At 46.3% G+C, this 65,614-nt stretch overlaps 1 protein-coding gene across 2 annotated transcripts; it reads left to right on the top strand.

Moving 5' to 3' along the window:
* Window positions 1-38,048: 38,048 nt before the first annotated feature.
* Window positions 38,049-47,067, top strand: LOC149428447 (uncharacterized). Of its 2 annotated transcripts, none has more exons than XM_089667395.1 (2): window positions 38,049-38,476; window positions 45,385-47,067. In XM_089667395.1, exons 1-2 carry the CDS (start codon window positions 38,135-38,137, stop codon window positions 45,802-45,804), a joined length of 762 nt encoding a protein of 253 aa, XP_089523521.1. In that variant the 5' UTR covers window positions 38,049-38,134; the 3' UTR covers window positions 45,805-47,067. The 2 variants fall into 2 exon arrangements, with proteins under 2 accessions (XP_089523521.1, XP_089523520.1); XM_089667394.1 differs by having other exon boundaries at window positions 38,049-38,530.
* Window positions 47,068-65,614: the final 18,547 nt, after the last annotated feature.

Below are 65,614 nucleotides of genomic sequence, written 5' to 3'. Positions count from 1 at the left end.
TCTGATCATATTCCATTCCTGTATCAAACCATTTCACATACATTTTGTCCCGAGTGCTTTGTCCGGCGCCCTGCCTGCATTTTTACTGTTCTTTCTGCCTGGAAACTGAGAAACGTCCATGGCGTCCAAAAAGCATCCCTTTAGGTCAGACGCGGTTTTAGACCGGCTAGAGAACAGCGATTGTAAATCAGAACCACTTGCAGAATTGAGTGATAATAATTGGTGGGGGAAATTCCTCATCAGACACTGAAAACAATTCTGCGACTGAGCTCAGTGATGAGCGAACTTGGCGCTCTATTTCACATTTCAGTGTTTTCGGTTTGATTACATTATTGAATTACATTTATTATTATATTATAATTATTTATGATTATTTATAAAATTATAATTTATGATTTTGTGTTTCAAATTTTATCCTCCCCGGGATGTTTACTAGACTCTTGTCCGGACAGATTTCAGTGAGTTATTCCTAAGAATTACAGGCCTAAAATAAAAAAATGACATATTTCCATGCAAAAAAAATGTACCGCTTTGAGCACAGAAATACTGACATAATCATACCGCTAGGGAGGTTAACGATTGGCACCTTTGGTGAGCGGGTACCCAAAATTGACAGGTACCCGCTCCCAATTCCGCTGCCATCGCCTAGGCCAGTGGTGGGCAACCTTTTTTTTCAACTGAGCCAAATCTCGCCAAAACCACGATTGAAATTTATTTTGAGAGCCACATTTTTAAAACTGAAAATTCATCCCCCATATAGTAATTCATCCCCCATATAGTAATTCATCCCCCCTATAGTAATTCATCCCCCATAGTAATTCATCCCCCATATAGTAATTCATCCCCCATAGTAATTCATCCCCCCTATAGTAATTCAACCCCCATATAGTAATTCATCCCCCATATAGTAATTCATCCCCCATAGTAATTCATCCCCCATATAGTAATTCATCCCCCATAGTAATTCATCCCCCATAGTAATTCATCCCCCATATAGTAATTCATCCCCCCATATAGTAATTCATCCCCCATAGTAATTCATCCCCCATATAGTAATTCATCCCCCATAGTAATTCATCCCCCATATAGTAATTCATCCCCCCTATAGTAATGCATCCCCCCTATAGTAATTCATTCCCCATATTGTGTCAATTCACTTACCTTTGCTCCGCGCGTTCCTCTCGCCGTGTTCCCGCGCCGTTCCGGTCTTCAGGGCGGACTGTGAGAGGAGAGGAGTTCGTCACGCTGCCCCGCCTACATCCTGACAGCCAATGTTTGCCACGCTCCGCGGGTCGGATTAAAAGGTCTGCCGGGCCGTAGTTTGCCCATTGCTGGGCTAGCTGCAGAGTCCTGACTTTTGGGGCGGCCGCCGGAGAGGAGGGAGGGGAGCGGGCGCCCGGCACACAGAAGAGCCGCATTACAGTGTGTAAAGAGCCGCATGTGGCTCTCGAGCCGCGGCTTGCCGACCACTGGCCTAGGCGATTGGAAGCGAAAGTTGTCCTCCTACCCTCCTTCCCCATAGTCTTCTGGGACACGTGACAGGTCCCAGAAGACGACGAGGCCATTCAGGAAGTTTGAAGTTAGTTTGAAAGCTTCATTGAGTTTGAAGGTAGGTTCATGTCTGGGCATTGTGCCAAAGGATTGGTTACTTTCGATTTTGACATTCAAGTCTGGGCATTGTGCCAAGGGAGTATTACTTTCAATTTTATTCAGGAAGCAGAGGGTGTGTCTCAAAGAAGGAAAAAGTTTAAGTGTGTATATATTGTATAGAAATACGTAGTATTAGACAATATGTTTAAGAAAAAGACTTGCAAGCAGGGGCGGACTGACCATTTGGAAACTCAGGCACTGCCCGAGAGCCTGGGGTCAGTAGGGGGCCCCATGAGATGCCCCTGGTACCTTTTTCATAGGCTTTTTTGAGTTTGGGCAAGGACACAGGGGCCCCATGATCCCCTATTGCCTGGGGGCCCCATGAATTGTCAGTCCACCCCTGCTTGTAAGTGTACTTTCTGTGTGCCAACTCCTAACATACCAGGGTGGTTTGGTACGCCATATTGGGAACTGGCTAGCCATTGGGGGCATACAGCAGGATATACTAGTTTAATGGACATTTCACTAGATTTAAAATAACCTTCCATACTTTTAGAAGCCATGAAAGTTGTCCCGTCATCTAGTAAGTATCCTGGTAGAGTAATGGGAGAAAAAGGGTGGCTGTTGCTCACGGCTTATCTGCAACAGCGTGCCGTCTGTTGTCAGCTAGAGGAGCAAGTGATAAAGTTTCAAAATGCAGCCGAGAAATGTGCCGTGCTTGCAGCATGATCTCAGAGACCCCAAAAGTCCTATAAGATAGATCCCAAAAGAATTAGAGCTTTCTCAGCCGAACTACCTAAAAACTGGGAACCTTCATTAACATGGCCTGATGAGACCATTATTGATGACATATCTGACCAGTCTGAAGACTGGACTGCACTCTCTGTTCAGTGCCGTAAAGCTGTTTGTAATCAGGATTTTGTCCCCATTAGACATGAAAATGTGACTGAGGAAGACAGTCACCAAGAATTGCAACACATGATTGAAAGTTTTAAACAAAGACCAGGGGAGCCCCTGGATGCCTGGGCTGTCCATTTATATGAGGGAGGGGCAGCCGGTGTCCTGTTAGAAAGAGTAGACTCCCCTAAATATACTTTAATAACTACAGAACCAGTTGTGCAGGGGGGCAATTACAGAGGGTCCGGAACAGGCAGATCAGGCAGAAAGCCTTTTGAACATAGTACAGAGGGGTCTTCGGCACTGTTTCCCTACACAAATTGACTGGCCTGTAATGATGAGCCCTGGCACCGCTTATCTGATGCCATTAGGAGGATGAAATATGAGACTGCTAGACTAGCTATAGAGTTTGGCCAGTTTCCAGATTTAATGTTAGGCCCATTAACTCCTCAAGTACGGAAGTCAATGAATAAAAATGCCGCTGCTCCTTATAAACAGGTTGTGCCGATCCTGCTGATAAATATGACAGGTCAGCCATTAAGGGCGGTTGCTGAATCCTGGCTACAGTTAAGAGAGTTGGGGGATTGGTCTGAAAAAGGGGAACTGCGTGCTCCACGGCACCCTCAATTTTCCAGACCAGAGGCTAATCAGCCCCTGAGGCGTAGTGAAGGAAACCCCTGCCACGCTGTGGTGAGCTGTTCTCTGCACTGATAAAGAATGGGGTACCTAGAGAGCAGATAGATGGCATGGACACAGATAAACTTTATGCTCTGTATAAAAAGAAGGGATTGCATAAGAAAAAGGTGAATAATATGAGACAGAAACCAGACCTTGTGTTCCCATCAACCCCACCCATGGATTTGCCCCCATTTAAACCAACACCTTTTGGGGACACAGGGGTTGCAGATCTCCTTTATCTCACTTTGCCTTCAGCCCCACCACCTTCTCCTGCTCTGGATTTGTCACTCCCTAAAGCCACAGCGGGTAGTGTACTCCCTCAACCCCCCCCCCAGCACCCATTGCAGTTATAACTCCCCGGCAGTTAGAAGGGTTAGAACAGGGGTGGGCAAACTTTTTGACTTGAGGGCCGCAATGGGTTCATATATTGGAGCCGGGGGCCGGACCAAGAGTAGATGAATGATGTGTATGTGTCATCCATAGTAAGTATAGTAATATTCCCCCATAGTAAGCATAGTAATTCATCCCCCATAGTAATTCATCCCCCATATAGTAATTCATCCCCCATAGTAATTCATCCCCCATATAGTAATTCATCCCCCATATAGTAATTCATCCCCCATAGTAATTCATCCCCCATATAAATTCATCCCCCATAGTAATTCATCCCCCATATAGTAATTCATCCTCCATATAGTAATTAATCCCCCATAGTAATTCATCCCCCATATAGTAATTCATCCCCCATAGTAATTCATCCCCCATATAGTAATTCATCCCCCATATAGTAATTCATCTCCCATAGTAATTCATCCCCCATAGTAATTCATCCCCCATATAGTAATTCATCCCCCATAGTAATTCATCCCCCATATAGTAATTCATCCCCCATATAGTAATTCATCCCCCCTATAGTAATTCATCCCCCATAGTAATTCATCCCCCATAGTAATTCATCCCCCCTATAGTAATTCATCCCCCATAGTAATTCATCCCCCATATAGTAATTCATCCCCCATAGTAATTCATCCCCCATATAGTAATTCATCCCCCATATAGTAATTCATCCCCCATATAGTAATTCATCCCCCATAGTAATTCATCCCCCATAGTAATTCATCCCCCATATAGTAATTCATCCCCCATAGTAATTCATCCCCCATAGTACTATTCCCCCCCAAGTAGTAAGCCAAGTCCCCCCTGTGTCAATTCACTTACCTTTGCTCCGCGCGTTCCTCTCGCCGTGTTCCCGCGCCGTTCCGGTCTTCAGGGCAGACTGTGAGAGGAGCCTAGCTCCCCTCACGTTCGTCACGCTGCCCCGCCTACACACATCCTGACAGCCAATGTATCACGCTCCGCGGGCTGGATTAAAAGGTCCGCCGGGCCGTAGTTTGCCCATTGCTGGGTTAGAGCATAAACTTGAAACCTTGGGGAAAAGATGGGATGCTGCCTTAGACACTCTGGCCCGCTCAGGCTCTGATGCTAACAAGGAGGAGATCTTGCAACACCATAACAAAAAATAATTGAGGAGACCATTATAGAGAATGCCATTAATTTTAATTTACAGTACTTGACAAGTTGGTGGAAGAAGCTGAGGCTAGGGGGCAGCTAGACACTCTTCCCAAATAGGATAATGCCAAGCCTCGCATGTCACAAGTATTCAGCAAGTAAATTCAGTGGATCCCCCAATTCATTTTGTTTTTAATGCTGAAACCCGCCCCCATGTGGAATTAACTATCTGCTGGTGGAAGAGCAATATTCAGACAGTCACACACTATTATTATACATTTATATAGCTCTGACATATACCGCAGTATCACTGAGCCAGTCCCATCAGTCCCTGTACCAGAGGAGCTTACACTCTAATGTCTCCATCCCCACAGTCCCATCAGTCTCTGTACCAGAGGAGCTTACATTCTAATGTCCCCTCCCCCACAGTCACATTAGTCTCTGTACCAGAGGAGCTTACACTCTAATGTCCCCATCCCCACAGTCCCATCAGTCTCTGTACCAGAGGAGCTTACACTCTAATGTCCCCATCCCCACAGTCCCATCAGTCTCTGTACCAGAGGAGCTTACACTCTAATGTCCCCTCCCCCACAGTCCCATCAGTCTCTGTACCAGAGGAGCTTACACTCTAATGTCCCCTCCCCCGCAGTCCCATCAGTCTCTGTACCAGAGGAGCTTACACTCTAATGTCCCCTCCCCCGCAGTCACATCAATCTCTGTACCAGAGGAGCTTACATTCTAATGTCCCCTCCCCCGCAGTCCCATCAGTCTCTGTACCAGAGGAGCTTACACTCTAATGCCCCCTCCCCCACAGTCCCATCAGTCTCTGTACCAGAGGAGCTTACACTCTAATGCCCCCTCCCCCACAGTCACACACTATTATTATTATACATTTATATAGCTCTGACATATACCGCAGCGCTGTACAGAGATCATTGAGCCAGTCCTATTAGTTGCTATGTTATCTAATGTTGGAGCTGAAATGTTAATCAGTGGCTTTGTTCATTATCAACGTCATCCCTAATGCTAACCTTCACACCAACCCTAACTCCAGTGCTAACCCTGACCTGAGTGCAAACTTAAAGTGTATGTTCTAATTATGTCTTTTTGTGTGTGTGTTCACCTATGTGTATGTAATAAATGACAGTCTATGTCATTATCATGTCCTTCTTCAATCTGATGTTCCTGGATGTTCATGCCAGTCACCTTTCTTCCTTGTTCTAAACTGACCACACAAAGTACAGAAACTAATCTGTGTCAGGTGGTCAGTTTTCATCCTTTTGCTGCTCATTCAGAGGCAAAGGACACTGTGCAGACACACAGTATACCTAGATTGGTTGGTTTATTCAGCTACCACATTGCCTCCCAATCACAGCCTACCTCAGCCACACACCCCCTCTCAATCACCGCTTGCCTTGGCCACACCCCCCCTCCCAATCATAGCCTGCCTCTGGCACACATCCCCAACCAATCACAGCTTGCCTGTTGAACACACCCCTTTCCAATCACAGCCTGCCTGTTAAACACACCCCTTTCCAATCACAGCCTGCCTTTGGCACACACCCCCTCCCAATCACAGCCGGCCCTTGCCACACACCCCCTCCCAATCACAGCCTGTCTCTGGTACACACCCCCTGCCAATCACAACCTTCCTCTGGCACACACCCCCTCCCAATCACAGCCTGTCTCTGATACACACCCCCTGTTAATCACAGCCTGTCTCTGGTACACAGCCCCTACCAATCACAGCCTGCCTCTGACATACACACCCTCCCAATCAGAGCCTGTCTCTACCACAATCCTTCTCCCAATGACAGCCTGTCTCTGGCACACACCCCCTATCAAGCACAGCCTGCCTCTGGCACACCTCCTCCCAATCACAGCCTGCATCTTGCACACCTCCTCTCAATCACAGCCTGCCTCTGAAACACACCCCCTACCAATCACAGCCTGCCTCTGGCACACAACACCTCTGTAATGCCTATGAAATATGTTGGCCTTAGACGCTTTGTTTCTTGGGGAAGTTTTACAATAAAGCATCATTGCCCAGATGCCAGAAGCACGAGAAATGACATTGATGTCATTTCTCTAGGCTAAAGGAACAGAGTCACAAGATATTAGACTGCTGAAAGCAGATAAGAAGTGTTTGTGGGATTGAAGGTGTTTGTAACATCCAGAGATGTTACGTTAGATTGCTTAAATTAGATAAGAACTTGTTTGTGCATTAAAAGATGTCTACTTGTTTGAGCAGTTAGAAATCTTTAAGTTTAGGGTAGATAATAAGCTGATTTGAAGCAAAAGTGTGATATTGTGAGATAACGTTTGTTTGGTAATGTGGCTGGGTGGGACTCTGTTATCCTCATGGGACTTTTCTGCTACCTCTTCCTGGAGTGGACGTGGTGCCTGCCCAATTCAGGAAAGTTACCAGAAACAGGGATTATAATGGGAAGTCTGAACGCGGTCAGGGGGGAGCCTTCCTATGCGAAAGGGGAGGCTTTGATGCTGAGACTCTTGCCAAGGCTATATGGGCTCATCGATTGGTCACATTTAAGGCTTCCCGTGACCCCCTGTGCATTATGGTTCCGATGGGGTCTGTTCCTTCCCGTCTCTCCAGAGCTTTGGTAATGTATTAATTCTATGCTGTGACGCTGTCCAGTGATGTGTCTATTTCATGCTGTAATGCTCACATTATTATTGGTGTGTTATTATGCAGATTATGATGACTATAAGATATATCCTCCTGTGTGTTGTGTGATAATAAAAGTGGAGGTTTTGACAGTGCAAGAATATTGCAGTTGCATTCTGTTATTCTTGGAGTGCCGAGTGAATGCTATGATGTGCCAGGGCAGGTGTTCATTTGGTAGAGGGTCTCTCACAAATGCATAGAATAATGGTGTAAGTGCTGGTTAAACGTACCTGTGTATTGTGTGTGTATATGACTTGCTTTTGGTTATTGTGTCCAGCATTGCATTACACCCTCCCAATCAGAGCCTGCCTCTGCCACACACCCCCTCCCAAACACAACCTGTCTCTGGTACATACCCCTTGCTCTAGCACAGCCTGCACCTGGCTTCAGGCTGAACAGACTATGAAATACAGGCATGCTGTGTGTCTGCACAGTGTCCTGTAAGCCCGCCTCCCATTATCAGAAAGAAGAGCTACATGCTCACAAGGCAGAACTTTTTAACCTTGTTAAAAAGGTAAGAAAGATCATTTCTAAAACTAAACAAAAGCAGTTACAGTGCCGGCATAGTTATAGCTGTGTTAGAGAGTGTCTATAAAATTTAAGGTTCACAACTAATTTAATCGCAGTGTTAACCCTAATTTTAACCCTTCCCCCAGCACTGACACTATCCATCATAGAAATCCAAAGATAACCGAATACTAACCCTTACCTTTTTATGGATTTTGGTAAACTACATGCTTTGAATGTTATCTGCAAGGGTTGGAAGCCAGTAGCCAGAACCTTCAGATGGAGCTGATAACAATAGCAGAGGAGCAGAGTTCAGACCAAGCAGCTAGAGTCCCTGTAAAAAACCAAATTCAGCATCCAGGGAGCAAAAATGATAGTCCATGTAAAAGGTCAGAATCCAGGATCCAAGAACAACATACTCAGAGAGGTGCAGGGAACTTGCATGTGTAGTCAGATGAAGGAAAAAGTCAAACAAGCTCAATCGCTCTGGCTAAGCAGCCCCCACACAGCAAGGCTTTCCTGGATGGGCACCCAACAGTAACGCAAACCATAGAATCATAGAAAGTGCCGGATTAAAGCCAGATGGAAGAGTCCAAGATTATTAGGTGTTCTTGCAGGAACACTGATTGTTATCTCACAAATATATTCTTATTCTTATTATAGCCAAATTTGCCACGCTAACTCCTCCACAGTTTTTACACTACAAAGACAAGTAATATATCAAAATGTGCGGATTGTTATTACTTTGTGGAATGTTTCGCCAAATGGTTCACAAAATATCGCGGTTTTTGTGGTGACATTTTCCCATAGGAATGAATGGAGCAACTAGAGTGGGAGCTGACAAAATCTAGAGTGTGGAAGGAAAAATCAGGACATGATTTCTAAACTGCCATCACTCCCTCATTTTCCAGACCACCTACACATATCATATATCAAAACTATCCCTGCTGCCACTAAAAATGCTCACGGCTAAGCCATAGTCCTGATAGTTTTCACAATATGACCATTTGTTTGCAACTCACGCCACACACCCCCTCCCAATCACAGCCTGTCTCTGACATTCATTGAATCTCCATTACCAGCCACCTCAAATTTTAAGGGACATTTTTAAACTGCAACTGTGCCTTCATTGTTAATATTTCAGAGACATACTATACATCAAAATGTATATCAAAATATCAAGCTCTTCACTGTAGCATTTATACTTTTAAAACTACAACCGTTTGAAGATGGCAACCGCCAGTGAAGTGAGCAAGTTGGAGCAGTTTGTTTATAAAAGATCTCAGCTTCCTGTGACTGAGTGAGTGAGTTGCCATAGCAACCGAAGATGAGTCAGCAGGAAGCAGAGTGACCAAGGCTAGACTGTGAGCTGCAAAATAAAAGTTCAAATGCATTTCTCTCTATCAGGCTTGCCATGTGCACTGCTTACATTTCATCAATGTTTAGGGTTAGCTGCAAGAACACTTCACACAATTTCCCCAGAAATTCTACCTTTTCTAGTTTTAATTGTTGTTACAAAAGTCATTAAAAAAAACATCCAACATGTTTCAACGGGCAGCACCACTCTTTATCAAGGCTTAACAGTCTATCGTGAATGCTGCTACCAGAATCATCCACTTTACCAACCGCTCAGTGTCCTCCACCCCTCTCTTCTAATCCCTCCACTATCCTCCATTGAGTGTTCTCCACCCCTCTCTGCCAATCCTTCCACTGGCCTCCATTCACTGTCCTCCACCCCTCTCTGCCAATCCCTCCACTGGCCTCCATTCAGTGTCCTCCACCCCTCTCTGCCAATCCTTCCACTGGCCTCCATTCAGTGTCCTCCACCCCTCTCTGCCAATCCCTCCACTGTCCTCCATTCAGTGTCCTCCACCCCTCTCTGCCCATCCCTCCACTATCCTCCATTGAGTGTTCTCCACCCCTCTATGCCAATCCTTCCACTGGCTTCCACTCAGTGTCCTCCCCCCTCTCTGCCAATAATTCCACTGGCCTCCACTCAGTGTCCTCCCCCCCTCTGCCTATCCTTCCACTGTCCTCCATTCAGTGTCCTCCACCCCTCTCTGCCAATCCCTCCACTGTACTCCATTCAGTGTCCTCCACCCCTCTCTTCCAATCCCTCCACTGTCCTCCATTCAGTGTTCTCCACCCCTCTCTGCCAATCCTTCCACTGGCCTCCATTCAGTGTCCTCCACCCCTCTCTGCCAATCCTTCCACTTGCCTCCATTCAGTGTCCTCCACCCCTCTCTGCCAATCCTTCCACTGGCCTCCATTCAGTGACTGCTACCCCTCTCTGACAATACCTCCACTGGCCTCCACTCAATGTCGTCCACCTCTCTCTGGCAATCTCTCCACTGGTTTCCACTCAGTGTCCTCCCCCCTCTCTGCCAATCCATCCACTGGCCTCCACTCACCATTCTCCACCCCTCTCTGCCAATCCCTCCACTGGCCTCCATTCACCATTCTCCACCCCTCTCTTCCAATCCTGCCTCAGGCTTCCGATCACCCAGCAAATTAAATTCTAACAACAACATACAAAGCCATTCTCAACTCTGCCCCAAACTACATCACCAATCTCGTCTCCAAATATTACCAAAACCGTCCTCTCAGTTCCTTGCAAGAGCTCCTGCTCTCAAGCTGCCTTGTCTCCTCCTCCCATTCTTGTCTCCAGGACTTCGCCAGACCCTCTCCCATCCTCTGGAACTCTCTACCTCAATCTGTCCAATTATCCCTTACTCTGGTTGCCTTTAGGCGATCTCTGAAAACTCATCTCTTCAGGGAAGCCTATCACGCCTCCAGTTAGACATTTATCACTTCCATCAGTTATAACCCTTTGTACCATTTGCCCCACCCTATTAGATTGTAAGCTCTTATGAGCCCTATGTATTCTCTTGTTTTTTTTATTGTATTGTAACTGCACTGTCTTCCTTTGTATTGTAAAGCGCTGAGCAAACTGTTCCATATAAATCCTGTATAATAATATTGCTGCAAATGTAATTTTGGCTGAATCCCTCTTTGCATCCCGTAATTTCTGTGTAGAAGGTTGAAGTGTTCACGGCTGTTCAAAACTTTTCTCTCTCTGCAGATTATCGGCCTTCTATTGATTCTGGTGATAGTCTGTGTGGTCCTATGCTTCGGAACAACGATCTACTACTGTCTCTCATCATGTGGGATCAAAATGGAATCAGCTGAATGGAAAAAACTTGACTCAGCTCCCAATGAACATATATATAAATATGCCATCCCTCTAAAAGTTCTCTCTGAGCACAAAAACCAAAGTAATAGACATAATACTGTGTAAAAACAAGTATAACCCACAATATGCAGCACTTACATGAATATAAAGTGAAAAATACATAAAGTGCAAAACAACAAATATCTACATGTGATTCCTACTTATATAAACTTGTGACTTCTTGAGTTTATAAAAAGCAGTGGTGGTGGCACACGGAGGTGGAGTGGAGCGCAAGGAGCAGAAAATGGAAATGGTGGAATTGCATGAAACACTTTGTTTCACTGGATAATACATAAAGTGCAATAATATATAACTTTTCCTCAGTGAAACAAAGTGTTTCATGCAATTCCACCATTTCCATTTTCTGCTCCTTGCGCTCCACTCCACCTCCGTGTGCCACCACCACTGCTAACAACTCACCAGACAGCCATGACCTTCTCAATTAGGAGTCGGTCTATATACGCTTGCTTGTATATATGGGTTCCCCCCACTCCAGTATGTCCCTCCACCGTGCTCCTCACTTGTAACCTCACCAGAAGTATCATGTATTAAAAGGGAGAAGGAGACTCCAATAGTGTGAAATACCCTTTATTAAAACTTCACATCACAAATATAAAACCATTGGGTAACCTGCTCATATGTAAAGTGTTACTAAACCAAGAATCTGCATTCACTATATCCGCTCTCCCCGGACCCCGCATTCACTATATCCGCTCTCCCCGGACCCCGCATTCACTATATCCGCTCTCCCCGGACCCCGCATTCACTATATCCGCTCTCCCCGGACCCCGCATTCACTATATCCGCTCTCCTCGGACCCCGCATTCACTATATCCGCTCTCCCCGGACCCCGCATTCACTATATCCGCTCTCCCCGGACCCCGCATTCACTATATCCGCTCTCCCCGGACCCCGCATTCACTATATCCGCTCTCCCCGGACCCAGCATTCACTATATCCGCTCTCCCCGGACCCCGCATTCACTATATCCGCTCTCCCCGGACCCCGCATTCACTATATCCGCTCTCCCCGGACCCCGCATTCACTATATCCGCTCTCCCCGGACCCCGCATTCAGTATATCCGCTCTCCCCGGACCCCGCATTCACTATATCCGCTCTCCCCGGACCCCGCATTCACTATATCCGCTCTCCCCAGACCCCGCATTCACTATATCCGCTCTCCCCGGACCCCGCATTCACTATATCCGCTCTCCCCAGACCCCGCATTCAGTATATCCGCTCTCCCCAGACCCCGCATTCAGTATATCCGCTCTCCCCGGACCCCGCATTCACTATATCCGCTCTCCCCGGACCCCGCATTCGCTACATCCGCTTTCCCCGGACCCCGCATTCGCTATATCCGCTCTCCCCGGACCCCGCATTCAGTATATCCGCTCTCCCCGGACCCCGCATTCACTATATCCGCTCTCCCCGGACCCCGCATTCACTATATCCGCTCTCCCCGGACCCCGCATTCACTATATCCGCTCTCCCCGGACCCCGCATTCACTATATCCGCTCTCCCCGGACCCCGCATTCACTATATCCGCTCTCCCCGGACCCCGCATTCACTATATCCGCTCTTCCCGGATCCCGCATTCACTATATCCGCTCTTCCCGGACCCCGCATTAACTATATCCGCTCTCCCCGGACCCCGCATTCTCTATATCCCCCCCCGGACCCCGCATTCACTATATCCTCTCTCCCCGGACCCCGCATTCACTATATCCGCTCTCCCCGGACCCCGCATTCACTATATCCGCTCTCCCCGGACCCCGCATTCACTATAGCCGCTCTCCCCGGACCCCGCATTCACTATATCCCCTCTCCCTGGACCCCGCATTCACTATATCCGCTCTCCCCGGACCCCGCATTCACTATATCCGCTCTCCCCGGACCCCGCATTCACTATATCCACTCTCCCCGGACTTTGCATTCACTATATCCGCTCTCCCCGGACCCCGCATTCACTCTATCCGCTCTCCCCGGACCCCGCATTCACTATATCCGCTCTCCCCGGACCCCGCATTCACTATATCCGCTCTCCCCGGACCCCGTATTCGCTATATCTGGTCACCCCGGTCCCCGCATTCACTATATCCGCTCTCCCCAGACCCTGCATTCTCTAGCAATACACACCAAACTGAGCATGTGCATGCCTATGGTTCAGTCTGGAGATAAGAGGTGGTCACTTGAAAAAGGGGAGGATCATAGAAGACAGGATCAAACAGCCTTTTTACACAATGCGGAAGATTAACCCCTTAGGTTCCACAGTGAGTATAACCAGCATGCTTTGCTGCATCTACAGACTGATTGTACTGTTGTGGGTTCAGTAACACTTTAATAGTACATTCTGCCCTACACTTGGGTGTAAACACTCAATCTCATACACAGCCCACCCTGCCTCAGAACGCTGAGACCGCTCCACACTGCAAGCGTGTCTCACCACCTCCGGGTCACCAGATCGTCACTTCTTCTTGTACGAGGAAGACACTTATGTGGTCCCACCAAACATCCCCATAAAAAACGCTCTGGCACATCTTAAAAAAATAGTGAACAAGGGCAACAAAAAAAGGGATATTGAGGAAGAAGGAGGCGAGGTATTTAATTCTGGAAAATCCAAAATTGCCTGTCATGTACTTCACTCGGAAAATTCATTAAAAGGATTATTAAACCAGCAGGGAGACCAATAGTAAGTGGTAGAGATTCGGCATTTAGCAGGATGGGGGAATATACAGATTTTTTTTTCCAAGAAAAAGTAATACAACAGCCCGCCTATGTGAAGGATAGTGGGGACTTCATGACAATATTGAGGGATGTGACCTGGGAGGACAATTCTATTACGGCAACAATAGATGGTAATGGTTTGTCTCCCGGTATAAAGCAGCAAGATGGAACTGAAGGAGTCCAATGGGCGATGGAGGGTGACGAAACAATGAGGAAAGGCCGAAAGAGGTTTAATTTACACAGCGCTTTACATATATATTGTACATTCACATCAGGCCCCGCCCCCAAGGGGTGTACAATCTAAGGTCCCTAACCCTCAAGGGGCATACAATCTAAGGTCCCTAACCCTCAAGGGGGGTACAATCTAAGGTCCCTGACCCTCAAGGGGGGTACAATCTAAGGTCCCTGACCCTCAAGGGGCGTACAATCTAAGGTCCCTGACCCTCAAGGGGCGTACAATCTAAGGTCCCTGACCCTCAAGGGGCGTACAATCTAAGGTCCCTAACCCCCAAGGGGAGTACAATCTAAGGTCCCTAACCCTCAAGGGGCGTACAATCTAAGGTCCCTAACCCTCAAGGGGGGTACAATCTAAGGTCCCTAACCCTCAAGGGGCGTACAATCTAAGGTCCCTAACCCTCAAGGGGGGTACAATCTAAGGTCCCTAACCCTCAAGGGGGGTACAATCTAAGGTCCCTAACCCTCAAGGGGAGTACAATCTAAGGTCCCTAACCCTCAAGAGGGGTACAATCTAAGGTCCCTAACCCTCAAGGGGCGTACAATCTAAGGTCCCTAACCCTCAAGGGGCGTACAATCTAAGGTCCCTAACCCTCAAGGGGCGTACAATCTAAGGTCCCTAACCCTCCAGGGCCGTACAATCTAAGGTCCCTAACCCTCAAGGGGGGTACAATCTAAGGTCCCTAACCCTCAAGGGGAGTACAATCTAAGGTCCCTAACCCTCAAGGGGGGTACAATCTAAGGTCCCTAACCCTCAAGGGGGGTACAATCTAAGGTCCCTAACCCTCAAGGGGTGTACAATCTAAGGTCCCTAACCCTCAAGGGGCGTACAATCTAAGGTCCCTAACCCTCAAGGGGTGTACAATCTAAGGTCCCTAACCCTCAAGTGGGGTACAATCTAAGGTCCCTAACCCTCAAGGGGGGTACAATCTAAGGTCCCTAACCCTCAAGGGGCGTACAATCTAAGGTCCCCAACCCTCAAGGAGCGTACAATCTAAGGTCCCTAACTCACATTCATACATACACATACTAGGGACAACTTAGACAGGAGCCAATTCACCTACCAGCATGTCTTTGGAGTGTGGGAGGAAACACACGCAGGCACAGGGAGAACATGCAAATTCCAGTCAGGTGGTGCCGTGGTTGGGATTCGAACCAACGACGCTAGTATTGCCAGGCGGAAGTGCTAACCATTTAGCCACTGCGCTGCCCATTTTTCAAATCTATTTTTCTTCCATGTGGGAACCTTGTCCTTCAGCACTGTATTCATTAATTCAGCTTTTGACCAAGACAGTCAAGTCCTTGGAAAACCTGCAGAACATCTGCTCTGTGTTGCAGCACAGGTAGAAAAAAAAAATAATATCCAAATGTGAGAAATTGGGGGGGGAAGGGTGGGGAAAATAATTTTTTACGGGTGAAGGGTTTCTATAAATTCCGTACATTTTGGAAAGTATGGTGTATCTCTACTTGCGCTTGAATTTTGGAACGGATGACCAGCCCAGGCTGACTGTGATCATCAGTATAGACTCTCATCTGTTTACAATGTTATATAATGTAACGAGGGCACAGAAGAGACTGTCATTACTTCTAATTTTGTATCTTTCTCGCTGGATATTTTGTATTCAGATAACTTTGCATATTCACTGTAATTGGGAACATTTATATACTTTTTTTTAACAGTTCAATAAACAGAGTTTAAAAAATATGATTGCATCAGAAGCAACGTCTACATTATTTATTTATTGATTTATTTCAGGTACTTATATAGCGCCATCAATTTACGCAGCGCTTTACATATATATATTGTACGTCCACGTCAGTCCCCGCCCCCGAGGAGCATACAATCTAAGGTCCCTTAGTCACATTCATACATACACATACTAGGGCCAATTTAGACAGGAGCTAATTCACCTCCCAGCATGTCTTTGGAGTGTAGGAGAAAACCGGAGTACCCAGAGGAAACCCACACAGGCACAGGGAGCCCATGCAAACTCCAGGCAGGTGCTGCCGTGGCTGGGATTTGAACCAACAATCCAAGTACTGCCAGGCGGAAATATTATTTAAAGAGGAAAGCAATACAAGTATATTGGTAGGAAGTTTACATACAATTTAAGCTCTACACCAGGGGCGGACTGACAACTCATGGGGCCCCCGGGCAATAGGGGATCATGGGGCCCCTGTGTCAGTGCCCAAACTCAAAAAAGCCTATGAAAAAGGTACCAGGGGCATCTCATGGGGCCCCCTACTGACCCCGGGCCTTTGGGCAGTGCCCGAGCTTCCAAACGGTCAGTCCACACCTGCTCTATACAGAGAGTGATCATGAGAAAGACTAAGAGCTGTTGGGGTCTTCAGGGTGGAAAATGAGAGGAGAAGGGCCAGCAAATATGTCATTTGACACCCCCTTCTTTTTCTAAATGAACACAGTGAGTGATCAGCACTGATCACTTACTGTGCTTCAGTTTAAGAATGAACAGGAGCCTCTGTCTGCAGTGCAGCTGAGGCTGCAGAAAGGAAAAGAGGAATGTGTTTTATCAGTTCCTTTCTCTGTCTCAAAAGTGAGACTTCAGGGCTCTGTTTAGACCCCGGATATCTCACCAAACACTTCCCCAACAGAGTTGTGAAAAAAAATACAAAAATAAAATTATTTAAAAAATTTGTAGGAAAAAAAAAGAAAAAATTGTAAAGAATCAGACTAAAATTTCTAATCAGACTAAAAAGTCACACTCAATATGAAGCATAGTGTAGCCACACCCACTAATTGCCGCAGCGTGCTTTTCATGCTGCTGGTCACCATCTCCCTGGTAGAGGTCCAGTGCATTACTTTAGCCAGGGGCCCATGATGTTATTAAGATGGCCCAGCATGTCTACCAACCTGCCTCTGGCCTTCTGCCTCCTCACTGTGACCTCGGCCTGCCTTCTGGACTCCGGCCTGCCTTGGACTTTGTTTGCCCGACTGTTACTGACTTTGGCTTGTTTCCTGCAACTGTTTCTTGGTACCAAGCCACTTGGTTGTTCCTGACCTCTGTTTGTGCCCTGACCCAGCCTCTTTCTCCTGGTCCTAAAAAATTGAAAAGATGGCAGCTCCACGCTGTACAGCTCACAAAAGATTTTGTTCTGCAATTGTCAAGGTCCTACCTTTTCCCTGAGGTTATGTTACTCCATGTGCTGGCGTCCATCTTGGATTTCTGCAGAGCATGGTGGGAATCCTTTTATGCCTTCAGGTCTCTGAGGTCCATCCCCCAGAGGGGTGTGGCTGATGACATATAAGCCTGTGGCCCGCACATGCTCTTTGCACTTGTGTCTTTGTGTCTTGGTGTTGCTATTACTCTGTTCTGACTCTCGTGACTCTCCTGGTATCTGATTCGGCTTGTGACTTGACTATTCTTTGTATTCTCCTTTGATCTGACCTTCCGTTGCTGAACCCGGCTTGTGACCTGTGATTCTCGTCTGCTGTCCTGTACTGTTTTGTCCCGTTGTTGTTGACCCGGCCTGTCCGACTACTCTTTTGTCTCTTCCACCAGCTACACGCCATTGGCGGCGGCCATTACCGCAGCTGAGGTGTCTCGGGGGCCGCGACCTGGTTCCTGGCTGCGTCAAGTCCATCCCCACCATCAGCGGCCCTGGTGAAGGGCAGCCTGGGACTTAGACTCCGCGCCCTGAGGGACTTCGGTCTGTGGGTGGTGGTTGTCGTCAGCCAGTGCGTTACATTGTTAGGCCTGCCTGTCCGTTCCTCGGCTCCTGCCCTGACAGCAATAAAGTTGAATGCATTTTGGGGAGTCAACACACCTCCATTGTTAGGGCTTGTAGAACAATAAACAGAAGATGAGAGAGATCACCCTGGACTGTAGGCTTGAACCCAAGTAGACAGATCATGCAGGTACATGGAAGAAGGTTGGTAGGTAGTAAGGTAGCCTGATCTATTACCCTGCTGTCCGACCTTGTCGGCCCTCAGCAAGGGCCCCAACCTAGTTCTTGTAACTCGCTCCGGTACCATGGTGTTATTACACTTGCTTGGTTCCTGCTTTCGTGATCCTCGGTTCTCTGCTCCACACTTCTGGCAGCATGACAGTCCCAGTACAGCAAGGAACTCTAGCATTTGTGTCACTCCATGCCGTCTTACTGTTTGCCTGCTTCTCATGGCCAGGAGGGCACATTTTTGCCCTGATCACCACTGATCCCAAACTGATCAGGTTTACACCATGTACCTTCTATTCAGCATCCTGTATACCACCACCCATGGCGTGTTTTTTTGAATTGCACCACCCCAGCTTAGCAGCGTACTGGCCTGCCTTATACTCTCAGGTGTCAGGCATCCTCCTGTCCAGAAGCACAGTCTTTGTCTTTTATTAAAGTGGTTCTAAAGCCAAGACATTTTTTTCCCTAATTCCCTGTATGGAGGAAAACATTTCCCAGAAGCAGCATCACCCCCTCACCTCCCTAAATACTTGAGTCCTCAATCAGTCCAGTGCTGTGCTCATCTTTGGTGGCTTTTTCCTATCCTTGCATTCAGAGGACACAGAGGCAACAGTGGGAGCCATCGGCTTCTGCTGCTGGCAATCAAATCCCATGAGCAGAGAGGTGGTGGCGGGACTGAGCTGAGCTGTGTGTGTCAATGGGCGCACACAGCTTGGTTCTGAAACAAGCCCTCATGTCTGCCCCCATAACAAGTGGTTTGTTATGGTGGCAGACACAGGAGAGAGGGAGCCGTGAGCGCCGGTGGGGAACTCCAGAAGAGGAGGATAAGGGCCACTCCGTGCATTGATTGAGGCCTGAGGGCAAAAATGTGTTGGCTTTTAATGTTTTTTTTGTCACTATTATCAATGAAGGATTGCATGTTTTAGCTGGTTTACACTGGTGCCCGTCTTTATTTATGTTGATTGAAGATTGGAGGTTTTCAGAGACCTTTGAGGCTGAGAGCTGTGTTACAGAAGCTAAGAATGTCTCACAGGAGGTGGTATCTCTACACTGTGTGCAATACCATTCCACAGAGCAGGTAAGTACATGTGTATTATCTTAGAAATAAAAACAAATACTTTTATAACCACTTTAAAGGCATCATAACAAGAACCATTGCAGCAGTCTATGCCCAATTTCAATGACATGACAGAATTCCCTTGCCCCATGGTCAGTGGTGTACTTCAGCCATAAGCCCAACTCCATGGGTGACTCCAGGGAAGGCTAACAAAGAGGAAGAACAGGAACACGCCATCCAGTCCTTCACTTCCACCATGTTGCTTCTCTATTCTCCATCTCCACCCAGCAAAGCTCTGTCTATTTCTTATATGGGTTCCTGCCAGCAAAAGTTGAGATGTCACTTTCTGGGGAAGTTCCAGGAGGAACCTAAATGAAGGGGAACCTATAAACCCCTGCCTACAAACCAGATGTATTGAAAGTTTTGGTAGAAAAGTGGAGGCCTGAAATATTTTCACGATACTAATTGGTACAGAATAAGAAATTCTTTAAACTTTACTTTAATCTTTACTTTACAATCAGCTACTGAAATGCTTTTTTCATAGGGAAAACGGGGGATGTATTTCCAAACCTTCTACTCCAAGTCTGTCATTCCTTCTCACACAGATTTCCGGGCTCTAATGGAGTGGAATTATTTTCATTCAAAATACATTGGAGGTTTTATCCGTTTTTTTATCTCTGCCATGATGTTACATAGTTAGTCTGGCTGAAAAAAGACAAAAGACCATTCAGTTCAACCATAAAAAAAAAAATCCTACACCCACAGAATGATGTGCTAAACTTTAATGCACTTCACAACCATTGGTGGTGTGCACATCCCTTTCTGAACCTCCCAGGATACCAAGCGATGACCAGGAACCCTCAAGAAACATTTCCTTTACCAAACGGCAATTACTGTTGATTTCTGTATTGCAGGATCTCTGCCAGGTAAGCATTTTCAATTTTGATGTTGGCAGTGGTATTGATGCTTTCTACCCTTGGAAATTCTCAGTCTGATAGTTTCTTCTTCATCTAGTTGTCAAGATAGATACTTAACCACTTCCAGTCCGGACACTTTCCCCCCCTTCCAGTCCAGACACTTTCCCCCCCTTCCAGCCCGGACACTTTCCCCCCCCCTTCCAGTCTGAACACTTTCCCCCCCTTCCAGTCCAGACACTTTCCCCCCCTTCCAGTCCGGACACTTTCACCCCCTTCCAGTCCGGACACTTTCCCCCCCTTCCAGTCTGGACACTTTCACCCCCTTCCAGTCCGGACACTTTCCCTCCCTTCCAGTCTGGACACTTTCACCCCCTTCCAGTCCGGACACTTTCCACCCCTTCCAGTCCGGACACTTTCCACTCCTTCCAGTCCGGACACTTTCACGCCCTTCCAGTCCGGACACTTTCCTCCCCTTCCAGTCCGGACACTTTTACCCCCTTCCAGTCCGGACACTTTCCCCCCCTTCCAGTCCCGACACTTCCCCCCCCCCTTCCAGTCCGGACACTTTCCTCCCCTTCCAGTCCAGACACTTTTACCCCCTTCCAGTCCAGACACTTTCCCCCCCTTCCAGTCCCGACACTTTCCCCCCCCTTCCAGTCCAGACACTTTCACCCCCTTCCAGTCCGGACACTTTCCCCCCCTTCCAGTCCCGACACTTTCCCCCCCCCCTTCCAGTCCGGACACTTTCCCCCCTTCCAGTCCAGACACTTTCCCCCCCTTCCAGTCCCGACACTTCCCCCCCCCCTTCCAGTCCGGACACTTTCCCCCCCTTCCAGTCCGGACACTTTCCCCCCCTTCCAGTCCGGACGCTTTCACCCCCCTTCCAGTCCCGACACTTTCCCCCCCTTCCAGTCCCGACACTTCCCTCCCCCCCTTCCAGTCCGGACACTTTCCACCCCTTCCAGTCCGGACACTTTCCACCCCCCTTCCAGTCCGGACACTTTTACCCCCTTCTAGTCCGGACGCTTTCACCCCCTTCCAGTCCGGACACTTTCACCCCCTTCCAGTCCGGACACTTTCACCCCCTTCCAGTCCGGACACTTTCCCCCCTTCCAGTCCGGACACTTTCCCCCCCTTCCAGTCCGGACACTTTCCCCCCTTCCAGTCCAGACACTTTCCCCCATTCCAGTCCGGACACTTTCACCCCCTTCCAGTCCGGACACTTTCCCCCCCTTCCAGTCAGGACACTTTCCCCCCCTTCCAGTCCGGACACTTTCTCCCTTCCAGTCCAGGCACTTCCCCCCCCTTCCAGTCCGGACACTTTCCCCCCCTTCCAGTCTGGACACTTTCACCCCCTTCCAGTCCGGACACTTTCCCCCACTTCCAGTCCGGACACTTTCACCCCTTTCAGTCCGGACACTTTCCCCCCCTTCCAGTCCGGACATTTTCCCCCCCTTCCAGTCCGGACACTTTCCCCCCCTTCCAGTCTGGACACTTTCCCCCCCTTCCAGTCTGGACACTTTCACCCCCTTCCAGTCCGGACACTTTCACCCCCTTCCAGTCCGGACACTTTCACTTACATTTTTTAAAAAATTTTTTATATTATTATTTATGTTTTTTTTTACATACTGTCACCCTAGCAGTGTGGGGTCACCATGGTGACACTGTACTACTTGTGGGGGGTGATGAAGATTTTTTTTTTTTGTTTACACTGATTGCTTTTACACCCATAAAGGCTGTACAATCATTTCTCCTTCTCTCTGGCTGCATTCTTGCAGCCATTCAGAAATACTTTGTGAGCTGTGATTGGTCACAGCTTGTCACATGGTACAAGGCTGTTGTGAATAGCCCTGTACCATGTGACCTCTGTGATCATTTCACACATTTCACATCAGTGTTCACATGATCGGGACCTCGCACAGAGGTCCCGTACAGCGATCGGTATTCCGCTGTGTCCTCCGGGGAGCGCTCACAGCCTGAAAATGCGGGCGCCGTTTATGAACAGCCACCCGCTCCTGCACCACTCCCATTCAGCCGTTTATGTACATGGGCCGGATGGGAAGTGGTTAAAGGCAGGGGCGGACTGACCATTTGGAAACTCGGCACTGCCTGAGGGCCTGGGGTCAGTAGGGGACCCCATGAAATGCCCCTGGTACCTTTTTCATAGACCTTTTTGAGTTTGGGCAAGGACACAGGGGCCCCATGATCCCCTATTGCCCGGGGGGCCCCATGAGTTGTCAGTCGGCCCCTGGTTAAAGGATAACTGATGGAAAAAATACAGAAAATATAGTATAGCATATACACTACTTAATGTTGTTAACAATGACCTTTTCTTTTCAATCTGCAGCTGCTGTAATTTTTTTTTTTTTTAATTCGGTACAATATGGCAACCTGGAGGTGTTCTGTACATTGTGGGTGCACAGAACACCCCCAGGAATGTCCTTTCTGGGGGGGCACATGCTGGGGTGGCATAGGCTGGTTTTCTTTCGATAAAGCGGGTTTCTTTGATTAAGCGGGCACTTCTGCTTTACCTCATCTGAACATCTCTTCTCTTTCCCTTCACAGGCAGACGACGCATCTATGCTGCTGCTTTTAACATCCACCTAAAACTGAAACTGACTGATTACTATCAATGTGTCTATGGTCAGCTTATTACGGCTGTACTTCTGGAGAGGACCTGTACCGTTGATACCAGACAGAGGACCTCTACCGTTGATACCAGACAGAGGATTTGTACTGTTTTTGTTGATGGCAGATAGATCTTCTATGCTTGGGGTTTTCTCTGATGATGCAAGTACCCCTTGGACCCTTGGACATGCTTCCAGTTATGGATATGTAACTCTGTCCAACTGGCAGTGTAAGGAAATACAGTTGCAAGAAAAAGTATGTGAACCCCTTGGGATTACATGGAGTTTTGCATGAATTGGGCATAAAATGTGCTCTGAACAATAATTGAAATATCTCTCATAGAGAACCTTTGCTGAGCTGGACAGACGTACGAAGTAATTACCTGATACATATGTCCCAGGTAAGTACATTTTTCATCTATAAGAACATCAAGCCAGTCCCATTAGTCTCTGTACCAGAGGAGCTTACACTCTAATGTCCCCTCCCCCACAGTCACATCAGTCTCTGCACCAGAGGAGCTTACACTCTAATGCCCCCTCCCCCACAGTCCCATCAGTCTCTGTACCAGAGGAGCTTACACTCTAATGCCCCCTCCCCCACAGTCCCATCAGTCTCTGCACCAGAGGAGCTTACACTCTAATGCCCCCTCCCCCACAGTCCCATCAGTCTCTGTACCAGAGGAGCTTACACTCTAATGTCCCCTCCCCCACAGTCACATCAGTCTCTGTAATACAGTTGCAAGAAAAAGTATGTGAACCCCTTGGGATTACGTGGAGTTTTGCATGAATTGGGCATAAAATGTGCTCTGAACGTCATCTAAGTCACAACAATAGAAGAACACAGTCTGCTGAACATAATACTACACAAACATTAGATGTTGCCATGGTTTAATTGCACATAACATGTAAACATTCACAGTGCAGGGAGAAAAATTCTTCTTTACCTCATGCAGCATTCTGCGCTGTGCTCTTGCAGTCATTTTTACAGGACGACCGCGCCTAGGGAGAGTAGCAACAGTGCTAAACTTTCTCCATTTGTAGACAGTCTGTCTTACCGTGGACACAGGAACATCAAGGCTTTTGGAGATACTTTTGTAACCCTTTCCAGCTTCATGCAAGTCAACCATTCTTGATCGTAGGTCTTCTGAGGGCTCTTTTCTGCGAGGCATGGTTCACATCAGACAGTGCTTCTTGAAACCAGTAAACCCAAAACAGGTGTCAGCAACACATCCAATATCATCACACTGATTGGAGTCAAGGTTGACTCACTCCTGGCTCCAATTAGCTCTGGGAGAAGTCATTAAGCTAGGGCCTCACATACTTTTTCCTCCCTGCACTGTGAATGTTTACATGTTATGTGCAATTAAACCATGGCAACAACTAATGTTTGTGTAGTATTATGTTCAGCAGACTGTGTTCTTCTATTGTTGTGACTTAGTTGACGTTCAGAGCACATTTTATGCCCAATTCATGCAAAACTACACATAATCCCAAGGGGTTCACATACTTTTTCTTGCACCTGTATGTCTTATTAACTGGTATCCATGTTGTATAATGCCTCCATTTCTAGACGAGTGAACAGTTAGTTTCGGTTTTGTAACTTCTCTCTCGTTTTCTTAGACGAGTTTCATTTCTGTAAACGGAACAACCTTATATGGAATCCCTCAACTATTTGTAGTTTCTGTTCTTCACGTAACTATATTCATAAGAATGGAATGTTTCATTGGTTATCCTGAGATTAAGCCACGCCCACTGAGGTCTGTATAACCGTTCTTGTCATGCATTAAACTTTCAGAGATGTAGCTTTCACACTTCGGTGTCCGGAGCTTTATTTCTCCCAGGCCTGAGGGTGAAAATAACGAGGACGGGCTACAGACATACAGTAGGTTGAATCCTTGAATTCGGACATCTACATTTCTGATTGAGGGACCTTCTTTCCTCCTCCTCTTTGGATCCAATGTTCATACTTCCCACTGACCTCCCATAAAGTCACTGATGTCATTAACCACTTCCAGTCCGGACACTTTCCCCCCCTTCCAGACCGGACACTTTCCCCCCTTCCAGTCCGGACACTTTCCCCCCCTTCCAGACCGGACACTTTCCCCCCCTTCCAGTCCGGACACTTTCCCCCCCTTCCAGTCCGGACACTTTCCCCCCCTTCCAGACCGGACACTTTCCCCCCCTTCCTGTCCAGGGCAATTTTCAGCTTTCAGCACTATCACACTTTGAATGACAATTGCGCAGTCATGCAACACTGTACCCAAATTAAATTTTTACCATTTTTTTGAGACAGATAAAGCTTTATTTTGGTGGTATTTATTCACCACTGGGATTTTTATTTTTTTTGCTATGTAAATGAAAAAGTCCAAAAATTTTGAACAAAAGTGTTTTTTTATAGCATTTTGCAAATAAATTATATTTCATCATAAATCTTTGCCAAAATTTATTCCGCTATCATTTTAGTAAAAAAAAACAAAAACAAATTAGTTTATAACCAAAAATTATAATTTTTAAACATTTTTTTTACATTTTTATTTTATTTTTTTATATTATTATTTTTTATTAATTTATTTTTTTTTTACATACTGTCACCCTAGCAGTACAGTGTCACCATGGTGACACTGTACTACTTGTGGGGGGTGATGAAGATTTTTTTTTTTTTTTACACTGATTGCTTTTACACCCATATAGGATGTAAAAGCAATCATTTCTCTTTCTCATTGAGAAGTACTGAGTGAGCTGTGATTGGTCACAGCTTGTCACATGGTACAAGGCTGTTGTGAATAGCTCTGTACCATGTGATCTCTGTGATCATTCACAGATTTCACACGTAGTAAGCAATGATGTCACAAGTGACATCTTGCTTACTATTTTGCATGTGATCACTGATTGGCCAATCAGTGATCACATGATCGGGACCTCGTACAGAGGTCCCGTCCGACGATTGGTGTTTCACTGTGCCCGGAGGACACAGCGGGCACCGGATCGCGGTGCTGCGCGCTCCCAGGGAGCGAGCACAAGCAGGGTGCGGGGAGGCCGTTCATGAACGCCCACCCGACCCTGCAGTGCCACCGTCCGGCCGTTTATATACAACGGCCGGACGGGAGGTGGTTAATGGAATTATATACTTTGTCTTCCTGAAGAAGCAGGCTGCGCCCCGCGAAATGCATTGGAGAGACAAGCAAAGTATCCACTTGGAAGTACTACGTTATTCATGACATGTATACTATTTAGGGCCATATTCTGTAATGTTACACATTTGACTCTGTTTGTTACAAGCATTATATGCTTCTAAAGATGAGCGTTTTGTTTGCGCAATTCTTATTACCTCAATTGTGGTTTGAATTTTACCAATAAAACTGTATTTGTTACATTTCTTGAGTATTTAATTTTGATGTGGTGCCTTTACAGCCCCACTAGTTTTCTTAGTTAGGGAAATATATTTTTCATTGCATGGTGAACTATAATCAAAGAATAAATGGTGAGCGCAAGAAAAGAAAAAAAGGAAAAAATAAAGCAGCTAGCACAGCAATGGGCAAACTACGGCCCGGCGGACCTTTTAATCCGGCCCGCGGAGCTAGGCTCCCGCTAGGCTCCTCTCACAGTCCGCCCTGAAGACCGGTGTAGCATGAAAATCTGTCTCCTATGAGGATCTGTCCCCCTCGACGTATCTGCGCATGTGCAGGAGATCGCCGATCGGCTGCTGATGCCTGAAACTGGCACATGCGCAGATACGTCGAGGGGGACAGATCCTCATAGGAGACAGATTTTCATGCTACACCGGAACGGCGCGGGAACACAGCGAGAGCAAACGTAAGTGAATTGACACAGGGGGGACTTGGGGACTTAATATGGGGAATGAATTAATATGGGGGATGAATTACTATATGGGGGATGTATTACTATGGGGGATGAATTACTATATGGGGGATGAATTACTATATGGGGGATGAATTACTATATGGGAGATGAATTACTATGGGGGATGAATTACTATATGGGGGATGAATTACTATGGGGGAAGAATTACTATGGGGGATGAATTACTATATGGGGGATGAATTACTATGGGGGATGAATTACTATATGGGGGATGAATTACTATATGGGGAATGAATTACTATATGGGGAATGAATTACTATAGGGGGGATGAATTACTATATGGGGGATGAATTACTATATGGGGGATGAATTACTATGGGGGATGAATTACTATATGGGGATGAATTACTATGGGGGATGAATTACTATATGAGGGATGAATTACTGTGGGGGATGAATTACTATATGGGGGATGAATTACTATATGAGGGATGAATTACTATGGGGGATGAATTACTATATGAGGGATGAATTACTATGGGGAATGAATTACTATGGGGGATGAATTACTATATGGGGGATGAATTACTATGGGGGATGAATTACTATATGGGGGATGAATTGCTATGGGGGATGAATTACTATGGGGGATGAATTACTATATGGGGGATGAATTACTATATGGGTAATGAATTACTATATGGGGGATGAATTACTATATGGGGGCTGAATTACTATATGGGGGATGAATTACTATGGGGGATGAATTACTATATGGGGGATGAATTACTATATGGGGATGAATTACTATATGGGGGATGAATTACTATGGGGGATGAATTACTATATGGGGGATTAATTACTATATGGGGGATGAATTACTATGGGGGATGAATTACTATATGAGGGATGAATTACTATATGGGGGATGAATTACTATGGGGGATGAATTACTATATGGGGGATGAATTACTATGGGGGATGAATTACTATGGGGGATGAATTACTATGGGGGATGAATTACTATATGGGGGATGAATTACTATATGGGGGATGAATTACTCTATAGGGGATGAATTACTATATGGGGGATGAATTACTATGGGGGATGAATTACTATATGAGGGATAAATTACTATATGGGGGATGAATTACTATGGGGGATGAATTACTATATGGGGGATGAATTACTATGGGGGATGAATTACTATGGGGGATAAATTACTATATGGGGGATTAATTACTATGGGGGATGAATTACTATATGGGGATGAATTACTATGGGGGATTAATTACTATATGGGGGATGAATTACTATGTGGGGGATGAATTACTATATGGGGGATGAATTACTATATGGGGAGGAATTACTATGGGGGATGAATTACTATATGGGGGATGAATTACTATATGGGGGATGAATTACTATAGGGGGGATGAATTACTATATGGGGGATTAATTACTATGGGGGATGAATTATTATATGGGGATGAATTACTATGGGGGATGAATTACTATATGGGGGATGAATTACTATGTGGGGGATGAATTACTATATGGGGGATGAATTACTATATGGGGAGGAATTACTATGGGGGATGAATTACTATATGGGGGATGAATTACTATGGGGGATGAATTACTATATGAGGGATGAATTACTATGGGGGATGAATTACTATGGGGGATGAATTACTATATGGGGGATGAATTACTATATGGGGGATGAATTACTATATGAGGGATGAATTACTATATGGGGGATGAATTACTATATGGGGGATGAATTACTATGGGGGATGAATTACTATATGGGGGATGAATTACTATGGGGGATGAATTACTATATGGGGGATGAATTACTATATGGGGGATGAATTACTTTATGGGGGATGAATTACTATATGGTGGATGAATTACTATATGGGGGATGAATTACTATATGGGGGATGAATTACTATATGAGGGATGAATTACTATATGGGGGATGAATTACTATATGGGGGAAGAATTACTATGGGGGATGAATTACTATATGGGGGATGAATTACTATGGGGGATGAATTACTATATGGGGGATGAATTACTATGGGGGATGAATTACTATATGGGGGATGAATTACTATGGGGGATGAATTACTATATGGGGGATTAATTACTATGGGGGATGAATTACTATGGGGGATGAATTACTATATGGGGGATGAATTACTATGGGGGATGAATTACTATGGGGGATGAATTACTATATGGGGGATGAATTACTATGGGGGATGAATTACTATGGGGGATGAATTACTATATGGGGGATGAATTGCTATAGGGGATGAATTACTATGGGGGATGAATTACTATATGGGGGGTGAATTACTATATGGGGGATGAATTACTATATGGGGAATGAATTACTATATGGGGGATGAATTACTATATGGGGGCTGAATTACTATATGGGGGATGAATTACTATGGGGGATGAATTACTATGGGGGATGAATTACTATATGGGGGATGAATTACTATGGGGGATGAATTACTATATGGGGGATGAATTACTATATGGGGGATGAATTACTATGGGGGATGAATTACTATATGGGGGATGAATTACTATATGGGGGATGAATTACTATGGGGGATGAATTACTATATGAGGGATGAATTACTATATGGGGGATGAATTACTATGGGGGATGAATTACTATATGAGGGATGAATTACTATATGGGGGATGAATTACGATGGGGGATGAATTAATATATGGGGGATGAATTACTATATGGGGGATGAATTACTCTATAGGGGATGAATTACTATATGGGGGATGAATTACTATATGAGGGATGAATTACTATATGGGGGATGAATTACTATGGGGGATGAATTACTATATGGGGGATGAATTACTATGGGGGATGAATTACTATATGGGGGATGAATTACTATATGGGGGATTAATTACTATGGGGGATGAATTTCTATATGGGGATGAATTACTATGGGGAATTAATTACTATATGGGGGATGAATTACTATGTGGGGGATGAATTACTATGGGGGATGAATTACTATATGGGGGATGAATTACTATATGGGGAGGAATTACTATGGGGGATGAATTACTATATGGGGGATGAATTACTATAGGGGGGATGAATTACTATAGGGGATGAATTACTATATGGGGGATGAATTACTATATGGGGGATGAATTACTATATGGGGGATTAATTACTATGGGGGATGAATTACTATGGGGGATGAACTACTATGGGGGATGAATTACTATGGGGGATGAATTACTATATGGGGGATGAATTACTATGGGGGATGAATTACTATATGGGGGATGAATTACTATATGGGGGATGAATTACTATGGGGGATGAATTACTATATGGGGGATTAATTACTATGGGGGATGAATTACTATATGGGGATGAATTACTATGGGGGATGAATTACTATATGGGGATGAATTACTATGGGGGATGAATTACTATATGGGGGATGAATTACTCTATAGGGGATGAATTACTATATGGGGGATGAATTACTATATGGGGGATTAATTACTATGGGGGATGAATTACTATATGGGGATGAATTACTATGGGGGATGAATTACTATATGGGGGATGAATTACTATGTGGGGGATGAAATACTATGGGGGATGAATTACTATATGGGGGATGAATTACTATATGGGGAGGAATTACTATGGGGGATGAATTACTATATGGGGGATGAATTACTATAGGGGGGATGAATTACTATATGGGGGATGAATTACTATATGGGGGATGAATTACTATATGGGGGATTAATTACTATGGGGGATGAATTACTATATGGGGGATGAATTACTATGGGGGATGAATTACTATATGGGGGATGAATTACTATGGGGGATGAATTACTATATGGGGGATTAATTACTATGCTTACTATGGGGGAATATTACTATACTTACTATGGATGACACATACACATCATTCATCTACTCTTGGTCCGGCCCCCGAGTCCAATATATGAACCCATTGCGGCCCTCAAGTCAAAAAGTTTGCCCACCCCTGAGCTAGCACAACGTGGCAAACCCTCTGTCTCCACCAAAACGAAACATTATAATATCAATGTGCAGCACTAATAAAAATGTGTGTCATAATCAATGATGACCAGTGTGATCGTAAAAGAGAAAGGAAACATCATAAAAAAGAAATAGAGAATAGTGAATACTCCAATGAAGAAACAAAATAGACGGTATTACAAATAACAAATGAAAATAAAAAAGTCTTCTAAATATCATATAGTGAAGGAAATGTGTATTTGCTCCCCGACTGATGCTGAATGTTCGCCCCTCACACAGAAATGATCGGTCTAACAATGGAATGTTCGCCCCTCACACAGAAACGATCGGTCTAACAATGGAATGTTCGCCCCTCACACAGAAATGATCTGTCTAACAATGGAATGTTCGGTGTAACACTGAGAGACAGAATACAACAACAAATTCAGCAGAAATGCGTCTAACAAATGATGACGGATCTGCATGTTCATGAGGGAAAGAAGGATTTGATCCCCTATCATTCAGCAGGATTTCTGGCTCCCAGGTGTCTCTCATACAGGTAACAAGCTGAGATTAGAAGCAGTCTCTTAAAGGGAGTGCTGCTAATCTCATTGTGTTACCTGTATAAAAGACACCTGTCCACAGGAGCCATCAAACCATCAGATTCCAAACTCTCCACCATGGCAAAGACCAAAGAGCTGTCCAAGGATGTCAGGGACAAGATGGTAGACCTACACAAGGCTGGACTGGGCTACCAAACTATGGCCAAGCAGCTTGGTGAGAAGGTGACAACAGTTGGTGCAATCATTCACAAATGGAAGAAACACAAAACAAGTGTCAGTCTCCCTAGGTCTGGTGCACCATGCAAGATCTCCCCTCGTGGAGTGTCAATGATCATGAGAACAGTGAGGAATCATCCCAGAACTACACGTGAGGATCTTGTCAATGATCTCCAGGCAGCTGGGACCACAGTCACCAAGAAAACAATTGGTAACACACTACGCCGACAAGGACTGAAATCCTGCAGTGCCCGCAAGGTCCCTCTGCTCAAGAAAGCCCATGTCCAGGCCTGTCTGAAGTCTGCCACTGAACATCTGAATGATGCAGAGGAGGACTGGTGGGAAGTGTTGTGGTCAGAGGAGAGAAAAATCCAGCTCTTTGCCATCAACTCAACTCACCGTGTTTGGAGGAGGAGGAATGCTGCCTATGACCCCAAGAACACCATCCCAACTGTGAAACATGGTGGTGGAAACATTCTGCTTTGGTGGTGTTTTCCTGCTAAGGGGACAGGACAACTGCACCCCATCAAAGGGACGATGGACGGGGCAATGTACCATCAAATCTTGGGTGAGAACCTTCTTCCCTCAGCCAGGGCATTGAAAATGGGTCATGGATGGGTGTTCCAGCATGACAAGGACCCAAAACACACGGCCAAGGCAACAAAGGAGCGGCTCAAGAAGAAGCACATTAAGGTCCTGCAGTGGCCTAGCCAGTCTCCAGACCTAAATCCGATTGAAAATCTGTGGAGGGAGCTGAAAGTTTGAGTTGCCAAACATCAGCCACCAAACCTTAATGACTTGGAGACGATCTGCCAAGAGGAGTGGGCCAAAATCCCTCCTGAGATGTGTGCGAACCTGGGGGCCAACTCCAGGAAACGTCTGACCTCTGTGATTGCCAACAAGGGATTGGCCACCAAGTACTAAGTCATGTTTTGTGCAGGGGATCAAATCCTTCTTTCCCTCATGAACATGCAGATCCGTCATCATTTGTTAGACGCATTTCTGCTGAATTTGTTGTTGTATTCTGTCTCTCAGTGTTACACCGAACATTCCATTGTTAGACCGATCGTTTCTGTGTGAGGGGCGAACATTCCATTGTTAGACCGATCATTTCTGTGTGAGGGGCGAACATTTCATTGTTAGGCTGATCATTTCTGTGTGAGGGGTGAACATTCACCATCAGCCGGGGAACAAATACACATTTCCTTCACTGTAATAGTCCCAAAAATAGTGATGTGATCAAATCAACAAAATGTAGTGACTTCTGTGACTCCTGCGCTGCACCTTCACCATAATGCATTCACCAGAAGGAAGCAGCAAGCAAGCCCAGAGCGGAATGACACTAAGGGGTGTTCCTGCTTGTTCCTCCTGCCGGTGACCCGGTTGAAGGTGGGATCTCTCCAGAAGCCAGTGATGCACCAAATGAACAATCAAAAGTAGAGTAGCCAAGTCTCCATCTCCAGCCCATGGTGAACCAAGGAAAAGTGATTCCTCCTAGAGAGCAAGCTCTTAGACCGAGCCCGGAGACATTATCATATAGTGTAGTATGTTTTATTAAAAAGATAGCAACCATGTGGAGCATAAAATCATCAATGGATAAAAAGCACTTACAAAGATGGCCGACGGACCATCACGTGGACACGGCAGCGTGACATCAGCACAGAGGCTCCTTCCCTGACACGTTTCGTGCGCATGCACGTTCTCAAAGGCATCCACCTAAATTATACATTTATGTTGCTGCTTTCACCATCTGTAGTCTTCTCCACATTATTGTGATGTTTATTGTTTTTATATGTTTTCTTTATTGCCTTACCTAAATTTCGGGCCCTCTTGCTATGTGTCATATGTGTCTTTCATTAACTCCTGATTGATTAATTGGCAAGTACTACCCCCACCTATCACAGCAGAAGGCTAGACCAATCTTTATGGGGGGAGCACATGCTGGTGAGCACATGCTGGTTCTCTTTGGATAAAGTGGGTTCTCTGATTATGTGGTGCACTTCTGCCCAGCACTTCAGCAAATCAACAAAGAGAAAATCTACAGCCAACCACTTTGTAAAACATCAAATAGACTGCAGACGACCCCGTTTCCCCATTCAGCTCCTCATCTCTTACCCGGTCTTCTTCTTAACTCTTCCACCTCTTCTCCACCCACAGTATACATATACAGTATATACTGCTTATATATTCTGTATATCTCACCCTCATTTCTGCCCCCTACTTATTGTAGCTTAGTATCAGCAGAGCTCCTGTTAGAAATCCTGGGACCCCATACAGTAGACCTGAAAGGACCCCCCCAAAAAAAACACAGTTTTACGGTGCTTCATTTTGAACACAGTGAGTGATCGGTACTGATCACTCATTGTGACCATTCAGGAAAGGCTAGTAAATGTGACATATTTACCGGACCCTTCCGCCTCTCTCCATCCTGAAGGATCCTATTGTATGCTGGCAGCTGCCAGTGGGAAGGAGAGGAGGGAAGCCGCCAGCACTGCGAGGGTCGAGGGGGAATGGGCAGCAGGGGGAAATGTATGGTGCAACGGGAGGGAGAGCAGAAGAAGCCAGATTACAGCTGCTGCAGAGAGAGCCATACAGGGCATTGATTCCATAAATTGCCACCCACCATGCTGGTCACCCTCCCTGCCCACATCTAATTCACCCGGCTGCCTGGGCCCCCCTGCTGGCCTGGGCCCCATACAGGAGAACTAGTGGTACCCCGTTATCCACAGCCCTGAAAATCGGCACATACTGGTATCATGCAACGCTACTTGCAATGGTTCTCAGAAAGCAAGAAGATCGCTTTTATTGGCTTCAATTCAAATGTTCGGATAAATACAAATAATGCCCCCTCCCTAGACAATGGCTTTGGAAGCAGCAACCCCTTCAAGAAGAACGGCTTACTTCTAAATATGGAGTGCCACAAAAATGTTGATTTCACATGACCATGGACCCGCCGGGTCGTGGGCATGACCAGGGGACTAAAGATGGCTTGTAAGTCCCACTCAAACAATACCTACCCCCCATCCTTAACCTAAGTAACCACACTGACAACAAATGGAGTTAATGGCCCAAAACCATCAATAAAAAACATTTTTTAAATAACAGAAAACACAGTATAACATACGTTCCTGCAAGGTCCTAATAGGCATCAAGAAAAATGAATACCTGCGTCCTGCTTAACTCGGCCTCCAGCCGCACCGACTTGGAGACACCACCGCAGATACCCTCACCAGAACAACTGGAAGCCGTACCTCAGATGGGTTCCTACAAAGTGCCTTTTCTTGTGCCCAGCTTAACCAACGAGGACCTTGCACCCCGCCGGACGTCCCCCAGCACCAATATGGCACAACCACCACCCAGACAGACCATAAAACAACGGGCGGGTGGGAGGGAAGTTTGCCCTGTGAAAACTCCCTCCAGACTGAAAAAACCCTGCCACACCCTGTAAGACCACCCCTCTTGGCTCCCCCAACTCCTTCCTAAACTATCTTGACTCCCCCTTATGCTAATAGGACTCTGTCCATCCCAACCCCCTTTAACCCCCGTCATGCCGACCCTTCATTCAGGTCTTCTTTTTTCTTACTTCGGGCCTTCCTTTAGTGGGCGTGTTCACAAAAGTGCCCCCACGTGTAGTTGGCCTCGCCCACAAACATCTTCCCAATTACAAGCTGACGATGCCTGCCACTACACAGAGAGTTTGTCTGGAGGACCCCATTAAAATGTTGCTATAGGGCCCCACGATTCGTAGGTACACCCCCGAATGTGTGTGGAACTGATAGAATTCCATCCTGGGCAGAGATTAATGGGAACATTTCTCTTTAAAATGCTTCAGACTGTGTTGATGTTGCTGACCTATACCTGAGCAGAGTACAGCTTCCTGCCAGCAGGAGTCCTTGTCTCGTGTGATCGAAGAACACATCGGAATGTTGCGGAGGGACTTTTCAGGTGCTTTTGTGTAACAACAACACAGGAATTTTTTCGGGACTTTTCAGGTGCTACAGTGAGGGCAGCAAAATATTTCATAAAACCTTTTCTTTTATGAGTGCAAAACCTTTTTGAGTGATCAGCCAATCACAACCGACTATCAGAATGTTATGCACCTTAGGGCTACGTTCACACCCACAATTACACCGCGCCTAAGTGTGGCCTCCATCCAGGACTGGTGCTAGACAATTTTGTGCCCTAAGCAAGACCAGCTACGTGAAAATTCCCCCCCAAGAATTTTTTTTTAAAACAGCAGAAAATATTTAATCTACAAAGAAGCATGAAACTGCAAAACGTCTTTTCATCTGCAAAAATAAGCGCCATAAGATGCCACCAGAACCAATATTAAAGACAAGATCAGTGTCCTGGATGGACTGTATCTGTGGCTGGCAGTGGCCGGGTGACAGTGGCAGTGAGTGGAGGATGATGGATCCACACTCTGACAGATCCCAGGCTGGAATGATGACCCTCTGTTACCCGGCGCACCTCCATACTTGCGTCACTTGTAGTTTTCCCAGGATTATTAGGTCCTCATGTGGGACTCGGAATTCAGAGGCTTAGAGGGGTTTGGGGAGGGAAAAAGCCTCCAACCCTGATTATGGGCACAGCGGACCTGAAAGGGTTAACCCATTGGCAAGAGAGGACTGAAAAGGGCAAGGAGTAGCCAGCAGGAGACCATGAGGTGTTGGGTGAAGTAGGACAATGGAAAATAACGCATTATGGCCACTAGATGGTGTTGAGGAGCGCAGGAAATACACACATCTTTGCAGCAAGAGATACAACATAACGATTCTAGAGAATGCTGGAGGGAATCAGGAGACAAATGTAACCAATGGTTACTTGCTAAATCACTCTAGCATTTTCTAGAATTGTTATGAATAATAAACTTTATTGAGCGTGTAAAATGTGCATATAAAATGGTTTACGCGTTTCAGCTATGACTAAGGCTTATTACCGAAACGCGTAAGCCAGTTTATATGCGCATGTTACGCACTCAATAAAGTTTTTTATTTAGGAAGATAAGTGCCGGCCATACCAATCCTCATCATTCAGTTGCATCTGTGCTGAGAAAACACACAGAGCCAGAGCACCGACATTCCACCTACTTGTTCCGGACCCTGTGCCAGGAAACCACAAAAGGCCACCCTAATTGAAGGGGCCCTTTCCATTGGTCCCGGGGCCCTTTCCTCCAAGCCTGGGACCCTTTACACCCATAAAGTTGCATGACAAGTCGAAACACCTTCATTTCAATGGGTGCTGCATTGAGTCGCAGCAACCATGAGGTGTTGGGTGAAGCAGGACAATGGAAAATATTGCATTATGGCCACTAGGTGGAGCTGAGCAGCGGAGGAAATACTTCTTTGCAACAAGAGATACAATGTAACACTTCTAGAGAATGCTAGAGGGAATTAGCAGATACATGTGACCTATGCCTGGGGTCCTTCTCTCTGGGTCTGGGGCCATTCCCACTGATCCTTAGGCCCTTGACGCACATAAAGTCGCATGACAGGTCAAAACACTTTCATTTCAATGGGAGTCGCAGCAACAAAAAAAGGTTTTGGCGTTACTTTTCTGCGACTTTGGCGCGATTTGAGTGCCATAGACTGCTGTGTTAAATCACAAAAGTTGCAAGCAAGTCACAGGAAAGTTGCAAAGGGAATCGCAAGCAAGTAGCAAGGAAGTCACAAAGAATTGAACAAGTTATGCAGCGGGCCCCCTTCCTGCCTCCTTGGTGGTGGATCGCTAAGGCCCAGTTGCAAGCCATCGCCAGGTGGTGGCGGAACCCCAGGGCCCAGTAGCAAGCCAATGCTAGGTAGTGGCTGAACCCCAGGGCCCAGTTGCCAGCCAATGCTAGGTGGTGGCCGATCCCCTGGGCCCAGCTGCAAGCCAATGCAGGTAGTGGCCAAACCCCAGGGCCCAGTTGCAAGCCAACACCAGATGGTGGTGGAACCCCAGGGCCCACTTGCAAGCCAATGCAGGTAGTGGCCAAACCCCAGGGGCCAGTTGAAAGCCAACACTAGTTGGTGGTGGAACCTCAGGACCCAGTTGCAAGCCAATGCAGGTAGTGGCCAAACCCCAGGGCCCAGTTGAAAGCCAACACCAGATGGTGGTGGAACCCCAGGGCCCAGTTGCAAGCCAATGCCAGGTGGTGGTGGAACCCCAGGGCCCAGTTCCAAGTCAACGCCAGGTGGTGGCGGAACCCCAGGGCCCAGTTGAAAGCCAACACCAGGTGGTGGTGGAACCCTAGATCCCAGTTGCAAGCCAATGCAAGTAGTGGCCGAACCCCAGGGCCCAGTTGCAAGCCAACACCAGGTGGTGGTGGAACCCCAGGGCCCAGTTGAAAGCCAATGCAGGTAGTGTCCAAACCCCAGGGCCCAGTTGCAAGCCAACACTAATTGGTGGTGGAACCTCAGGGCCCAGTTGCAAGCCAATGCAGGTAGTACCCAAACCCCAGGGCCCAGTTGCAAGCCAACACCAGGTGGGGGAGGAACCCCAGGGCCCAGTTACAAGCCAACACCAGATGGTGGTGGAACCCCAGGGCCCAGTTGCAAGCCAATGCCATGTGGTGGTGGAACCCCAGGGCCCAGCTGTGGACCCTGGTAGTTGGATCACTGATAGATCCAATCAAAAACAGATGTTTTAATGCAGTTAATAGACTGCATCAGACATGTCACCCTTTTTTCTTTCCCCTGGAGCTCACTCTCCACTCACAGACTGCAATGTAAAGAATTTGTTTACGCAAAATAATTCTAGTGGAAATTTTTTAACTTTTTCTTTCAGCTTTCAAGAAGATCCTGAAGTTCCACCTCTAATTCACCCTCACAAAAAGGAGACACCAGCTACCGAGGCTCAGAAGTCCAACGAATAATCGGTGACACCAGACCGATACATTTCCTTGGATAATGAGTGGGCTGGAGGCGCTCAGAACCTTCGTCTTGTCCTATTTCAATATCCTGTCCACGACGGGCCTGGCTCTCCTCCTTCTCCTGCTGGAGAAATTTGTGGAAGGCGACTTTGACTGTCCCGGAGACTCTGCCATGGCCTTCATCTACAGCTTGTTCTTCATCGTCGTGCCGTGCCTGATTCTGCTGTTTCTGGGGTGCAAGTTTTCTGACGTTCCTTGTTCATCGTGTCGATCGTGCTGCTCAGGATGTCGCTCTTGTTACAGCTTCATTCGAATCTCCACCGCTCCTATTTTATGGTTCTTGATTGTATTGAGTGATGGAAGATACCTGAACTGCTTGGTGAGGTTTCTAAGAGGGGGAGAAAAAAATGCCATAGTCAAGCCGATAGGCCAGGTACGGGATATTTATATATATGGACACCATAGTGGGGTGCGTGTACTCCACAAAATGCCATGAGAGTGGTGGGGGCAGGGAAAGACGGGTTCCAAACTGTCACTAATACATGGTGGGGGCAGGGAAAGACAGGTTCCAAACTGTCACTAATACATGGTGGGGGCAGGGAAAGACGGGTTCCTAACTGTCACTAATACATGGTGGGGGCAGGGAAAGACGGGTTCCTAACTGTCACTAATACATGGTGGGGGCAGGGAAAGACGGGTTCCAAACTGTCACTAATACATGGTGGGGGCAGGGAAAGACGGGTTCCAAACTGTCACTTATACTTGGTGGGGGCAGTGAAAGACGGGTTCCAAACTGTCACTAATACATGGTGGGGGCAGGGAAAGACGGGTTCCTAACTGTCACTAATACATAGTGGGGGCAGGGAAAGACGGGTTCCAAACTGTCACTAATACATGGTTGGGGCAGAGAAAGACGGGTTCCAAACTGTCACTAATACATGGTGGGGGCAGTGAAAGACGGGTTCCAAACTGTCACTAATACATGGTGGGGGCAGAGAAAGACGGGTTCCAAACTGTCACTAATACATGGTGGGGGCAGGGAAAGGCGGGTTCCAAACTGTCACTAATACATGGTGGGGGCAGGGAAAGACGGGTTCCAAACTGTCACTTATACTTGGTGGGGGCAGTGAAAGACGGGTTCCAAACTGTCACTAATACAAACTCCAAATGATTTACACACTCCAATTTGCTGCTGCAATCTTCAGAGACATTTATTCATCAGGTACAAAGGTAAGAGCAACTCAACAGTTTTGTGCTTCGCCGCTCTTTTTCTGGTGTAGAGAAATGACAAAAATAATAGGCAGGTCCAGGGGGGGCGGACTGACCATTCGAACACTCGGGCACTGCCCAAGGGCCCAGGGTCAGTAGGGGGCCCCATGAAATGCCCCTGGTACCTTTTTATAGGCTTTTTTGGGTGTGCTTTGAGAGTGAGCAAGGACACCCCCATGATCCCCTATTGCCCGGAGGCCCCATGAGTTGTCTGTCTCTGGGCAGGTCCCTATGATTTTTTTTGTATTGTAATTGTATTGTCTGCCCATATTTTGTAAAGTGCTGTGCAAACTGATGGTGATATATAAATCCTGTATAATAATAGTAATTATTATTATAATTATTAGTATTATTATTATATATAAATTATTATTATTGTTATTATTATTATTATTATTTTAATGGTTTTATTATTATTATTATTATCATTTATATATAAATTATTATTATTACTATTATTATCACCATTTTATTGGTGTTATTATTATTATTATTATTATTATTATTATTATTATTATTATCATTTATATATAAATTATTATTATTATTGTTGTTGTTATTACTATTTTATTGGTTTTATTATTATATTATTATTATTATTATTATTAATAATAAATAATAATAATAATAACTTATGATTATTTTATTGTTATTATTATTAGTAATAGTAATAATAATAACAACATAATAATAATAACATAAAATAATCATAATCATTGTTTATTATTTTTATTAATTATTTACATGTAAAGTGGTTGTAAACCTATGAAATGAAAACTGAATAAAGCATATCCCTCTATAGTGTGCACTTGCCTCAATGGATATCACCTAGCGTGGATCCGATCTGACCTCTCTCTGCATCAGTCCCTTCTGATAGGTTATCCTGACACCATAGAATCTCAGAAGACAGCCTCACCTCCCCTCCAGCACACATGAGGTGATTAATAGCATCAGCTGTGCATGTATTCATAGGAGACTGTGTAGAGGAAGGGTGTGTGCATTCCCTCCACTCGCGTCTCAGATTACACTCAGCTCTCCTCTCAATGTTGTGCAGTGTATGACATCAGATTCCCACCCCCTGCCTGCTGAAGATGAGAAAAGGCCTTTGACCTGTGCGTTTTAGAAGGCTGTAGGCTGAAGAGAGGGCCGCAGATAAACAGGTACAACATGTGTCAGAGGATTTGTTTCATCTCTTTGTATCACCTGAGGCTCGTCACTTCCCTGGAAGCTCTTTAACTACAAAGAGCAAAGGAAGTTGTACAGAGAATCTTCCACTATTGCCAGTGCCATCTTAATAGCATCATGAGGCCCTGGGCAAACAAATACACTGGGGCCCCCACCAGCCTGCATCAGGTGCCCCCCTTACATCAGCTTCCCCATCACAGTGCCCCCTTACATCAGGTTCCCCATCACAGTGCCCCATACATCAAGTGTCACCCTCACAGTGCTCCCTTACATCCGATCTCCCCATCACAGTGCCCCCATACATCATGTGTCCCCCTCACAGTGCCCCCATACATCAGGTGTCCCCCTCACAGTGTCCCCATACATCAAGTGTCACCCTCACAGTGCCACCACACATCAAGTGTCCCCATCACAGTGCCCCCATACATCAGGTGTCCCCATCACAGTGCCCCCATACATCAGGTTTCCCATCACAGTGCCCCCATACATCATGTGTCCACCTCACAGTGCCCCCATACATCATGTGTCCCCCTCACAGTGCCCCCATACATCAAGTGTCCCCCTCACAGTGCCCCCATACATCAAGTGTCCCCATCACAGTGCCCCCATACATCATGTGTTCCCCTCACAGTGCCCCCATACATCAAGTGTCCCCATCACAGTGCCCCCATACATCAGGTGTCGCCCTCACAGTGCCCCCATACATCAGGTTTCCCATCACAGTGCCCCCATACATCATGTGTCCCCCTCACAGTGCCCCCATACATCAGGTGTCCCCATCACAGTGCCCCCATACATCAAGTGTCACCCTCACAGTGCCCCCACACATCAAGTGTCCCCATCACAGTGCCCCCTTTCATCAGGTGTCCCCCTCACAGTGCCCCCTTTCATCAGGTGTCCCCCTCACAGTGCCCCCTTACATCAGGTTTTTCATCACAGTGCCCCCATACATCAGGTGTCCCCCTCACAGTGCCCCCATACATCAGGTTTCCCATCACAGTGCCCCCATACATCAGGTGTCCCCATCAAAGTGCCCCCATACATCAGGTTTCCCATCACAGTGTCCCCATACATCAGGTGTCCCCATCACAGTGCCCCCATACATCAGGTGTCCCCCTCACAGTGCCCCCATACATCAGGTGTCCCCTCACAGTGCCCCCATACATCAGGTGTCCCCAACACAGTGCCCCCTTACATCAAGTTTCCCATCACAGTGCCCCCTTACATCAAAGTTGTGCCCCCCCCCCCTTGTACTCAGAGATCACAAATGTTGTTCCCACCAGCAATAAAGGCAGCTCCTCCTTCCTCTTTCATGGAGGGACAGAAGTGAGTTCTAAATCTCAGCGTCAGCTCTCTTCCGCCCCCTGCAGGAGGGAGGAGAAAGGTGAATCTTCTCCCCAGCAGAAGCTAACAGCAGCTCCTTCTGACAGGAGTGACATTGCAGTTACTCCTGTCAAAGAGGAGTGGAAGGAGCAGCCAAGCCGCCAGTGCAACCCCCCCCCCCCCAAGATGGTGCCCACCCCAACCTTGTCCTGGCCCTGATAATGGGCCCCCGTGCTTCTGGGGCCCCTGGGCAGTGCCCATGTCCACCCATTCATTAAGACAGCCCTAACCTGAGCTCGATCTCAATCCAGGGCTGTGCACAAGAGCAGCGGCTCTCTTGGCTCTCTCCCTCCTCATAGGCTCAGAGAGAGCAGTGGGAGCCATCTTCCTTTGCTCTTTGTATTTTAATATATCTCATTACTTTGTTCATTGCGCTTCACCTGAGGCTGAGGGGGCGCTGGGAACGTGTTGGACTTTTGTACCGGATGAATAAATGTCTCTGAAGATTGCAGCAGCACATTGGAGTGTGGAAATCAGTTGGAGTTTGTATGTACGGTATATATTCGATGTATTTGTGTGTGGCGCCTGCAATGATCAATGAGCCTCTTTTATCTGCTGCCCTTTCTTCTGTTAAATATTTCATAGAAAGTTGGTTACTGTATATCAGTTTGATATGAAAATATCCCCTCTGATCCTGCCAGAAATCATTGTGGGCTGATGACTTCCTCTCTGCCTGGGCTGTCTGATCACAGCTACATTGTTCCCAGTTCTCTCTGTGGACTACAGATCACCTTCCCCCTCTATGTTGTGGAGATGAGGAGAGGGGCAAGTTTTCTGCAGTTCAAACACAATCCATTATATCATACATTGTATACACAAGGGATCCATTATATCATACATTGTATACATACAGGATCCATTATATCATACATTGTATACATACAGGATCCATTATATAATACATTGTATACATACAGGATCCATTATATCATACATTGTATACATACAGGATCCATTATATAATACATTGTATACATACAGGATCCATTATATAATACATTGTATACATACAGGACACATTATATAATACATTGTATACATACAGGATCCATTATATCATACATTGTATACATACAGGATCCATTATATCATACATTGTATACATACAGGACACATTATATAATACATTGTATACATACAGGACACATTATATCATACATTGTATACATACAGGACACATTATATCATACATTGTATACATACAGGATCCATTATATCATACATTGTATACATACAGGATCCATTATATAATACATTGTATACATACAGGATCCATTATATAATACATTGTATACATACAGGATCCATTATATCATACATTGTATACATACAGGATCCATTATATAATACATTGTATACATACAGGATCCATTATATCATACATTGTATACATACAGGATCCATTATATAATACATTGTATACATACAGGACACATTATATAATACATTGTATACATACAGGATCCATTATATCATACATTGTATACATACAGGACACATTATATAATACATTGTATACATACAGGACACATTATATCATACATTGTATACATACAGGATCCATTATATCATACATTGTATACATACAGGACACATTATAAAATACATTGTATACATACAGGATATATTATATCATACATTGTATACATACAGGACACATTATATAATACATTGTATACATACAGGATATATTATATCATACATTGTATACATACAGGATCCATTATATAATACATTGTATACATACAGGACACATTATATCATACATTGTATACATACAGGACACATTATATAATACATTGTATACATACAGGATCCATTACATAATACATTGTATACATAAAGGACACATTATATCATACATTGTATACATACAGGACCCATTATATAATACATTGTATACATAAAGGACACATTATATCATACATTGTATACATACAGGATATATTATATCATACATTGTATACATACAGGATCCATTCTATAATACATTGTATACATACAGGACACATTATATAATACATTGTATACATAAAGGACACATTATATCATACATTGTATACATACAGGATATATTATATCATACATTGTATACATACAGGATCCATTCTATAATACATTGTATACATACAGGACACATTATATCATACATTGTATACATACAGGACCCATTATATAATACATTGTATACATAAAGGACACATTATATCATACATTGTATACATACAGGATCCATTATATCATACATTGTATACATACAGGATATATTATATCATACATTGTATACATACAGGATCCATTATATCATACATTGTATACATACAGGATCCATTATATCATACATTGTATACATACAGGATACATTATATAATACATTGTATACATACAGGACACATTATATCATACATTGTATACATACAGGACACATTATATCATACATTGTATACATACAGGACACATTATATCATACATTGTATACATACAGGACACATTATATCATACATTGTATACATACAGGATCCATTATATCATACATTGTATACATACAGGATCCATTATATCATACATTGTATACATACAGGACACATTATATAATACATTGTATACATACAGGATACATTATATCATACATTGTATACATACAGGATATATTATATCATACATTGTATACATACAGGATCCATTCTATAATACATTGTATACATACAGGACACATTATATAATACATTGTATACATACAGGACACATTATATAATACATTGTATACATACAGGATACATTATATAATACATTGTATACATACAGGATCCATTATATCATACATTGTATACATACAGGACACATTATATCATACATTGTATACATACAGGACACATTATATAATACATTGTATACATACAGGATCCATTATATCATACATTGTATACATACAGGACACATCATATCATACATTGTATACATACAGGACACATTATATCATACATTGTATACATACAGGATACATTATATCATACATTGTATACATACAGGATATATTATATCATACATTGTATACATACAGGATCCATTCTATAATACATTGTATACATACAGGACACATTATATCATACATTGTATACATACAGGATCCATTATATAATACATTGTATACATACAGGATACATTATATAATACATTGTATACATACAGGATCCATTATATCATACATTGTATACATACAGGACACATTATATAATACATCGTATACATACAGTACAGGATCCATTATGTGTGACGTCCCTGACGCTCACACATAATGAAGGGGGGGGTGCAGTTTGGCTTGGTTGCCCTGGGTGACCTTGCCCCAGAACTGCCCTCCTTCATGAAGGGGTTACGTTCCCTTGCCTCATCTTTTGTGTTTGGATTACATATCTCCCAATGGATAACATTTCTCTTTTTGCTCTCCTGCAGATGGTTGGTCTGATGGGCATTTGTGTTCTCATCGCAATGAAACTCTTCCTATCGAGCTGCGATTGCTGCCGTTGTGCACAAAATACTCGCGCCAGCTGGCATGAGCAGAAGTACGAGGAATATCTGCTAAGAGAGGTGGAAGAAGGCATAAGAAAGAAGGCCAACAAGATACACGAAGCCTACGTAGAGGCCTTGGTGGAGAAAGCATTTTCTGCCGGAAATTGTAAAACCGGAGTCCTCGGCTGGATGAAAAATCTGGAAACTCTCGTCAGCAAAGCTAAAAAGAATGCAAAAAAAGAAGTAAGAAAAAAGAAAAAAAAAGGACAAACAAATGCCCAAAAATCATACCAAACGTATGCCGAAGAATTTACTGTTTCCTTAAATGCTGCATTGCTGGCCAATAGCAATATCAACGTCTAAAAACAACAAAAACAATGGAATTATAGTCGAGAGAAAAGCAAATCAATAGACAATGAAGCCGCGGGGAAGCAAGTCTCCGAGAAGCCATTGTTTGGAGTCCTGCTGCCTAATCACCAAAACAGACATTGGAGGAGTTGGCCTGCCAGAAAGTGTTTGTCAGGAATGGACTTGCCAATAATGGTGGGACTCACCTGCCTTGTGGGCTGCAGTACCAGGGCTGGCCAGCGGGTGCTCTCAGCAATCAGAGACTCAACCCTGCAGTCAGCCAAACACCTGAGGCTGATTGCAGGTGTATTTAAGGGATGGCCAGACCTGCAGTCTGGGCCTTCGTGTGTGTTTTACCATGGGCCCCTGTATCTTGTTACCTGCATTCCTGTTCCTGTTCCTGTTCCTGTTCCTGTCTGACTGATTTGTTGCCGACCCTGCCTGATCCTGACCTCTGCTGACTTCTCCTGTTTGATCCCTGGCTTGTGACCCCGACCATTCTCTGCCTGACCCCCTGTACCTACCTGCCCGTTAGTTGCTGTACCCGGCTCGTGACCTGACTACTCTCTGCCTGCTCCTCCTGTTCCTACCTGTCCGATTGTTATTGACCCGACCTGCCTGACGACTTTTGCATTGTATGTATTGTTATCTGTGGGTGGTTTGGTTCGTTTGCACTGTGTTATGTTTTAGTATTGCACTGCGTTTATGTATTGTTAGTATTAATAAATTATATTGTTTATAACATATCTGAAGCCTGCGTTTCCCTGCGTCAGTTCACATACCTCTGGTCATACCTGGAGCCCTGACAGTGTTGGACACTGCTGGACCTCTGCAGAGAGACCACTGTGTCCGTAAAGAGTAGCTTTCTGTAGCCTGCTGCCAGGGGACAGGCTTTGCTACTCCGGATGTGGCTACTTTCTAAAGAAAACAAACTGTAGGAAATCCTGCATGCCTCACATGTCTGTCTTAGTGGACAGTAATGATGGTTGGGCCCTATTGGCCCTATTGGGTGTTTTTCACTTCTTGGCTACTTAATCATTTTGAATCTCTATGGTAACCAAAGTCTGAGCCTCTACTAAGGTGGACAATGGGACTGCACTGTAGGCCCCTCGCTGTCTTCCGTGATCAGATCCCACATGGAAGAAAATATGTATTTGAAATATATTTTAAAAATATTCTTCCAAATATATTGTCATATATTTGAAATGCTACAATTTTGACTGTATTCAATATACTTCAAAATATATTTCAATAAATATATATATATATCTTTTCAAACTAGGGTAAAAGAACGTATTGCTAATATGAAAAAGGGCTTTCCCAACCATAGCGTTTCCAAACATTTTGCCCTCTTTCATAATAAAAACCCAGAGGGTACGCTATTTGCTGGCATTGATACCCTTTCTAAGAAGCGGAGAGGTAGCTATAGTAAACGTGAGATTGCCAGATTGGAAGTATGTTGGATATACACTCTGAAAGCTTTTGTGCCCCATGGTCTCAACATTGAGTGGGATGTGAATGCATTCATTAATAATGGGTGAATTTAAGTGGCATTTCTTGTTTTTATTTTTTTTTCATTATTTTAGGTATTATTGGATTTAAAATTCATTATTAGTATTGTTAATATATTTTATATTAAAGATTTTTGTAATTATTTTAAGTTTTATTAAAATGTGAAATATATAATGCTTTATTTCTGTATTTGTCAGCATTTGGTGATGTTGACATGATATAATTTTTTTGCTTCCATAAGTGTTTTTTAACACATTATTATCTTTTTATTTATTTCAGGTACTTATATAGCGCTGTCAATTTACGCAGCACTTTACATATATATTATACATTCACATCAGTCCCCGCCCCCGAGGAGCGTACAATCTAAGGTCCCTGACCCTCAAGGGGTATACAATCTAAGGTCCCTGACTCACAAGGGGCATACAATCTAAGGTCCCTAACCCTCAAGGGGCCTACAATCTTGGGTCCCTGACCCTCAAGGGGCCTACAATCTAAGGTCCCCGACCCTCAAGGGGCATACAATCTAAGGTCCCCGACCCTCAAGGGGCATACAATCTAAGGTCCCCGACCCTCAAGGGGCATACAATCTAAGGTCCCCGACCCTCAAGGGGCATACAATCTAAGGTCCCCGACCCTCAAGGGGCGTACAATCTTAGGTCCCTAACCCTCAAGGGGCATACAATCTAAGGTCCCCGACCCTCAAGGGGCATACAATCTAAGGTCCCTGACCCTCAAGGGGCATACAATCTAAGGTCCCCGACCCTCAAGGGGCGTACAATCTTAGGTCCCCGACCCTCAAGGGGCATACAATCTAAGGTCCCTGACCCTCAAGGGGCCTACAATCTAAGGTCCCTAACCCTCAAGGGGCGTACGATCTAAGGTCCCTAACTCCCATTCATACATACACATACTAGGGACAATATAGACAGGAGCCAATTAACCTACCAGCATGTCTTTGGAGTGTAGGAGGAAACCGGAGTACCCAGAGGAAACCCATGCAGGCACAGGGAGAACATGCAAACTCCAGGCAGGTGGTGCCATGGTTGGGATTTGAACCAGCGACCCGAGTACTGCCAGGTTGAAGTGCTAACCATTTAGCCGCTGTGCTGCCCGTTAGAAGATTTACATATAATATAATATATAAATCACCGTATTTATCTAGGTAAAAAAAAATTGACCTTCAAAAACACAAACTGCGCTAAGTAAAAAATGCCCCAAAATAAATGAAATAAATAATCAACTGCCACATTCCATTATAAAAAAAAATATAACAAATCATATTCTGTAATTCCAAAATATTAGTGCGGCGCTCTGTAAATAATAAAGTGATAACATAATATACTGTGTAGTTGTTATGTGTGCCAAGCGTCCCATACATTCTATCCTTAGGGACACTGACACTGGCAATTTATTAATATAGGGGAGGAGTTGGGCTCCCTCCTACCTATATGTAGGTGTTGCCTTCGTACGCTGGCCACGCCCCTGAAGACATCATAGATGACTAAACATGTTGGGAGGAGTCAGAACACATGACATCATCACGCACCGGAACATGGTGGCCATCTTGTTGGTTAGAAACGTATAACTTGGTTATATGGAGACATGATGTTTAACCTCCCTAGCAGTCTGATTATGTCAGTATTTCTGTGCTCAAAGTGGTACATTTTTTTGCATGGAAATATGTATTTTTTTATTGTCGGCTGTAATTTTTAGGAATAACTCCCTGAAATCTGTCCGAACAAGAGTGTAGTAAACGTCCCGGGGAGGATAAAATTTGAAACACGAAATCATAAATTACAATTTATTAAATAATCATAAAAAATAATAATATAATAATAAAAAATGTAATTCAATAATGTAATTAAACCAAAAACACTGAAATGTAAAATATAGCGCCCAGTTCGCACATCGCTGGTGTTTGGTACTGTCGCGATCGGCTGACGCGCTGGTGTCGGAAATCCAATCCTCGACTTGGTGTTTAGGCCAGTCTTGGCCCAATAGAACTTGGGCAGGTCCATACACAGTACCTCTTGTGGGCAGGTCAGGACCACCTCCCCCAGGGTCAATTAGCCAAAGACTAATGTCCCGCCCATGTCCAAATCCCAATAAATTGGGTACACGGACATTTGGACATTGGTGATTCGTACGGAGCTGGTTCGATTGACCAATGGATTGCTAAGTTTCTGGCTTGCTCCAGCCGCAGGGTAAAGTGTTATTCTGTCTTTTTATTCCCTTTTATTTTATAGTAATTAGTCATTTGTGTGTCTTCTTATATCTTTTGTATTTTCTGTAACTTTTTATACTTTGTACATATTTTATGCTCCGCCCACTTTGGGAAATTAAATCTTAAAATTAATTAGTGACTTCTGTGTATGTAAGCACGTGCTCATATCTTCGGAGAGACGAGATCGGAGAGATTAGATCGGAGAGACTAGATCGGGGAGATTAGATCGGAGAGATTAGATCGGAGAGACTAGATCGGGGAGATTAGATCGGAGAGATTAGATTGTATTGTATTTTAGTGCCTTTAAAACGCACGGCTAAGCTCATTGCCAATCTGTATGCAACTGCACTGTGAGTGGGCAGATTGCACGCAGATTGCAAAGGTAACCGATCTGCCAGACGGAGATCTGTGTGTGTGTGGTGCCTCAACAGACCGTTCTGCGGATAAACTGTTGGGTGGTGGCAGGCTACCTTTGTGGTGTGTCTGGTGCAGGGGAGTGTGGACAGTGGAAGGGTGATTAGCACCGGGGTTCTGGCTTGTGGAATAGCTGGAGGAATCCTAGAAGGGTGTAATTACTAAACTGGTCCTCGACTCTAATCCGTGCACCAGGTTGTATGTAAGATTCCTATCTGCCAGTGTGTGTGGTCAGCTAGCTGGCTTGGAGTGGAGTCTCCATCTTCTGGTGGCCAGAGGTAGTGCGGGCTGTGAACGGTATCACGACTGATCTTACATACGGTTTGAGATATTCAAGTGTAAGTCCCCTTTATTCCCCCTCTTTACCACCCTGTCGCGGCCGCACGTGCGTGTCTCGGTTAGCTAGTCGCTGTGGGCGTGGCGTGTGGTGGACACCTGACAGGGTAATCCTTGACGGTTTCCTAATTGGTTGCAAGCGTTCGCAAGGCGCCGGAGCATTGTTTTGCTCTTTTTTGCTACTTGGACGCAATTGGGGAGGCTCATCGTGTCTACGGGGGACTAGCTTGGTTGAGATACGACGAGCAGTTCCAGCAGTGGAAGGCAGTTCGGCTGTCCTTACGTTGGGATCACAAGGACGTTAGTCTTTGGATGCGGCTGATGACTTTGGCTCAGGTGGGTACTTTGTTTTTTCAGTCCGGGGCCGGTGGGGCCGCAGCCTCGGGTCCCCTGGCCGGTCGTAAGAAGGGTATTTTTGGCTATACAACAACAGATTCGTTTTGAAGCGTCGTGCCGCTTTAAGCATGAGTGCTCCGGCTGCGGAGGCTCTTATCCCGGTTTGCGGTGTAACACAAGAGAAAGAGCTAGGTGAGGCGATGCTGCAGGAAAAAGTGTATATACGGATTTTCGGGGGGCTCGCCTGCTTCAGGAGGGTTTCAGGATCTCCTGCAATCTTGCTTGCCCCCTCCTCCTGCAGATAATTTGCACTCGGCTTTTGTTCATCAATCGGTGGTGTCTTTGAAGCTTGTGAAGGAGGTGGCACTGGGACGCATGGTGGGTCCTTTTGGCTCTCCACCGTTGCCTGCTCTGGTGGTTTCACCATTGGGGTTGGTACCTAAAAAGGAGCCGAATAAGTTCCGGCTTATTCATCGTCTTATCCCAGGGGGGGGATCGGTTAATGAGTACATTGACCCGGAGTTGTGCTCGGTTTCTTATACATCCTTGGATGCTGCGATTTGTTGGGTTCGGCATTATGGTCTGGGGGCCCTTTTGGCTAAGATGGATGTTGAGTTGGCTTTTTGCCCCTTGCCAGTGAGTCCCGACAGTTTTCATTTGTTGGGTTGTGTAACGTAGATGTGGGATTCAAGTGATTGGACTGAGATGTGATCTGTAGCAATATGTAATTTATTATTTATTTCAGGTACTTATATAGCGCTGTCAATTTACACAGCGCTTTACATATATATATTGAACATTCATATCAGTCCCTAACCCTCAAGGGGTGTACAATCTAAGGTCCCTAACTCACATATTAGGGCCAATTTAGACAGGATCCAATTAACCTACCAGCATGTCTTTGGAGTGTGGGAGGAAACCAGAGTACCCAGAGGAAACCCACGCAGGCACAGGGAGAACATGCAAACTCCGTGCAGGAGGCACCATGGTCAGGAATCGAACCCATGACCCATTTACTGCAAGGCAGATGTGCTAACCACTAAGCCACTGTACCGCCCAATATTGTTTCATTCCTTGTTATTAAAGATATATTCAGTCAGAAATATTTAGCAACTGAAAAGACAGAGCAGCCTCCAGGCTGGAAGTGACACCTAAGTGTCAATAAGATTTGTCTATATATATATATATATATATATATAAAGTCAGACTTTGCCACCTTCCTGGAGTTTAAAAGAGGAACGCCAGATGCAGGAGACCAGGGGGGCTCCGATCTGTCTGGGGAGCTTTAAAGTATATACACAGATCAAAGGAATAGATTTCATCTCTCATAAAAGCTAAAATATTAGTTGCAGAGAGATGAAAATACTTCCTTCTGATGGGGCACTCTGTGGGCTACATCTGCATGTAAAAACTGTATTTGTGGCCTATGTAGAATGCCAGAAAAATGCAGGAAATGGTTATGTGGCGCCTGATTGCGACAGCTGAACAGTGACTGGTACTGTCGCGATTGGACTGATGCGCTGGTGTCGGAAATTCAATCCCTGACTTGGTGATTCAAACCGTTCCTGGTCCAATTGACTTTGGGCATTTCAGCACTCAGAACGTCCTCTGGGCTGGTACAGGAACACCCCCCCAAGGTTGATTGGCCAAGGAGTAATATCCAGCCCTTGTCCATAGTCCCATAAATTGAGGACTTGAAGTATGGACGTTGTAATTCGTACGGAGCCCATCCTATTGACTGACGGATCGTGGACTTTCTCTGACTTGCTCCAGTCGCAGGATAAATCTGGGTAAAAGTTTTATTTCTGTTTTTATTTCCCCTTTATTTTATAGTGAATAGCCAATTGTGTTTCTTCTTGTATTTTTTGTATTTTCTGTAACTTTTTATACTTTGTACATATTTTATGCACCGCCCACTTTGGGATATTAAATCATAAAATTAATAAGTGACTTCTGGGATACTTAAGCTCGGGCTCATATCTCCGGAGAGATTAGATTGTATTTTAGTTTCTTTAAATGCTCGGTCAAGTTCATTGCCAATCTGTATGCAATTGCACCGCGTGTTGGCAGATTGTAAAGGTAGTAGATCTGCCAGACGGAGATCTGTGTGTGTGAGGTGTCCCAGCAGACCGTTCTGCAGATAAACTGTTGGGTGGTGGCAAGCTACTGTTTGTGGTGTGTTGACAGTGGAAGAGTGATTAACACTGGGGTTCTGGCTTGGAGGAATCCTAGAAGAGTGTGTGATTGCTGGGCTGCTCTGCAACCCTAATTAGTGCACCAGATTGTATGTAAGATTTGTGTCTACCTGTGTGTGTGGTCAGCTAGCTGGATTGGAGTCTCCCTCTAGTGGTGGCCAGAGGTAGTGTGGGCTGTGAAGGTTTATCATGGCTGATCTTATATATGTATATTTTATTTATTTCAGGTACTTCTATAGCGTCATCCATTTACACAGCGCTTTACATATATATATATATCATACATTCACATCAGTCCCTAACCCTCAAGGGGTGTACAATCTAAGGTCCCTAACCCTCAAGGGGCGTACAATCTAAGGTCCCTAACCCTCAAGGGGCGTACAATCTAAGGTCCCTAACCCTCAAGGGGTGTACAATCTAAGGTCCCTAACCCTCAAGGGGCGTACAATCTAAGGTCCCTAACCCTCAAGGGGCGTACAATCTAAGGTCCCTAACCCTCAAGGGGTGTACAATCTAAGGTCCCTAACCCTCAAGGGGGGTACAATCTAAGGTCCCTAACTCACATACACACATACAAGGGTCAATTTAGACAGGATCCAATTAACTTACCAGCATGTCTTTGGAGTGTGGGAGGAAACCCACACAAGCACAGGGAGAACATGCAGGAGGCGCCATGGTCAAGAATCAAACCCATGACCCATTTACTGCAAGGCAGATGTGCTAGCCACTAAGTCCGCAAACGTCCGCCCGTAAGTGATCACAAAAAAAGTGCAAGTGCGAACACCACACGAAAAAGTGCACTTAGGGGTGTGCTTTTGTCCTACCCCTAAAGGGGCTGGACCACTACCCTGATCCCCCGGGGCACGAAGCTCCTGACAGGGACAAGGTTCCCATTTGGTCCTCCTGGCCAAAAGGCCTGGTGGACCACCGTTCCTTATGTCCAGCCGAAGCCGGACACCCAGTACTTGGTCAAGGGGCTCTCCCGGAGAGAAAACCCCCTAGGGATCAGGGGAGGAAGGAACCAAAAGGCCACACATCCTCCCCCTAGACTTCAGGGCAGGCCCGAGGACCCACACCCTCCATCCTGTGAAAAACACACACAAAAGCAGAAAAAAGTGACAAACGTGGGAGTGAAATAAATTAAATAAATAGAAAATAAAAAAGTGGTACCGTGCCAAATTGTGCACAGACCAGGCCCTGGGGCCCGTAGCAAAAATTGCCCTGAACTTAGCCAAAAGGCCCGGTCCTAAGGGCGCTGTGCAAAAAGAGTGTAAAAACAGTGACCTTGTGCCATCTTCACACTGTGGGGTCCCACACCCAGGTGTTACTAGTGGCACCCCTGAGGGCGTCTACTCAGGGGGCACTGAGTTTGCTGACTTTCTGCCTTCTCAGCCCCTGGCCAGACAAGGTAGATCCGTCCAAATCAGGAGGTACTGGGTCCTTCCGGTCTCCTCGGGGGAATTACTCCCACTAAGCCACTGTGCCACCCCATATATATATTCAGATTAAGTCCCCCTTATTCCCTCTTACCCCAAGTCACGGCCCCACGTGCGAGCCTCAGTTAGCTAGTCGCTGTGGGCGTGTGTTTGTGGGTGGACTGTGACACCCTGCCTGTCGGAACGATGTAGGAGTGCTGACGTCACCTGACTTCTCCTCATGCGTATCATCACACACCACGTGACTTCATAAGGGGTAGGTGACACGTGCAAGCGATAGTATATATAGCCAACAGAGACCTTCAATGTGAATCGGCTGTAGCTGGAGAGAAAGGCAGGGAGGAGACCTCACCCAGACTCAAGGGGACATCTAGTGGTGCAAAAACAAAAATCCACCACTGATCCAGAGCTCATGAGCACAAAAATGGCCGGAGAGAAGGAAAAAGTATGTAAATAAAAACAAACAAAAAAAAAGTGTATATAGGGAAATAATAATGTTAAAATTAACCAAAAGAGAGGTCCAATGGTGCAAACGGAGTAAATCACCAATAATCCGGAGCTCATAAGCACAAAAATGGGCATATTTGAAATACTGTTGACTTGCTGTGTTCACTACTGCAGCTACCTTTGTGTTTCACTTTGAGATCAGTAATCAGGTGACTGCCTTACGAAGTGTCTGCAACTAAAGAACCATTAATAAATACTCAGTTGTTTACTTCAATTTGGGCATTATGCTTGAACCCAGGGTGTCAGAGGCATCGGGGGACTTGCAAGGTCAGGGCAACCTTTGGGGACAGCGGCCCTCACGAGGGTAGCACTTCACGTACTAAGTGCAAGTTACGGAACATCTAAATAATATGATAATGTCAGGGATCCCCTCGATCCCCGCTGCGATGGTCCCGGCGCAGGCGCAGTGCGCCGCCCTGTGCAGGGACACAGGCACTAGGTCCGGGCCGGCCGCGGCGTTCGAGTTCGCGCATGTGCAGTAGTCCGGGCCGCCCGCTGGGCACCAATGGCAGCGCAGGGCGGGATATTTAAATGACCCTGAGCTGTCATTCAGTGCCTTCTGGTCTTTCCTGCATCCTGTGAATCTGTGAACCTGTGCCCTGTAAGTTATTGACCCGGATTGTACCTGACCTTGCTAATTTCTCCTGTCCTGACCCTTGCTTTGCCTGACCTCTCTCCTGGATGCCCCCTATTGGATTTGACCTGCTGTTGCTGACCTTGCGTGTGACCCGACCATTCTCTGCCTGCTGCCTTGTACATTACCGTCCTCTCTGTTACCGACCCGGCCCGTCTGACCTTGCTCATCCATCCATCCATCCGTCCATCCCTCGCAGTGGGGTCTTCTGACATCCTCATATCAGACTCTTACCCGTGGGAGCCCTTGGCGCATACCACTACCACTGACGGACGTACCCAGTAGCCACGACCTGGTCTCGGGGTGCTCCAAGTCCATCCCCACCATCAGGGGCCATGGTGAACAAGCACCCTGGGACTTAGATTCCGTGCGCTGGGGGCTCCTATTCAGTGGAGTGCTAGTGGTACCGCCGGGCGGTCCCTTACAGATAGTCACAAGAGATGCTCCGGTATGGAAAGCTGCAGCGGCATCACATACTCCATACTGAATTTTTGTGGAGTTTGGGTTCCAACTTACAGTTCATGAATCAATCCCTCATCCTATGATTATTATTCTACAAGCCCTGATAACGGGGGAGTGTTGAGCCCCCAAAATGCAATGGATTTTATTACAGAATAAAATCTTTTATGGACTGGAGCTCCCATCTTTTCAATTTTTTTAGGATCAGGAGACAGAGGCAGAGTTGAGGCACAAACTGAGGTCAGGAATATCCGAGCAGCATAGCACCAGATCAGAAAGCAAAGACAGAGTCCAGGAATGAAGCCAATCTCGGTAACAGCCGGGCAAACAAACTACAAGGCAGAAGGCAGTAAGCAGAGTCCAGAAGGCAGGCTGAGGTCACAATGAGGCGGCAGGTCGGTAGACAAGCTGGGTCATACATGGAGGGGCAGAATCAGCAGATCAGGTCTCAGGTAATCAGGAACAAGCTGAAGACCACTCAGTAACCTCCCTCTGTAGTGCTTCAGTTTATATGGACCACTGGGTGCTAATACCAGTGCTGAGTGTGCGCCTGCATACTACCCTGCCCACCTACCTGGTAGTCACCCTACACACAGAGGTATAGGTAGAATTATGGTTTCCTTACACTGAAGTGAATCCGTCGTTCCTTACGATATTTTGGTGTTTCTGCCACGTTTCCAGCTCTTCATCTTTCCCATGATCTCTCTCTCTATAGTGAATGTATAATATTTCTTCCCCCACTTGTGCATTCCCCTGACTTCTCCATCAAAATCAACGGCTCAACTATCAACCCGTCCCCGTGTGCCAAGGCTCTAGGTGTAATCTTGAATATTCTGAACGATCCTTCCAGGCCCACATCCAATCACTGTTCAAAGCTTGCCTCCACAACCTCCGCAACATCTCCAAGATACGCCCCTTCCTAATCTAAGACACCACAAAGCTTCTAATTCACTCCCTGGTCATCTCTCACCTCGACTACTGCAACTTCTTGGCTTACCTTTACATAGTCTATCCCTCTCCAGTCCACCACGAATGCTGCTGCCAGACTCATCCATCTTACCAATCGTTCAGTGTCTGCAATCCCTCCACTGGCCTCCTCTCAGTGTCCTCCACCCCTCTCTGTCAATCCCTCCGCTGGCCTCCTCTCAGTGTCCTCCACCCCTCTCTGCCAATCCCTCCACTGGTCTCCACTCAGTGTCCTCCACCCTTCTCTGCCAATCCCTCCACTGGCCTCCATTCAGTGTCCTCCACCCCTCTCTGCCAATCCCTCCATTGGCCTCCACTCAGTGTCCTCCACCCCTCTCTGCCAATCCCTCCACTGGCCTTCATTCAGTGTCCTTCACCCCTCTCTGCCAATCCCTCCACTGGCCTTCATTCAGTGTCCTTCACCCCTCTCTGCCAATCCCTCCACTGGCCTCCATTCAGTATCCTCCACTGGTATCCACTCAGTGTTCTCTACTCTCTCTCTCTGCCAATCCCTTCACTGGCCTCCATTCAATGTCCTCCACCCCTCTCTGCCAATCCCTCCACTGGCCTTCATTCAGTGTCCTTCACCCCTCTCTGCCAATCCCTCCACTGGCCTCCATTCAGTATCCTCCCCCCCCCCTGCCAATCCCTCTACTGGCCTCCACACAGTGTCCCCTCCCCCCTCTCTGCCAATTCCTCCACTGGCCTGCATTCAGTGTCCTCCACCCCTCTCTGCCAATCCCTCCACTGGCCTGCACTCCGTGTCCTCCACCCCTCTCTGCCAACCCCCCCACTGGCCTCCATTCAGTGTCCTCCACCCTCTCTGCCAATCCCTCCACTGGCATCCACTCAGTCTTCTCTACTCTCTCCGCCAATCCCTTCACTGGCCTCCATTCAGTGTCCTCCACCCCTCTCTGCCAATCCCTCCACTGGCTTCCACTCAGTGTCCTCCACCCCCCTCTGCCAATCCCTCCACTGGCCTGCATTCAGTGTCCTCCACCCCTCTCTGCCAATCCCTCCACTGGCCTGCACTCCGTGTCCTCCACCCCTCTCTGCCAACCCCCCCACTGGCCTCCATTCAGTGTCCTCCACCCTCTCTGCCAATCCCTCCACTGGCATCCACTCAGTCTTCTCTACTCTCTCCGCCAATCCCTTCACTGGCCTCCATTCAATGTCCTCCACCCCTCTCTGCCAATCTGTCAGGAATGGACTGGCCAGCAATAGTGGGACTCAGCTGCCTTATGAGCTGCAGTACCAGGGCTGGCCAGCGGGTGCTCCCAGCAATCAGAGACTCAACTTTGCAGCCAGCTAACACCTGGAACTGATTATGCTGGGGTATTTAAGGGATGGCCAGACCCACAGACTCTGCCTTGGTGTTGTGTTTGTCCTGGGCCCTGTATCTGTCCTGCATCCTGTTTCTGTTCCTTTGCTGACCCTGCCTGATCTGAACTGCTGCTGACTTCTCCTGCTCTGATCCCGCCTCGCTCCTGACCATCCCTCTGCCTGACCCTCTGTACCACGCTGCTTGCTACCTGTTCTGATCCCTGGCTTGTGACCCTGACCATCCCTCTGCCTGACCCTCTGTACCACGCTGCTTGCTACCTGTTCTGATCCCTGGCTTGTGACCCTGACCATTCTCCGCTTGCTCCCCCTGTACCTACCTGCCCAATTGATATTGACCCGGCCTGCCTGACGACGCTTGCATTGTATGTACTGTTATCTGTGGGAGTACCGCCCTCCTCAAAATCACCAACGACCTACTTACTGCCAAAGCCAAAGGCGACTTCTCTATCCTCCTCCTCCTGGACCTCTCCGCGGCCTTCGACACAGTTGACCACCCCCTCCTCCTTAATAAACTATTCTCCCTTGGCGTCAGAGACACCGCTCTCTCCTGGTTCTCCTCTTACCTATCCCGACGCTCCTTCAGCGTTTCCTACAATGGTGCCACCTCCCCTTCCCTCCCCCTCTCTGTTGGGGTCCCCCAGGGCTCTGTCCTTGGACCCCTTCTCTTCTCCATCTACACCTCCTCCCTTGGCAAACTCATACACTCCCACGGCTTCAACTACCATCTCTATGCTGATGACACTCAAATTTACCTCTCCACCCCTCACCTCACCTCCACTTTCTCCGCCCGCATCACTCACCTCCTAAACGACATCTCTGACTGGATGTCGCTCCATTTCCTCAAACTCAACCTCTCCAAAACCGAGCTTCTCGTCTTCCCTCCTGCCCGCGCCCCCCCCCCCATCCTATCCATCACTACTAACATCACCACCATCAATCCCGCCCCGCAAGCCAAAGTCCTTGGGGTCATTCTGGACTCTAACCTCTCCTTCCAACCTCATGTCAAATCACTGACAAACACATGCAGGCTCCACCTCCGCAATATCGCCAAAATACGCACCTTCCTTACCCCAGACACCGCTAAACTACTTGTGCACTCCCTGATTATCTCACGCCTTGACTACTGCAACTCCCTCCTCACCGGCCTACCCCAGTGCAAACTCTCCCCGCTTCAGACCATCCTGAACTCAGCTGCCAGACTCATCCACCTCACCAGCCGCTCCACCTCTGCCACCCCCCTCTGCCTCTCCCTCCACTGGCTCCCTATCGCCCAACGCATCAAATTCAAACTACTCACTCTGACCTACAAAGCCATTCACAACACTGCCCCTAACTACCTCACCGACCTGATTCCCAAGTACCACCCTACCCGTACCCTTCGCTCTTCACAGGACCTCCTTCTATCTTGCTCCCTGGTCTCCTCCTCACACGCACGTCTGCAAGACTTCTCCAGGTCCTCCCCCATCCTCTGGAACTCACTACCCCAATCCATCAGACTGTCACCTTCCCTCCTCACCTTCAGGCGCTCCCTGAAAACCCACCTCTTCAGGGAAGCCTACCCCACCCTCACCTAACTGCTGCTCTCCTTCATTCCTCCTACCACTCCATCCCCCACAGCCACTTCCTCCTGTACCACTACCCCCTCCCTCCCAGATTGTAAGCTCGAAAGAGTAGGGCCCTCTTACCCCTCGTGTGCTGTTCGTAGCTGCTGTAATGTTTCATGTATTGTCCCCCCCTCTATTGTACAGCGCTGAGCAAACCCTTTGGCGCTATATAAACTCAATGTAATGTAATGTAATGTAATGGTTGGTTGGGTTTGTTTGCACTGTATTATGTTTAGTATTGCACTGCGTTTATGTTTGTATTGTTAGTGTTAATAAATTATATTGTTTATCACATATCTGAAGTCTGCGTTTCCCTGCGTCAGTCACACACCTCTGGTCACACCTGGGAGCCCTGACACAATCCCTCCACTGGCTTCCACTCAGTGTCCTCCACCCCCCTCTGCCAATCCCTCCACTGGCCTTCATTCAGTGTCCTTCACCCCTCTCTGCCAATCCCTCCACTGGCCTCCATTCAGTATCCCCCCCCCCTCTGCCAATCCCTCGACTGGCCTCCACACAGTGTCCTCCCCCCCCCTCTCTGCCAATTCCTCCACTGGCTTCCACTCAGTGTCCTCCACCCCTCTCTGCCAACCCCTCCACTGGCCTCCACACAGTGTCCTCCCCCCCCCCTCTCTGCCAATCCCTCCACTGGCATCCACTCAGTGTTCTCTACTCTCTCTGCCAATCCCTCCACTGGCCTCCATTCAATGTCCTCCACCCCTCTCTGCCAATCCCTCCACTGGCTTCCACTCAGTGTCCTCCACCCCTCTCTGCCAATCCCTCCACTGGCCTCCAATCAGTGTCCTCCACCCTTTTCTGCCAATCCCTCCACTGGCTTCCACTCATCCAGCGAATTATATTCAAGATACTTAAACCAATTTACAAAGCCATCCACAACTCAGCCCCTAGTTACATCACTAACCTGGGCTCACAATATCAACCAATAGTTTGCTTTATTCCTCCCAGGACCTCCTGCTCTCTAGTTCCCTTGTCACCTCCTCTAATGCTCCCCCCAGGACGTCTCCCAAGCTTCTCCCATCCTACTGAACTTCCTATCCCAATCTGTCTGACTATCTCCTACTCTGTCCACTTTTAGGCGATCCCTGAAAGCTCATCTCTTCAGCGAGACCTATGCTGCCCCCACCTAACATGTATTTTCTTCATCAGCCCATCCCCCACAGTTATTAACTCTTGTATCTCTTGACCCTCCCTTTTGGATTGTAAGTTCTAAGGAGCAGGGCCCTCTGATCCCTTCTGTATTAAATTGTACTGGAATTGTACTGTCTGCTGACACCATATAAATCCTGTATAATAATAATAATAATAATGTATGTAACCCTTCCTACCGATATTCTAGTAGTGCTTTCCTCTTGAAATAATATTTGTACACGTTGCTTCTTTTGCAGTAATAGTCATATTTTTGTAAACTCTGTTTATTGTATAAAAGTATATAAATGTTTTCAATCACAAAGAATATGCAAAGATATCTGATTACAAATATTCATCAAAAAGATACAAATGTAGAAGCAGCGACAGTCTTGCGTGTGTCTTTGTTACATACACACTTTATATAATATGATACAAAGAGGAGAACATATACTGATTATATCAGTGCGCCTGGGAAGGTCGTCCCAAAATTCGAGAGAGTAAAGGTGGTGTCATGGTGTGGGGGATCCATCCTGCCTTGTATCAACGGTTCAGGCTGGTGGTGGTGGTGTCATGGTGTGGGGGATCCATACTGCCTTATATCAACGGTTCAGGCTGGTGGTGGTGGTGTCATGGTGTGGTGGATCCATCCTGCCTTGTATCAATGGCTCAGGCTGGTTGTGGAGGTGTCATGGTGTGGGGGATCCATCCTGCCTTGTATCAATGGTTCAGGCTGGTGGTGGTGGTGTCATGGTGTGGGGGATCCATCCTGCCTTGTATCAATGGTTCAGGCTGGTGGTGGTGGTGTCATGGTGTGGTGGATCCATCCTGCCTTGTATCAATGGTTCAGGCTGGCAGTGGTGGTGTCATGGTGTGGGGGATCCATCCTGCCTTGTATCAACAGTTCAGGCTGGTGGTGGTGGTGTCATGGTGTGGTGGATCCATCCTGCCTTGTATCAACGGTTCAGGCTGGTGGTGGTGGTGTCATGGTGTGATGGATCCATCCTGCCTTGTATCTACGGTTCAGGCTGGTGGTGGTGTCATGGTGTGGGGGATCCATCCTGCCTTGTATCAATGGTTCAGGCTGGTGGTGGTGGTGTCATGGTGTGGTGGATCCATCCTGCCTTGTATCAATGGTTCAGGCTGGCGGTGGTGGTGTCATGGTGTGGGGGATCCATCCTGCCTTGTATCAATGGTTCAGGCTGGTGGTGGTGGTGTCATGGTGTGGGGGATCCATCCTGCCTTGTATCAATGGTTCAGGCTGGTTGTGGTGGTATCATGGTGTGGGGGAGTTTTTCTTGGCACAAGCAAGGTGTTCCTAATAAAGTGGCCAGTAAGTGTAGACCCCACAGTGTGTGGGGAAGAAAATAATTTTCACTATTTTTTTTTTACATACTGTCACCAGTGCAGTACAGCATCATCATATAACTGGCATGGCGGTGAACAGGGACACTGACTGGTGACAGTATGAAAAAAAACAAATATATATATTTTTTTTTTTTTTTTAATTTTTTGTTACTTTTTTTTTTTTTTAAGATTTTTTTTTCATATTTTACTATGACCAAAGTAGTACAATGTTACCATAGTAACATTGTACTACTTTGGGGAAGTGATCAGTATTTTCTTTTTTTTTTTTTTTTTACACAATTTGCTTATAGCAAAGAAATACTTTGCTGTAAGCAAGCATTTACCTGAATGAAATGGATTCATTCAGCTTTTTTTTTTTTTTTGTGCTTAGCTGTGATTTGGTCACAGCTAATCACATGACATGTGCATGTGATTAGCTGTGACCATTCACAGCTAGGCACTAGTATACAACGGATGGCATCCATTGTATACAACTGTCATGTGACCTGCTGTGATTGGTCACAGCAGGTCACATGGTACCTGCAACGGGGGCCGGTACTCGGATCTGTCATCGGCCGTGTCCGAGGTGCACGGCCGGTGACAGATCGCGCCGCTGCGCCGCTCTGCATTAGCCCAAATGGCGTGCACCCGGAGTGCAGAAGCACTTTTGAAGCCGCCAAATGGCCATTGGCCGGGTGGCTAATGGTTAAAGGGTGCCTTGACTGAAAAAAGGTTTGAGAAACACTGGTTTAGGGTTTTCCTAGGCTTTATAATGTAACTCTGTTGAGAGATCTAGAGGGTTTTGTTCAGCTGTACTACACTGCATGCGTGTAATCCGTGGTTTGGACCCGGCTTTACCAAATATTCTGAACAAGCTCCTTGAAAGATGCAGCCAAGGTGAGGACAATAGTCACGATGCTCCTGCTAAGAAATAGAAAAACATTGAGACAATAGAGCCGACATTCCAGATTTGATTTAGAGGTCAATAGGGGTTTCCTAAGCTGTGATTTGTTACTGCCTCATCTTATGGTGCCCATAATCCTGGCTCCAACACCACTTGGTGAAGCCAGCACCATGACACCATGGGGGCTATTTACTAAAGCTGGAGTTTGTCAAATCTACTGCAGCTCCGCATGGAAACCAATCAACTTCTGTTTCTTGGCCAAAGCTTAAATGAACAAACTAAAGTCAGAAGCTGATTGGCTTCCATGCGGAGCTGCACCAGATACTGAGTGCTCCAGTTTTCGCAAATCAAAACCCAGTTGTCTATAGTGATGGGCTGAACCCCCCCCCCCCCCCTTCCCGTTCGGTTCGCAGTTGAACATTCGAACCTAAAGGAAGTTCAACCGTGAACTTCAGACAGGGACAATTCACTAAGCGGCATCTTACCACATTCGAGTATGAGATCCCGCTCAGTGACTACAATCCGGCGGGAGTTCTATGATGAAGTCACGCGGTAATTTAATATTGAGACATTCATTCACATTTCTGCTGTCAGTGGGTGTTCCCTGCTGACAGCCGAATGGAAAAAGAATTGGCAGCAATTAAAAAAATTAACAAAAAAAAAGGCATGGGGTTCCCCCTCCCTCCCACCCACACCAAACCCTTCAGGTCTGGTATGGATTTTGAGGGGAACCCCCACGCCAACATTTTTAAAAAAAGTGGCATGGGGGTTCCCCCAATATCCATACCAGACCATTATCCGAGCATGCAGCCCAGCAGGTCAGGGCTGGGCGACAGGCCCTCACCATGGGGGGTGCTTTTGGGTAGGGGGGGCACCCCCCAATGCATCTTGTTCCCATGTTGATGGGTGACAACGGCCTCTTCCCCACAACAATGGCTGGTGGTTGTGGGGGTCTGTGGGCAAGGGGGCTTAGTGGAATCTGGGTGCCCCCATTAACAAGGGAGCCCCTCTGTGAATGAAAAACTACAAGTCCCAACATCCTTAGCGGCTTCCGGCTTGTAGTTCTCAATGAACTACCACGGCTCAGTGGAGCGCCATGGTAGTTCATTGATTCGTCCTGTCAGTATATCTGCTTACTTGTACACAGGGCTTTCTTTCTGCCGGAACGCGGCGGTACTGCGTTCCGCCACCTTTTTCTTCTTGTCCCCGCTCACCGACTGCCTCTGCAGAGCTGACAAGCTATGCAGAGCAGCGAAAGTGACAGGTGCCGGACGCGGCTTGTTTATGTCATGCTTGCGCGTGCCCGGCACCTGTCACTGCCGCTGCTCACAGCCGGTGAGCGGGGACATGCACGCTTCACCCCCCCCCCCTCTACCGCCAGCGTGTAAACATCGGGGGCGCGGACAATGGGCGAGGACACTATGCACGCTTCACCGCCCCCCCCCGCCGGCGTGTAAACATCGGGGGCGGCACGGCGACATCAACGGCAGTGACAGCGTGGACGCAGGGGCCGTACAGCTTGGAGTAGGTAAGCTGCGCTCGGCTCCCTGTCACTGACTGCAGTATCATGTATTGCTCTAAATTTTTACTCTCTCCCCAGCCTGTGCCCACCTAAACTATCCCAACCACCTGTGCCCACCTAAACTATCTGAGCCCACCTAAACTATCCTCACCCACCTGAGCCCACCTAAACTATTTCAGAACGCAATTGCTCAGCGCTCAGCGGCGCCGATCGAGAGCGCCCCTCCTGTGCATGAGGAACAGGAAAGATAAATTCAGTGATGGACGGTATTTTTTGGAGGAAAAGGTGGCAACCCTAGGGGAGCCTGTAGGAGCAGGCACATCTACCAGACAGGGTACACATGCATGCTAGACTGATTTTATATCTATGCTGGACGTTTACAAACGGCCTGCCATGATTTTATATCTATGCATGTGTTCCTGGTGTCAGTACGGTACTGATTTTATATCTATGCGTGTGTTTCTGGTGTCAGTACGGTACTGATTTTATATCTATGCATGTGTTTCTGGTGTCAGTACGGTACTGATTTTATATCTATGCGTGTGTTTCTGGTGTCAGTACGGTACTGATTTTATATCTATGCATGTGTTTCTGGTGTCAGTACATTAGTCATTTTATATCTATGCATGTGTTTCTGGTGTCAGTACGGTACTGATTTTATATCTATGCGTGTGTTTCTGGTGTCAGTACGGTATTCATTTTATATCTATGCATGTGTTTCTGGTGTCAGTACATTAGTCATTTTATATCTATGCATGTGTTTCTGGTGTCAGTACATTAGTCATTTTATATCTATGCATGTGTTTCATGCAGATCATGCAAGAGGCAGCCGGGGGTCCGATGACATCATTTCCCTTATATGGTATGTACGGGAAATGATGTCATCGGAAGCCCCTCCCAAATTTTACTTGCATTCCTGTTCTCTAAAGGGGTGGT

Source organism: Staurois parvus, unplaced genomic scaffold (genome assembly GCF_062004578.1).
Source record: "Staurois parvus isolate SC_StPar_1 unplaced genomic scaffold, SC_StPar_1.0 ptg003241l, whole genome shotgun sequence".
NCBI lineage: Eukaryota > Metazoa > Chordata > Amphibia > Anura > Ranidae > Staurois > Staurois parvus.
This window is presented reverse-complemented; position numbering and strand designations above follow the sequence as displayed.

What these genes read in the sequence shown, in the direction of transcription:
- LOC149428447 (XM_089667394.1), top strand. Translation starts at nt 38,135, where the DNA reads ATGAGTGGGCTGGAGGCGCTCAGAACCTTCGTCTTGTCCTATTTCAAT. An exon ending in TAGTCAAGCCGATAGGCCAG is followed by an intron (nt 38,531 to 45,384) that starts GTACGGGATATT and finishes GCTCTCCTGCAG; the next exon opens with ATGGTTGGTCTGATGGGCAT.